This window comes from Mustela erminea, chromosome X (assembly GCF_009829155.1).
Source record: "Mustela erminea isolate mMusErm1 chromosome X, mMusErm1.Pri, whole genome shotgun sequence".
NCBI classification, from domain to species: Eukaryota; Metazoa; Chordata; class Mammalia; order Carnivora; family Mustelidae; genus Mustela; species Mustela erminea.
Genome location: NC_045635.1, coordinates 115816667 through 115888755, shown reverse-complemented (window position 1 = coordinate 115888755; position 72089 = coordinate 115816667). Strand labels below are relative to the sequence as shown.

General features: G+C 43.3%; 1 protein-coding gene across 1 annotated transcript; it reads left to right on the top strand.

Annotated features, from left to right (window-relative positions):
* The first annotated feature begins 42418 nt into the window (after positions 1-42418).
* On the top strand, positions 42419-43447 carry LOC116582819 (40S ribosomal protein S3a-like). The gene is given in 3 exon segments (XM_032330595.1): positions 42419-42515; positions 42518-43077; positions 43285-43447. Coding segments are annotated over 3 exon segments (801 nt in total). The 5' UTR covers positions 42419-42427; the 3' UTR covers positions 43438-43447.
* Positions 43448-72089: the final 28642 nt, after the last annotated feature.

Here is a 72089-nt window from a genome sequence, read left to right as displayed (position 1 = left end):
GAAGTCTTAAGCAGTTCATACTTTAGTTCCAACTGTATCTGGTTAGTTCTCCAACTTAGGTGAATTACACACTTTGCTAGGCCTCGGTAATTCACCCATGTTTTGGAAAGCTTCTTTTACTCCTTCACTAAACCTTAGCTTTCCTCTGATAACGGCACTTCCTTCAGTCCTTCTTGAGCTGTCTTACATATCTAAATCACCCAGAGATCTGGATAAAATGCAGATTCTGATCCAGTAGGTCAGGGGTAGGATCGGAGATTCTGCATCTCGAGCAGCTCCCAGGTGATTACGGACGCTGCTGGTCCACCGGCCGCACATGAGTTAGCAAAACTCTTGTCTCTTCATTCACTCACACTCCGTATAAACTGGGGTAAAGAAAGCTGGTAGAAGTTTCCAGACTCTGCACTGTATCCTCTGGACTTCCTTTCATCAATACCTCCTCCTCTTTTGACGCTCTCATCCTCGGACAGATAAAGCTCTTCACAGTCATCTCTAGATGCCCTTCATCGCCACTCCTTTGCATTCACTGGACATCCTGGAACAAACATTACCATATTCTTTCCATCATATACCCTCCTCTTACCTTTCCGGACAATCTTCCTGTGGATGACTGATGACACTGACCCTGACCTCTTTTTTAGAGTTGGCGTTCCCAGACCCAATTCCCAAGGGGTGGGGATAACTACCCCCCCCCAACACCAAGCAACTCTTGGACGCCAGTAGGATGTGTTGAGAATTCGACTCAGTGCTCACACTCTCTATCCTGAGCTAGTGTCAGATTCCACCGGTTAAGGGTTAAGCCCTATAAGACTGCCCCTCCAACTCCCCAAATTCAGACACTAGTTGGGAGTCCCAGGTTATTAGTACCTGTGCTTCTGATTCTCTAAAGGTTGGAGATTTCAACAACCTCCTTAGGTTTGATCTGTTTGCTAGAGCAGCTCACAGAATTCAGGGAAACACTTCTGTTTACCAGTGAAGGATATGAAATTAATGGCCAGATGAAGAGATACATAGTGTGAGGTCTGGGGAAAGGGCATGAAACTTCCATACCCTCTCCAGGCCAGCACTCTTCCCAGTCTCCATGTGCTCACCAACCTGGAAACTCTCTGAACCCAGTCCTTTTGGGTTTTTATGGAGGCTTCATAACATGGGCACGATTGATTAAATCACTAGCCATCGGTGAATGATTCAATCTCCAGCCTCTCCCCTCCCTCAAATCAGGCCGTAGGACTGAAATTTCCAACCCTCTAGTCAGAGTTGGTTCCCTTGGCAACCCACCCCCATCCTAAGGTGCTTTCTGAAAGTCACCTCATTAACATACACCCAATCCTGGCAGAAAGGGGCTTGTTATGAATAACAAGACACCCATTTCACTTTTAGCAATTCAGAAACTCCTTAGTTCCTGAAGCAAGAGACCAAATATTAAGATATTCCCGTTGCTCTTATTCAGGAAATTCCAAGGGTTTGAGGAGCTGGGAGCGAGGAACTGTGCACAAAAACCAAATATATAATATGATACATAATTATATACAATACATCACAAGATATGATTATAATACCACATATATTTCAAATATATCCTAAGTAATATCAAATCTACATATAATAATATATAATATGTTATATATTTCTCATATATATTTGGTCATCTGAATGACCACATATGTATTTCTTATCAATCACAATATCACAACCTCCTTTATTCCGGTGACCTTCATCTTCTTTGTACTTGAGCAATCAACTCAGTGATCACACCATGATATTGTTATTACCTGAAATGATTCTAACCTTGAAATCTTAAACCTTATAAATGCCCTCTCTTACCTCTGTCTCCAATAGGAGCCTTTACTCGCACTAAACATATTCTTCCGCCCCACTGGACTTTCCACTCTTTATACCTCTTTCTTCTTGTCTCCAAACACCACTTGCTTTCACCTCCATTTCTACCCTTACCCATTCTGGAAACCAGAGGCAACCATTTCTATGGTTAGATTATGCAGTAATAATCTGCAAAAGATTATGCAATAGATTATGCAATGATAATCTAATTGCCCTAATTTCATCTCCTCTGAGACTACTGTGTTAAACTCAATCCTTAGTGTACTCATTGTTTTAATCCTTCCCATCCACAGACATCCCAGTGAACACACAAGCAACTTGTCACATTGGGTGACCCCATCACACACTCATATGCACAATCTCAGTCAGACCAAGAACAATATGGCCCAATCCTATTTGTCTTATCATGATTGTTTTTCTGACCCTTTTCATGCTTCTCAAACTGTCAATTATAAAATGTAAATGTCTTCAGTTCCCACTACCTTCTACCACAATCCTGTATCTTTACTCAACTTTTGTTTTCCTTGTCTCCTGTTATCGTTTGCCTTTTTTTCCCAATGTTAACCCCAACAGTTTTTTTAGCTTTAAAATATAAATCCTTCTTATGCTCTCGATTTTCCTGTCAGGTAGTAATTTTCCATTCTCTTCAGTGACCACACTCTTCCTTCCCATTCAATCCTTCCTGTCAGCCAGCAGACACTCTTAAGTCTTCCTCACTAACCATCCCCAACCAAAAATGCTCTCCATCACGTATTTCTTGTCAACTCAAAGTGCAATCCCAATCCTACCTTTTATTTTCTAAATTTTCAAAAGAGTTGCCTTCATTCCTTGTCTCTGCTGCTTTAGTGTTCATTTTCTGTTTAATCTCCTACTATTGTGTATCATACTGTAAAGGAAAGTCACACCTGTGATTTGGCTTCTGCTTCTGCCACTCCACTGATGGCCTCTTAGTTTCCGATCTCAATGGCCTCATCTCTGCCTTCATTGTTTCTGATCCCTCCGGCAATATTTGACACTGATACCCAGCCTCCAATTGAAGCATTTTCCTCCCATCACCTTGTACTCCTCTCAGCCTTTCTACTTCACTTTTAATCTCCTCTGCTGATTAATCACTGTTATTTCTCCATCAAACTCTCAATGTCAATGTCCCAAACGGTCTGCTGTTCGCTCTCTTTGCTTCTCACTCCGCAGTCTCCCTTTGTATCTCTCTCTTCTGGGGCTATCATAGGTGTCCCTTGATCTCAATTTTTTCCCCATAGCCTTTATGTTCTGCTTTATAAGACAATGTACACATTTATTATTTTATTAATGCCCCCCACCTCATCCCTGCTAGAATGTCAGCCCCACAAAAGAAGGGGATTTTGTCTCTTTGTTCACTCTTGTACACCAAGCACCTGGAACACGGCAAGTGTTCAACAGATTTTTTTTGAATCATCACGGACATACGTAGATCTCTAAACCTAACCCCTCTCTTAAATACGTACCCCCACTGCCTCTTGCTGCACCAGATTTGCTCTTCCCACAGTGGTTCCAGAATGCCTGAAGTCATTGGGACTCCTTTATCTTCTCTTACCACACAGAGCCAAACGTTCACTCAGTCCAGCGGATTTTACCCATAGCTTGCATTGGCCCTGTGCTTGTTCCATTCAAGCTCATAACCACAGGCCATTTCCACTCTTGCCTGAAATCTTAAAACTATTTAATACAATTATCCTACTGTCACCAGTTGCTCCCCACCACCTATCCCTACACAATCTTGCCCGACTTATTTTCTTGAGAAAACGAATCTGATAACATCACCTGTCCCTTGAAAAGTCTACAAAGGCTGCCCTTTCAACAGGTTTAAGTCTGAATTCCTTGGCCTGACCTTAAAACTTCTTTATCATTTGCCTTCAAGTCTCTATTTCAGCTTAATATCCACTACAGTTTTTAAGGTCTCTGTGCTCTAGATAGTGCTCATCTGGGCTCACGTGCCAATGAACATAAGAGAAGATTCTAAGAGAACACAGGTGAGAATTGTTACCCATTTCAAGAAAATATGACAAGACTTGCTGGACAAATGGAGTGACTTCAAACTCTTCTTTAGTGAGGAACTGAGATCTGAAAATACTGAAAACAAAACTCTAATACAAATGTCTACTATTCTGGGATGCCTGGATGGCTCAGTCAGTTAAGTGTTTGCCTTTGGGTGTTGTACATGAACAACAAATCTTGGAACACTGCATCAAAAACTAATGATGTATTTTATGGTGACTAACAGAACACAATAAAAAAAAAATAAAGCATCATCAGAAACAGGAAAAAAAAGTGTTCGCCTTTGGCTCAGGTCATGATCCCAGGGTCCTGGGATCAAGTTCCGCATCAGGCTCCTTGATCGGCAGGGAGCCTGCTTCTCCCCGCTGCTGCCCCTGCCTATTCTCTCTCTCTCTGATAAATAAATAGAGAGAGAGAGAGAGAGAAAGAGAGAAATAAAATCTTCTTAAAAAATGTCTACTAGTCTGCCCGAGGTCCTGCATGGGGTTCTCAAAGAGGAATTCCATGAACCATCTGCTTCAGAATCTTCTGGGGTTGGGCCCTGGTATCTACATTTGTAACAAGCTTCCTAGGATATTCATATACTCATTTAAGGTAATATCCACATGTCCTATTTTTCCAAGGGGGTAAGAGGAAATAACTACGTCCTCTTTCCCCTAGGTAACATGGAAAGGACATGGAAAGTTCCAGATTTCTGAACTTAGCTCCTCACTTGCCTATGGACTTGGGCAAGTCACTTACCACCTTCATGCAGATTCAGGGGCTGGAGGAGATGACCTCTCAGGACACTTGCCTGCAGAGGAGATGCTGTTTGCACTGGAGCCATACCTTATATCACCTCACATCCTGCAATTTCCCGCTACCACACTGAATAGCATTCAGCCTGACCAAGAACTGAGTTAGGGAAGAGTAGAGCAAGTAGCTTGGGTGTCAGCTTCTCAGTAAGGCTCCCTCGTTGACCTTATCTAAAAGAGCAAGTCCTTGGCACATGCTTGCTATCTTCTTGCCTCATTGATTTTTTTCACTGTACTTACCACTGACTTACTGTGTATTTCAGTTAGTTACCTTGTTTATGTTCTACCTTCCCCCATTGGGTGGTAAGCTCCACGAGAGCAAGGATTATGCCTGTTCTGTTTTGTTTACTGCTACATCATCTGCGCCTCTAACAACACCTGGCATATAACAAAATATAGCCTTATCGCTCTTCTTACACTTTCTCATCCCCTCCCTTAATGCACTCTCTCCGCTGCCCTAGCCTCCATGCATCGCTCTGTCCTAGCTTTCTCTAGTTTCTCTCTCCTTCCCATTGCCTTGCACCCTGACCTCTTTATGTATTTAGAGCTATGGCGAGCAAGATGGGATAACGCAGACATACGTGTAATGAAGGAGAACTCATGCTCATTTTCAACTTCTCAGTTTGTCCAGGTGAATTTCAGGAGAAGGAAAATTCTCTCCCTAGAACTTTGGAAGATAAGTTCCTCCAGATTTGAGAAGATTTTTTTGCTATGTTTTTATTGTGGACTAAGGACACCTTGACCTCTGAACTTAAGTTTAGGTGATAATGCTGATGATGTTTGTAAAGAAAGCACCACAAATGCATTTATGTCATAGAAAAACAAAGAGAGTAACAGTCAATTCATACAAGGTGGAGGCAATGGTCCCAAGATATGGGTTTCATTGAATTTGAACCTGACATTACTCAGACCGGATTTTGCCTTCCTGCAAGACAGGCTCATCCACAGGGTCACCTGGAAGCAAGATTATGAAATAGATCCTATTTGTTTCTGGCTCTGCCATACAGGAATCTTTTCCATTCCCTCTTACTTCACGACTGCTCACTCAAGCATTCTATTCTCTAGCCCCTGATTCTCAGGTGGCATTAGCCATCTTGGACCCACAGAAACCCTTATACAGGCCAAGCTTCCACCCAGCTCAGTAGACCAAGGAACCTGGGCCACCAGGTTAACGGGAATGATAAAACATTTTTTGTCACCCAGGGCTTTCTACAAGAAAGATAATGCTCCCTCCTTTACCATTGACCTTTTTGGTAATGCTAAACGTAGAGGTTCTGAGCCCTAATGAAGAAAGGGGCATCTTAGGGTAGACTGATTTTCCACCTCCCTCCGCTACAGCCATGGAGGCAGCTGCCCGCTCTGACATAAGTAAGATGGGAGTATCTCTAAAAACCTTGGAGTTGAATTTAACACACAAAGATTGTAATGCCATTTAACCAGAGACTTTCCTGGGACACAGCAGACTTGTGTGAGCCACTGAAAGAGTCCCAGGGCCTGGCAGGGTGCTCAGCAAATATATGCTTGATGAACACACAGGCCTAAGCCTTAGAGAAGGCTGAACGTTTCACATAAATGTTCGCTGATACAGAGGAAAGCAACTGTTAAGGGTTTGATTTCCAGCTGTAGAAGGATGAAAGGCAAAGAAATAGCAATTCCAACGTAGAGATTTATATTTTCATCTGAAATGAATTACATACTATCCTTTCCTCTCTTTTGGATCCCAAGCAATTTTCAGGCAAGACCTGACCAAAGCTGTATTTCAAGCTCACAGTAAGCAATGAGCATCTTCCCTCTCAGCCTCCCAGAAGAAGCTCCTTTCAAGAGCTTAGCAGCATGCAATTACCTTAAAAAGGGAAACCCTTGTGACTGGTTGATTTTTACTCTGTTGGTTGAGGAGTTAACCTTTGACCCTTTGTTTAACTTCCATCTTAGAGAGGCTGATAGACCAGGTCACTAAAAGGGGAGAAGGGAAACTTTTAACTCTCCATTCACAAAGACTGGTGAGGAAAAGAAAGAAGGACTGATGTAAGTCCTGAGGATTCTTGAACTTTCTGGTCTGTCTCCCTGTCCCATACACAGTTGGGCTGGTTGCAAGTCAGTTTAACGAATAATTATTAAGTGTCAACTATATATGAGACACTTTGCTAGATGATGTTCTTGTCATTTATCTATTCAACCAACCAACTCACCAACCAACCAATATTTGAGTACCTACAAAAGCAACGCAATGTATTAGGTGCTGGACAAAACAAGCATGGTCCCTACCCTTCAAGTGGATTATAATCAAATGGGTGCATTTCTGCTGGAAGCAGAAAAATCTGACTAATCAGTATTATATATTGAGGGCCTACTGTATGCTATGTACTGAGCCAGTTACCATGTATATATTATCTGTTTTAAGCCACACAATAACCTAGCAAGGAAGCTCTTATTATCCTCGTGTTACAGATGAATAAAATGAGGCTCAAAGAGGTAAAATAGCTTGTTCAAGATCATGCACCTACAAAGTTACAGAGCTGCCATTTAAACACATGTTTGTCTGATTCCAAAACCTATGCTCTTTCCAGGACACCCTCTTGTCTGTAGATAGGTAGTAACGAAAGCAACCAGAATTTCCCATCCATATGGACTGTCTCAGACAGTTTGTGCTGATAGAACAAAATGCCACTGATGGAGTGTCTTTAGCAATAAACATTTCTCGGTTCTGGAGTTCAAGATTAAGGGGCTGGCAGATTCAAAGTCTGGTGAGATTCCACATCCTGGTTCATAGATGGCTGTATTCTTGCTATGTCCTCACAGGGAGGAAGAGGGGAGAGATCTCTCTGGGGCCTCTTTTATAAAGGCACTCATCCCGTTCATGAAGGCTCCTCACACTCATGACCTAATCCCCTCCCAAAGGCCCCACCTCTTAAAACCATCACACGGGGAGTTAGGAATTCAACATGTGCAGTTTGCGGGGTACACATTCAGTCCACGACATTCTGCCCCTTGCCTCCCAAAATGCATGTCCTTCTTACATACAAAATGCATTCACTCCATCCCAACAGCTCCACAAGTCTTAACTTGTGCCAGCATCAACTCTAAAGTCCAAAATCTCATCTAAATATCTAAATCAAATATGGATGGGACTTGAGTTGGGATTCATCCTGAGGCAAATTCTTCTTCAGCTGAACCTGTGAAATCAAGGAAGTTCTGCACTCCCGAAATAGGCATGTTGAAACAGGCACAGGACAGACGAGGAAAAAACAGGAAAGAAGAAAGGGAGAATGGATCTCAGGGAAGGCCACAGCCTAACACGGTAAATAACATTAAATCGTAAGGCTGAAGAATGACCTCTTTGGGGGCACCTGGGGGGCTCAGTGGGTTAAAGCCTCTGCCTTTGGCTCAGGTCATGATCCCAGGGTCTTGGGATGGAGCCCCGCATTGGGTTTTTTGCTCAGCAGGAAGCCTGCCTCCCCCACTCTCTCTGTCTGCCTCTCTGCCTACTTGTGATCTGTCAAAAAAATAAATAAAATCCTTAAAAAAAAAGAATGACCCCCCCTTTGGCTTGATGCTTTACCTTCTAGACGCACTCAGGTAGCAGCACCACCCCCACAACAAGGGAGTTTAGTTATGCAGCAGCTCTCTGCCTGGGCTCCACCCACGGACCACCTCCGCAAGAGCCTCCAACTCTGCATCTCATCCAGGTTGGAGCCCTGTGTCCTGGACTGAGGTCTTGCCCTTGTCCTTTGAAGCCTAAGTAGAGGCAGCCACGTCTCTTGGGCTGTGCACTCTGGGCCTGCCTTGTGAATAGCAGGCCTGATGATCTCTGAACCCCCTTCAGGGTCATTCTTGCATTGTCTTAGAGAAATAGTGCCTGGCTTCTGTTGAGATGGCTGGTCCATACTGACCGCCTTATCAAATGCTTGCTTGACTATAGGATTAGTGTTCTCATTTTTGCAATATGGGTAAGCTGAGAATTTTCCAGATCTTTTAAGTTCTGCTTCATTTTTGCTTAACAATTCCATATTTAAGTCATTTCTCTCACATTTTGGTATAGGCAGTCAGGAGAAGCCAAGCTGCTCCTTTAACATTTTGCTCAGAAATTTCCTCAGCCTTAACTATGCAATTTCATAGCTCACAAGGACCACCTTCCACAAAACACTAGAATGTGAACACAATTCAACTGAGTTCTTTGCTACTTTATAACAAGGATAGCCTTTTTCTTCATTTTCCAATAACCCGTTCCTCATTTCCATCTTAGACCTCAGCAGAATAACTTTTCCCATCCACGAAATCATGAGCCTGCAAGAAGCCATTGAGTCCAAAGAGGAGAGATCCACAGGCCACTGCAATGGGCTCTTCACTGGGACAAGGATTCTTACTTATTTGTAAGATAGACTATGGCCTAGGCATAATGCAAGAAACACACAAGATAGCAGCTCTCCAACCAGGATTTTGTGACCACAACACAAATGAATGAATGGCTCTGGGCTCCAGAACAAATACTTATCCACACATAAATCTAGGACCTTTTGAACCTTAAGGGCTTTGCTCCAAATTTCCCCTACTCTGGAAGGTTCTTTTTCTATGTCTCTCTTTACTTAGAAAAAAAATCTAACCCTTCCATTGAAACTCAACTAAAACTACATTCCAAAATTAAACTAAAACTAAAATTCCAAGATTACTTCCTTGGCAATTTCTGTCAAAATTAATCCTTCTTGGGGCACCTGGGTGGCTCAGCTGGTTAAGCGTCTGCCTTGGGCTAAGGTCATGATCTCTAGGTCCTGGGATCGAGCCCCACATCAGGCTCCCAGCTCAGCGGGGAGTCTGCTTCTCCCTCTGCCTCTGCTGTCCCCCCTCTTTGTGCTCTCTGGCTCTCGCTCTCTCTCAAATGAATAAATAAAATCTTTTTAAAAATTTAGAAAAGAAAAAAAAATCGATCATTCTCTCATTTCCTCATAAATCTATAGCTCAGAGTCAGAGTCAGCTTTTTATCCGAATTTGGTTCAACAGTTATTTTTTTTCCTCTGTGAGAGTGTGAGCTCCTAGAAGTCCTATTCTTCTCTGTATCCCTTCTGGTATCCAAAACAGGATGTATCAAATGCTTTAGTAAATATCAAATGCTTATTGAATCACATTTAACTGAATAATCAAAAATTAGAATCTATTCTTTTTAGGCTACAGTCTTCTACCCCCACTCCCCCATGCCCAACCTGGACCCTGGTACCCGAGAGTCAGGGAGGCAGAATAATGGTTAAAAAAAAAAAAATCTGACTTTGGCATCAGACTAACCTGGACTCAAATCCAGCACTGCAACTTCCTCATTGCGTAAACCCAGGCAAATCATTTCACTCTCTGAGCCTTGGTTTTCCTTGTCTATACAATGGGAATAACAACCCTCACAAAGTTATTGAAAGGAATAAATGAGGTAGATATGTATATGTGGGAGCCATACACTGCACAGACACAAAGTTTCTCTTCCCCTTTTAGGGTAGGCAAAGGCCCAATACGGGAAAAATAAACATTAAGCCACGGTTATCAAGGGTCGTGGGTCTACAAGCAGTGAAATGAACTGATATTGACTGGGCCCCTACTGTTTTCCTAGCACTCTAGTAAATTCTGTAAGGGAGACAAGAATAAGCTCTGACCTCTGAAAGCTAGGAATGTATTGGTAGAGGCAAGAAAATCATGAGAGACACATTAAGAACTGCGGAAGACATTCGCCAAGTGCCCCAAAGGTAAAATGGCCTTTGAAGAATCAGCTGGAACACAGCGGCAGAAAGAAGGGAAGGTGGCCTGACAGAAGAAATGACGTGTCCTCAGATGGGGGGGGGGTTATGCTCAGCGGGGGTCACAGGACAGCCGGGCACTAAGTCAGGATCCCTTGGAGGTCAGGCGAGAAGAGCAGGGGGACAGTGAGCGCTGGAGTGGAGGGTCCTGAGAGCCAGATGAAGACGAGCATTGCTAGTCCCGGGCCAAGAGCAGCGGGGTGGGACTGCCTTACTGGAAACTTGATTTCTAATTTGGGAAACCTTCCTGCTGCGGCAAGATATATACATACACCTACATTGCCCTGCGCTCCAAAAAGAGGCCGCTCTCCAGAAGCAGCCAGGACCACAGGGCTCTCTGGGAGGGAGGCTGGGAGGTTAGTTACCCAGCATCAGCCTCCAGAGTCAAGGAGTCTCCGGGGGCCCTTTGTGTCTGCGAGCCGTGATGGGCGGCCCCTCCCCCACTGCAGCTGCCCCTGCAGCGGCTGGGGACTGACTCCCCCAGAAGTACAACAAAGTACAACAAAGCTGCCCCAGAGGATCCAACGGGGATAGGCCCCGGCAAGGCTCGCCTCTCTCCTCCCCCACCCAGCCCCAGGCCGCCCATCTCGCAGCGCACCCCCAGAACTGAAGCCCCAGAAAGGCTCGCTGGCCATCCCTCCCGGGCCAGGCTGCCCGCTCCCCTCATTTGCCTGGGGTGGGGGCGGGAGTCACGCTGATTGGCTTCCAGCTGGCTTTGTCGAGCTCTAACAATAATAAAGATGGGGCTCTTTACCAGTGAGGTCATGAATGGAAGAGTGGAAGCGGGGACAAGCTTTGCACAGCACTGTGGGCCCCCCCACCACCTGCTGGGCAGGAAAGTTTTCTGCGACAGGAAAGAGGAGCGGTGAATGGGGCCGGGCCAGGTGGTGGGGTGGTTTGCTCGGGGAGGCTGGCTGGAATGAGTGCAGCATTGTGAGCCTCTGGCTCTGTGTGGGCAGCAACAAAGTAGCGGGGACCCCTTATCAGGTGAACTCAAGTGCCCATCAGCTCACTCCAGCAACTGCTGCTCCTCCTCCCCCAGGCAACGCCAGGCTGTTTATTTTGTTAGAAAAGGGGAATCTGCATTTCAGCTCATTTGCATTCTTTGGTCCCAAACAAAACCATATTAAAGTGCCTTGAAGAGCAGGCTAACTGGGAAGGCTGCTTGCCTTGGTGTGTGTGTGTGGGGGGGGGAGTCCTTACATTGAAAAGGAATCAATGTAGTGTTCTATTTTCAGGCCAAGTACAATGCTTGCATTAGGAAAAAAAAAAAATCTCCCATTCATTCTGATCAGAAGCCTGAATGGGATGGCTAGGAACTTAGCATCTCTTTCAGCGGCCTTCAGATACATTATTTTCTGTTTTCTTACTTTTTCCCAACTTGTGCTGAGACCTGTAAATGTAAGGAGAGGGCGACCCGCCTGGTGTCCTTCAGGAAGCGTGGACGCAGTGCCTTTCTTACTTGGGAAACAGATGGTGTTTTATGCTTAGCACAATCAACACCGCCTCTCTATCTGTGCCCCTAACCTTCCCCACCTGTGTGAAACCTAATCAGCACCTAATGAACATGCTTGGAGCTGTCTGGATGGAATTAGTCCCAGTAGGAGCCGGCCTTCAGGTACCAGGCACTCTCTTAAAGTGCTGTAGCCGCAAAAGACAAATCTTTACGTCAGAGCTAATTAAATCAAGGTCTGCCTCTGCTAAATTCGTGTATGGTCCCTTCCCAGCAACAAGCCGTCAAGACTCAGGGTATCAAGTTGTTAAGCTCATGCTGACCCTTCTTTTCACTGCAACATGGGCAAAGGCTTGTATTTTGAATTTCCTCTAAACACATGAGGCATCAGATGCCTTTTCAGTCATTCCTGCTCTTGGAGTGGACTGCTTTCCTTGGATTCTACTTTCCTCCGTGCAAAACTAGGCACGCCAGTGACGGCAATGTTCAGGCCAAGGTTGCCACCACCTCCTTGCCTTCCACAAAGCTATGATTTTATCCCAAGGGAATGAAGAGAGGAATCAGCCAAAGCGCTTGTTTAACCACACACAAACACACAACCTATGTGTGTTAGCAAAATGTCATTGACATGTTTAGAATATTACAAAGAACTGCAACATGTTAGAGGCTTCTGGGTAATGTGAGAATCACTTGGAAGGAATCCACCATTTTCTGGGCCAAAGCTGTTCCTTTTGATGACATAACAAGGTCAGTAGGTCATGGTAGCTCCATTACCTCCCCTTGAGCTGAACCCTTCTGATGACATACCGAAGTATAAATCACAATGCGTTAGCTAGAATGCCCCTCCTCTCACCGCAGCCCTATGCCTTTAGAGTTTCTAAGGAATGGGGACCCACAGACTCTGTTCTTACTATCCTGTCATCTCTCTGCAGATTTCAATAAAGAATCGTGCTAGTTAGTTCTCCTCACTTATCACCCGTGGGATCAGATCTGTTCTGTCCCCCAGGCGCATTTCCTGGTCCTAGCTGGGACTTCTACCAGTCTCTAAACTGGAGGCCCGCAAACTATAGCCCTCGGAACAAATCCTATCTGCTGCCTGTTGTTGTGAACAAAGTTTTATTAGAACGCAGTCTTGCCTATTTGTTCATGTATAGCTATGGCTGCTTTCCTGCTACAACACTGAAATCAAGTAGTTGCGACAGACATCTTACGGCTCACAAAACTTAAATACTTACCTAGCCCTTTACAGGAAAAGTTTGCTGACCTCTGTTCTAAGGTTCTGCATTCTAGAACGCTAGTTGGGCTATGATCTTCCAACTTTGGAGCTGGTTTATCTGCATTTTGAAGCTTTGGTGGTTACTGCTCTTTATCTAAACTTGCCTCAGCATCTTTTTATCTTCAGTTCACAATAGGGGGGCCACTTAAAGATGAAGTGGAGGCTATTTCCCATCTTCATTAACCAGATCCACAAGAAACCACAAATCACCTCTAGAAGAAAGTGCAGGTGGGGAAGACACTAGAGGACACCGAATGAGTAATAACAAGGGTAGGAGCCCCCTGAGAGAACCTGACTCAAAACACACCACTTTGTTCTTGGCCCTGAAACAGCCCCAGAAACCTCAATACTCCTTTGGGCCACAGCTTCAGCTAGCACGGCCTTAAAAAGCATTCCCTGAAAACTGTTCCCCGTTTCTTCTTGTGTCTGTTTCCTCAATGGCGGAAAGAAAGTGACACATATGTTGTATTTCTAAACCTGATCAAGCTCTGGGAAAGGACCCGCCATAACTGGACATCACTGGGAAACATTTCAATACATTTCAGCAACAGAGCAAGCTATATTCCTAAGCCAGAAAGAATTTGTACCCTACACGGAAATCTTTGGCTACTTGGTAACTTTAAAACATTACTAGTGGGGCACCTGGGTGGCTGAGTGGGTTAAGCCTCTGCCTTCCACTCACGTCATGATCTCAGGGTTCTGGGATCGAGTCCCACATCGGGCTCTCTGCTTGGCAGGGAGCCTGCTTCCTCCTCTCCCTCTCTCTCTCTCTGCCTGCCTCTCTGCCTACTTGTGATCTCTCTCTGCCAAATAAATAAAATCTTTAAAAAAAACACTACTAGAAGCTTCTATAAATATGGAAATGATTGTTTTTTAAAAAATCAGAGAAATAATCATGATAACAAAGCTATTTGTTCTCCATTATATCAAAGACAATAGTCATAAAGACTTAAATTACTATATGTCAGCCATTATTCCAATTGCTTTATATACATCACCTCATGCAATCTTAACAACCCTGAGGCTTTTATAATTTTTATTTTTACTTTCTAAAAAACTGAATTTAAGTTTTTATTAATTTATTTTTATTCCCATAGTACAACCAAGAAAAAAAAAACCTGACTCAGACAGAGGTTAAGTAACTTGCCCAACATGGGATGAAAATATCACCTCCCCTGACCCTCCCACCGAGCCAGGAGCTTGTGGGCCTCAAGTTCTCCTTCTCGTAATAGTAATGGATTTGCCTGAAACCCCCACGCTCTCAGACCTGCTTCTCCAGTGTCCGCCAGCAAATGTGATGTCTCTCTGGGTCCCTGAAATAGAGAAAAGCTAAGCAATTCTGGCTGGGTTCCAGCCCACGGGCTTTTTCATGAACTGCCTTGCGCAGAGGCACGGGAGAAGGCTGCCTGTGCGGTTGTGCACCTGCGGGCCGCCTCCTGCTGAAACAGGCACCCCACCTCCTCTCCTCTCTTTCACATCAGCCTCTGGCAAGGGAGGGAGCAGTTAGAAGGCTGCGGCCAGAGTCCTGGAGGGATGCAGTGACGACCTTAACGGTGGCAGAGGTGATGGAGAGGAGGGGCAGGATCATGACGTCATAGGAACCAACACGACATCATAACTGCAGTGGTGAGAATGGGCTTCACCGCTGGGACAAGTAAACTCCGTCCCATGGAACCGTCCTCCCTATTCACTTCACAGTCCTGGACCCTCGACCCTCCTCCGTGCAGGCGACCAGGCTGGCAGCAACTCTGCCACCATCCATATGTGGCTTCCCAGGTAACCTGGGGGGCTATCTCTGTTCCAGCCAGCTGAACGCCCGATTCCCTGAAGCCACATACCTCTCTGGCTTTAAGAACGGCTGGTCATCGGCCATGTAGGCTTCAGGCACCATGATCTCGTTCAGTTTCTCGTAATACTCTGAACATACCTCTCCCATAACAGTTATTACACTGCAGTGAAATGGTGCATTTACCTGCTGCCCTGCTAGACAGTGAGTCCTTTGAGGGTCAGCATCATGTCTTACATTCATCTCGATGCAGCCAGTGCCTAGTACTGTACCAGGTACACAGTCAATGCTCAGTAAGTATCAGTGGAAAACAACCGAGTGAGTAAACAAACACATGCAGGCATATCTCTTTCCCAGCCCTCCAAGAACATGGTACCGACGGCCTCAACAGCTACTCAGTATAAAAACATTAGCCTTTCTAGGCGCTACATTTATATTGAACCAACTAGCCCACAGTACAATAGGGCACGGGTCAGTTCATGATACACTGAACAGGGGAGTGGCAGTCCACCCATGGCCTTTCCCAACTTCCTAACTACTCATATTTGAAAACTGAAAGGTTTTGACCAATAGAAATACTGACGCTGTCCAGCAAGCAGTCCTGTGGAGGGTGTAAAGCCAAACCTCCCCTGGCTTTGGTTATTGTACTGGGAATAATCGAATAGTTTAAAACATGTCTGCCTTGTGACTTGGCCAGCCTTTATGTTATAGCAATGGAAACTCACGAATGCGTCTAGGGAGTCATTTATGCACTGGAGTGCCATATAAGAAACCCAATTGCATATAATGAAGTGTATAATGCACATAAACTTTTAATGAAGAGTAAAAGCATTGCCAGGCCTCTCCAGGAGCAGCCCTTGGCTCATACCCTCCCTTGAGATTCCCCTACAGAAGGAAAGGGTTAACCCAGCTGTTCTGATCCTGCAGAAACAGGAGGACCTAGGCCAGCTGCAGACGGTACAGAAGTAGGAAATGAGACAGCGAGGCAGGGACTGAATTGCAGTGAACGGGGCGGGCTCATCCACTGGCAGTCAGCAGCAACAGCGTACGGCGTCCAGCCTGATTTTCCCCAGCAAGAAAACCAGGTCAGCAACTGCAGGCTTCAAGGCGGGTGTGCGGTATTATATTTAAGTATCTGGGTTATCGAGTCAAGTAGACCAGGATTTATATCCCAGCCCTACCACTTACAAACTATGTGACCCTGGGCAAGTCACCTTCCATCTCTGAATCTCAGTCTGTAAAATGGAAGCAGTAATACTCCCTCCCTCCTAAGGTGATTATGAGGATTCAATGAGATAATGCAAATGAAAGTGCCCAGGCACTAAGAGCTCAAGAAATGCTAGCTGCTGTCATTTTCATTATTAGAATCCAGGGTCATGAGTATTTACCCCTATGTTTTCTTCTAAGGACTTTATTATAGTTTTAGCTGTTATGCATGAGCCTTTGATCCACTGGGGTTCATTTTTATATATGGTGTAAACTAAGAGTCTCATTTCATTCTTTTGCATGTGGCTATCCAGTAGTCCCAACACTACCGGCGGAAGAGACTATCCTTTCTCTTGTTGAACGGCCTTGGCACCCTTGTGGAAAAGCAGTTGACACAGATGTATGGGTGTAACTGTGGACTCTGGATTCTGTTCCATTAGTCTGTACGTCTACCTCTCTGGCTGGCCTCTTATGACTCCACCTGTCAGCACTGGGATTCTGAGCATCACGTCGTGCTAGGACACTTTGCCTCTCCCTCCAGACAGCCTTTGGGACAGAGTCTTCTTTAGGATGTCTTCAAGCTGACTCTCCCCTACAGATCTACTTGGCCTAGAGCACAAAAGCAAATCATCCACAACAAAACAATGCACCTCCCTTCCTCCCTCTGTTGCTTTTACTCTTGCTCCTGCTCTCTCTCTCCCTCTTCCCCTCCTCTTCTTCCTCAGGTCCACAGACACGGCCTCTAAATTTCTCAGCCAAGAATCAGATGCCTGTGTTTTATGTTTCCTAAACTTCAAGCGACATCTATCACACCCTCAGGATGGTCTCTGCTAATCCCTTTCGTTCGGCATACGATGTGGGAAAGTACCCATTTCTCCACCCTACTTGAAGCGAGGTGGAAAAGTGACCGAGCATTCTACGGCAACCCAACAATTCTCTAGAAAGGAATGGTCTGTCTCCCTCTGTCTTTATTTGCAATCCGCTTTGTACCTTCAAGACTGCTGATGGGATAGGGATGATGAAACCCTATCTACTGGTTTTGTTTCTACCACTGCAAGTCCTCCATAAAAGAGTCCCATTTCTGAATTGGGGATGTTGTTCTCAGCCTTTTGCGGTCTCAGCTAATACTGAAATATAAACAGCTCTATTTTAATATCTCCTTACAAATGAAGGATGAATAAATAAATGGATAAACAGATGGATGTTAGCTTCCTTCCCTTACTGCCTGTCCCCTTTTAATTTAATTCATTAGCCAGCTCTGTGTAGCCAAAGGTAATTAATGTCAAGCAACAACCTGCTGTGGCAGTCTGAAGAATCAAGTCCCAACAATGATAAAAAAAAATTTGAAAGTATAATCTCTTGATATCTAATAAGCAAGTGATTTTATGGAGTTGCCCGGGTTTCTGATTTCAAGATGGTAAAACTATTTCTGTCCCCTTCTCCTCTTGGAAAACCAGGCACAACGAATAAGAAAAATAAAAAGCCACATGAACTCTTTGATGAACCTAGCTAGGGTCGGTCATCTCCAAAGATGACTGCTCATGAGCCCTCCCTGCTTTCTCTGCTGTTCCTCACATTAACACTTAGGGACCATTTTCCCATCCCACGGATATAGGCTGGGCTTGTAACTGGCTTTGACCATGGAGTATAGCAAAAGTGACAATCTGAGACGACGGAATGCAAGCTTTAAAAGGACTGGCAGCATCCACTTCCTTCCTTTTGGAAACCAGGTGCCATCCAAGCAGAGTCCAAGCCAATGGAAATGCCACATGGAGATGAACCAAAGGCCATCTGAGTGAAAGCCTGGACTGAGCTCACAGCTGACAGCATCAACTGCCAGCCATGTGAATCCCTCGTATTGGGGACTGTAGCTCAGTTGAGCACCTTAACTCAGTCAAGCACCCAGATGACATCGCATGGAAGAGAGACCAGTCAATACATAGAACCTTGAGAAAAAAGAATGTGATTATTATTTACAGCCACTATGTTTCATGGTAGTTCATCACATAGCAATAGATAATGAAACACTAGGATATATCCGCAACCCTAAAATACAGTATTTAGATGAAGAAAGTGGGTGAAGCAATGATAAATGGCTCATTAGAGAAGAGGAAATTCAAATAAAAGTGCCTGTAAAGGGTGGGAAAATGATAATACTGGAAGAACAACGTATTCAAAATTCTAAATGAAGATAGCTCTCAAATTAGAATTTCATACGCAACCAGGGGTGCCTGGATGGCTCAAATGGGTAAGCATCTGATTTTGGCTCAGGTCATGATTCCAGGGCCCTAGGATCAAGCCCCGAGTTGGGCTCTGTGCTCAGCGGGGATCTGCTTCTCTCTCTCCCTCTTTCTCTGCCCCTCATGCTCATGCTCTCCTGCTCTCTTTCTCCATCTCTCAAATAAATAAAATATCAGGGAGCCTGGATGGCTCAGTTGGTTGAGCGTCCAACTCTTCATGTCAAGCTCCACAGTCTGCACGGAGTCTGCTTGTCCCTCTCCCTCTGCTTCTCCTCCTCCTCTCTCCCTCAATTAAGTAAGTAAAATCTTAAAAAAAAGAATTTGATCAATGTGTGGCTCCATCAGACTTTTAAAAATAAATACAATATTGTTTAAAGAAGAATTTGATACACAACCAAATGATAATAAAGCAAGGGCATGGTGAAGACAGTCTCAGTTGTGTAAGTGCACTATATGTCTTCAAAAAAAAATTCTCAAACTCAAGAAGCTTCTGGAGGATGTGGTTTACAAAAATGAGGGTGCGAACCAAGAAAATAGACATGGGATCCAGGACACAGAAAATCTAAGATTTTCTAAGATTTTTAAGAGTAAGGATGTGAAAATCTAAGATTTTCTAAGATTTTAAGAGTAAGGATGTCAATCCAAAGGATTGACCTTTGGATGAAGGTCAATCCAAAGACATCAGCTGTGAAATAAGCAGTCAGTCCAGATGGGAGCTGGAGGGCTCAGAAGGCATGCTTCCAGGGGAATAAAGAAATGATACATATTCTTTTTATTTTCCACTTACCAAGTATTATGGAGAACTTATTGTGTTTTAGGGCCTGTTCTAGGCACTGAGGATAGAGTAATGAACACAATAAAGTTTCTGACCTCTTGAAATCTGCATTCTAGTGGAGCTTTAAGTTTCTCTTATCTGACAAGTTATGGAAAATTGTTACAAGCCTCTTTACACAACTGCTGAAGCATGGTGGGAAATTTCATCTAACATAACACACACACACAAAAAGGAACATAAAACTTAGTCATCAAGCAACACCAGGAAAAACAAAACATTGAAAAAGAAAGTAAATATTTCATTTCAATAGGCTCAGCAGTGAATGATACTTGTAAAAACATGGTAGGAAAAGTATCATGCAGATTTAAACCCAAAAAATGAGATACACTGGACAGATGGAGGGTGTGGGAGGGGAGGGTGTATATGTGAGCTAAAATCCAGATTTGACATGATAAAAAAAATCAGTAGGTGATGTTTAATCTTGAATTAAAAGAAAAGTGTGTATGAGCATAATTTCGAAGAGTGGAGGTAACTATCAGCAGAAATAGCTACAGATTTGAAAGAAGTTGTCACTAGGAATTGGGATGGGGGCAGGGTGGGGCAAGGGACCAATGTTTGCCATTAAAGCCCTTTTAGCACTATTGGACTGTTTTTTCCTTTTTAAAAAACACTTTGATGTTAAAAGATGTACTTTTAAAAGGAGCTGAATTAAACTCTTTATTGGAACTTCTAGAGCTATGCAGAGCATACGAGTGTTCATTTAGCCAAAGGTTGGAGTTCCCTAACCTAAAGGTGATAAGGGACTTTCTTACATCAGAGTTTTATGCCATCTACTCTACTAGCCAACAATTCCATTTTTAGCTGGGTCACTGTCTTTATACAACCATCAGTGCTTGTGTAATCATTTAATATATTATTACATTTTGTTCTATTATTTTATAAAAATGACTAAATGGAAATAAAAGCCTTATAAATACAACGCAGTTGAGACAAAGATCATTAGATATGTCCGAGTAACAAGTCTTTGGCTTCAGTCTGCCATGTAGTAGGCTTAAGTTGGCCCACAGCATGTGCAAGCATGAATTTAAAATTCAATTACAGGGGTGCTTGGGTGGCTCAGCGGGTTAAAGCCTCTGCCTTTGGCTCAGGTCGTGATCTCAGGGTCTTGGGATCGAGTCCTGCATTGGGCTCTCTGCTCAGCGGGGAGCCTGCTTCCTCCTCTCTCTCTGCCTGCCTCTCTGCCTACTTGTGATCTCTATCTGTCAAATAAATAAATAAAATCTTTAAAAACATAAAAAATAAAATTCAGTTATAAAATATGTGGAAAATTCTATCCCTATTGGTCATCGAAAAGTATGTCTAAAAGGCAAAGGTATAATTATCAAACAATATTTTAGTTTTCTGACAATGGGATCACCGCTACAGCACGTAAACTACCTCTCTGAATTTTGTACCCAACTTTTCAGGAAGATGTTATACAAGAAAACTGAGGGCTGCAGACAGAAGCAATTGGGTGGGACATGGAGATTTAGAAGCAAGTTTAAAAACCAAGTCTTGTCTCGGGTCACTAAAAATCTAGGCCTATTCTTGCTTTCCTCTTAATTACCATATTTCAAAGTGAGTAAGTTAATGAAGCCACAAGAAAGCTAGAGACTTCCCCAACTAAACACAACATGACAGCAGATATACTCTATCCTTCGTTAACAAATGCACACATATACAATACTAACTAATACAGAATATTTCAAAAGTTAGGCACCATAGGAATCCCACAAGTGGACCAAAGTCATTTATTCATCTTCCTTGGTGAAGACCAACTACCACAATTACCCACAATAAGAGGACGGTGATGGTTTCAGTAAATGGTTGCTAAGCTCTTTATATTGGCCATCTACCATCAAATTTGGCATATACACATGTACACACACACACACACACACACAGTGGAAAAGCCCACCATTAAAAATGTAACCATTAAGGGGATATTGTTCAGTTTTATAAACTCAAGACTACCCTCTCATGTTTTTATAGCTTCCTACCTATAATATACTTTGTAAAGAAACCCTTTGGAGCAGAGGTCCTAATAGAATAGAAAGGGATCCAACTACCACCTCATCCAGAGATTCTGAACCTGGTGTGTTATGGGGGCATGGGTGGGGAGGGGGAATGTATGTGTATGCATTTCTCTGTAGCAAGCCAGAACATTCTCCACGTTCTCAGAGTTGTCCATGACTCAGAAAGGATAACATCAGAGCTGAAGGAGGGAGAGTGCTTTGCCCAGACAGAGTGGCTGAGAGAGGACTTCAACTCATTTGCCTAACTTCTGTCCACCACACCATGGAGCTCAGCCCCAAGCCCAAGAGCTTCCATTATGCCTAGTGATGTGCTAGAGACCCAAAAGGTGTTTCAACTCTTACTGATGAAAGTAAGGATTCAACTCTTACTGATAAAAATAACAGTTTAATATAACCCAATAGTAGGATGTCACTGGTTCTTCCACTAAGGCAATTTCTTTTCCAAGACTGGCAGAGGTCTCCTGCATCCATTATTTGTGAGCCATGTAAAACCATGTGAAACATTCCTGAATGCTGACACGGAACTGTGCACTTATGTATCAGATCTTTTCAAACAGGAATAGAATTGTAGGTTCCTATCCTCTTTCAAATCTCTTCCTACCCCAATTTAAATTCTAGCTACATAATTACTTCTCAACCTTGCATGATCTCTGACTATTCAATATTGACTCCTTGGCAGGAACTCCCATCAAAGGGAGTATGAGTATGGGCTCAGAGTATGAAGTGTTATAATCCAAATATTTCTCAAGAGGCCAACATGTACATTTGAGGTCAACACAATGTTTGGTCTTTGCCAGTCAGAGCTGATTTTGGCCCTGGTGAGCTAAACGTGATAGGCTACGTTATCTATTCCAAAAGCCCTTAACTGTTAAACACTTCCTTTAAAAAAGGTACGGTTTGGGCATATCCAAAAGCACAGCTCAATTTGATGATTCTGCACTACAAAGCCGAATGAAACTCTTCAAGCAGAGATTTTGCAAATTCTTTCGGATTCCCATAAAATAATGAGTGTCTTGTACAATATTTATTGCTGTGGGCTTAGCTTTGTATTTTTAACTCCCTTTGTTTCATGACATGCTATAATTATATGCTCAAACCATAGTCTAAATTTATCTTATTGTAGTTTTCTGGTAAAATACTATGTACTACATACAACATTTATATTTTTAAAGTCTATGATAGAGGCAGAGAGAGGTTTGTTTAGACCTTTAAATTGGGGTGTGAGGGAAAGAAGGAACAAATTTCAGGAGAATTTTGCATCACAGGGTAAAGTGTTAAGTGCTCTCATGGATGGCGGTGCACGAGATGATACAATAATTATTCATTACTACAATGGCATGAACCATTGGTTCTCTCCCTGGTTTTGCCACTATGGCCTGACTGCTGAAGTTTGAATGCCTCATGTATGAAATAAGGTAGTTGGACTAGATAATCTTGAAGGTAACTTCTAGCTTGTAAAAACTATAAAATTTGGTGGTGCCTGGGTGGCTCAGTGGGTTAAGCGTCTGCCTTCGGCTCAGGTCATGATCTCAGGGTCCTGGGATGGAGCCCCGCATTGAGCTCTCTCTGCTCAGCAGGGAGCCTGATTCCTCTCCCTCTGCCTCTGAGCTCTCCCTCAATCTAGTCTCTCTCTCTCTCTCTCTCAAATGAATAAATAAAATCCTTTTTTTAAAAAAACTGTGAAATTCTACAACAGTCTGCATAATAAGGGACTGGAAATGTTTTCAGAGAGGGGAAACTGTATGTACTTTGGCTATGGCAGCCCTCTATTAGGACCACGGTCTATAAAAATACCTGCATATTTTGAAAGACGATAAAAAGTATTTTGGAAAATTGTGAATCTCAGAATATGTATGTACCCAACACGATTTTTATACTTACTGATATATTTAATGACCAGGATATTTTTGAACAAAAATGTGAGTAGTGAGGAAGAATTTGCCCTGTCAGATACTTCCATGTTTCTTAAAGCAACAATAATTAGGACAGCATGACACCAGCATAGGAACAGACTGGCATCCATGGATCGGGAAAGCAAGCATGTGAACGGACCTATAGGACATACCAATATAGTATATGATAAGGATGATACTTCAAATTGGTGGGGAAAGAAAAATTCTGGGACAGTTTTTAGCTATTTGGGGATAAATTGAGCTAACACGAATTCCAGATGATATAAAAAGTCAAGCGTGAAAACCGAAAAGAAACTCTAAAATATCCTGCATGTCAATAAAATGCCATGAACAAAGTGAAGAGGCAGACAAAAAACCCAGAGAAAGAGTTATAGCATATATGAAAAAAGATTAATATCTCCAATACAAAGAAAATACTTCAAATCTATAATAGAGGACAAATACCTTAGTGGAAAAGTAAGCAAATGATACGAGCAGATAAGTCACAAAAGAAGAAATACAAATTGCCAATAAATATGAGGAAAGAATCTTCTGTCTTATTGCTAATCAGAAAAATGCAAATGAAAATGATACCAGAAACAATATTAAAAGGCTCAGTTATTAAATAAACTCAGAGAAAGTATTTGCTTAAAAATAAGCCACAGTGGGGCACCTGGGTGGCTCAGTCCACTAAGCATCTGCTTTGGGTTCAGGTCATGATCATGGGGTGCTGGGATGGAATCCCACATTGGGCTCTCTGCTCAGCGAGGAGTCTGCTTCTCCCTCTCTCTCTGCCTCTCTCCCTCTCTCTCTCAAATGAATAAATAAATTCTTAAAAAATATTTTAAAAAATAAGCCATACTTTTAAAACAAAATATTCAGGGTTGACAAAGGTCACTAATTTCACAAACATTTATTTTTATTAATTTTTTATTTTTAATTTTTTTTAAATTTCACAAATATTTATTAAGCAACTGTTACTTATCAGGTACTGCCTTAAAGTAATAAGGATACAAGATGGATTGGATGTGGTCCTTGTCCCATGAAGCATTTGTATGGTGATGGAGAAGGACAAGTGATAGAGTTTCACATAAAAGGTACTGTCACGTACTACTCGTAAGATAGTAAATTGGTATGCCCTTACCATACAGCAATTTGACGATATACATTAAAAGCCTTAAAAATAAATACACTCCTCAGCCCTGCCATCCTAATGCCAAAGTTTTATGCTCAAGAAATGATCAGAAATATATAAAATTAACAGTAGCAAAGATTTTTTTGAGTGTTTACTAGGTATGAGGCCCTGTTCTAAGAAATTGACATGTATTAGCTCATTTAATCATCACAACTTTCTAAGGATGGTACTATTTTAGCCCTGTTATACCTGTGAGGACGGAAAGCACGTGAAAGTTACATAATTAGACCAGGAATTGGCTCTGCAATCTGGGTCCAAACCCAAGCAGTCTTTGCTCCCAATGCCTACACCATGATGTCTACAAGACATCATGGTGCAGGCATTAATTACAGCATTATTTATGTTTGTGAACATGAACGTATATATAGATGATCTAAACAAACACCAGCAGGGGCTTGGTTAAATCAATCCAATGGAATACTATGCCAATAATCATGATGTTTTAAAGATTATTTAATAACTCGAGAAAATGATCCCAATGTACTGTTACGTAGACGAAAGAACTCGCAAGATGTTAATGGTGGTGCTCTCTGAGTGAAGGGATTCAAGGTGATTTCTACTTTTTTTCTTTGAGCTTTTCTATAATTCGCAAATTTTACACAAAGAATCTGTATTTATTATCAGATAGATACACTAATTTAAAATCCATTTGACGGAATGGAATCACTGACATATTTTCAGCACCACACTACAGTTTGGTAGTCAGCCAGTTATAACATGAAATAGAGCATGAAATAGACATATTTTCAGCGCCATACTACAGTTTGGTAGTCAGTCAGTTATAAGATGAAACAGAGCATGCTTGCTCTATTCCCTTTACCTGGAAGGCCCTCTCCCACCCATCCTGCTGTGTCCTTTTCCCTATGTCCTGCCTAACTCCCACTTACTCCTTAAGATTTAGCTCAGGCTCACACCTTCAAAAAACTTTTGGAGACTAACAGCAATCACACCCCCGTCCCCAGCCTGGATTAGGTATCTCTCCGCGGTGCTCCCATAAAGTCCTGTGCAGGTCTAGCATCCACTGGCCACACGATCTGTTGAGCCACTGGTTCCAACCTCCTATCCCCGTCAGTGTTACAGATGAGTCCTTTGTAGCCCGTGCACGTGTCCGGCTCAGAGCAGAGAGCAAATAAATGTTTGTGACAGGAACAAAAAATATTTCTTCGTGAAGAAAAGAGAAGAAACTCTTCTCTTTTTCCAAAGTACGGTGTTCACAGGATTTTTTGAGAAGCGGTTGAGAGGTGTAGGTTTGGGAAAGCCCGGGCTCTATAAAGCACACTACCATAGTTCGCCCTGGTCATACACCAGGCTGTCCCTTCAACAGCCTAGGTCTTCAGTGCCTAAGGGCAACGCCCTTTGCTGCTCCTGCCCCCATGGCTTCCCCCATGCTAACCTTGGTCACACTGTGTCATCCCAGTAGACTGTGAGCTCCTCGGGGGCAGGATCCATGTTTTCGCACCTCTGTATCCTGCACCCAGCACAGCGCCTGAGGCCTCCTTGCTGACTTCCACTTGCTAATCCTCACAAACCCTTCATAACTGGTGGGAGCACCGGGCCTGAACTCCTCTGGCCGGAAGCTGTGTGACCAGCACCAGACTCCGCTGTGGCCCTCCCTTTCCCCGGTACAGATGGGGGACCACCGTGCACATGTACACTGGAAGCTGCTTTCTCTGCTGTAAACCGCAAACACGAAATTCCCACTTCCCATCTAGCCTCACACTGAGGAGGTAAGATGGTGGGGCGGAGTGGGTGAGGCAAGACGGAAGGCCTTCAGTCTCCCAGTGTGGCCAGCCAAGTCGTAAAAGCTAATTAAAAGAGTAGCTATCTTCCTCAGAATTTGAAGTCGGAGTGAGTGAAAACAGGCCAGGTAAACAGAGTCTGTTGACAAGATCCCAGAGCAACACGTTGAAAAGCAAACATCTCTGAGATTCCAAAATCCTGAAGTTCCTATGTTCTGCTCCCCACCTTGGCTGGGCTCACAGCAGGCTTCTAAACTGCCTCAGTCAGGCCACCATCTTTGGTCAATCAGTTGGTATGAAATGCGCATCTACCCCAGCCCTCCCCACTCACAGAACAGGGCCTTTGCCCTCACCACGTCTCGGCCGTCTCCAGGTGCCTGTCCTGTCCCCTGAACCCTACTCCTGGCCTCAGGCAGTCCACCAGTGTTTGCATTCCCGAATGTTTCCCTTCCCAGACTATCTGATGACGGCCAAGCCCAAAGCAGAACTTTCTTAGAACCACAAGAGTGCACTTATATTTGTGTCCCATATGACTCAGAGGGAACCAGAAACCTCATCAGAGAGGTAGCTGGGGAGACTTCCAGCCTCATTTCCAATCATCATCCCCTAGGTTCATAAACACTTCATATACTCCGCGTGGACAATGTTCCAAGAGAAACTGTGGATAAGAATCTGTTTGAAGCAGTATATTTCATCTATGGACACTTTTTGAAGGCTCACCTGTGGAGAACTGAAATATGACTGGGAAATCAGCCAGTTATAACATGATATAAACACCCAAAGAGCAAAAGAAAGCCCTCTACTAAATGATCTGTCTTTCCATTAGGTTAGAAGCCAGTAGAAGATACTGTAACATAGAATTATCATACGGGACAGTTATAAAAGTAGAGAGGGTAAGAGGGCCAGCTCCAGGGTCATATAGAGCCAGATTCAAAGCATAGCTTTACAAGGTGGTTGTTGAATGATTTAAATCCTAGTTTCATCATCCAAAAAAAAAAAAATAGGGCGAAAAATAGTGCCCACCCCATTAGCATTGCAAGGCTTAAATGAGATAATGCATATAACTACACGTAGCACAGAACCTGGCATAGGAAAGTGTCCCAAGATACTAATTTAAATTGTTGTTATTTGGGGGGCACCTGGGTAGCTCAGTCAGTCAAATGTGTGACTCAGTTTTGGCTCAGGTGTTGATCTCAGGGTCATGACATCGAGCTCCACACGCAGCAGGAAGTCTGCTTTAGATTCTCCCTCTGCCCCCCCCCATACTCCCTCCCTTTCTCTCTCTCTCAAATAAATAAATCTTTTTTTAAAAAAATCATTAATTTTATCTGAGGGAAAGACTACTTCGTCAATATGCATGTTCTCTTTTTCCCGGCACCCAGCTAGACTACATATCCCAACATCCCTTGCAGTGAATAGTGGTTATATGTGGCTAACGAAAAGGGGACAAAGGTTATGTGCAACATTTCCAGGCTTGGCCCTTCTCTGCACCATCTTCTGTGCTCTTTCCCTTCCTACCTGCTAGATGTTGACACCCAGAGCAACCTTGGATGCCCCAGGTTGAAGATGTCAGAAACTCCACCAGGCTGTATCCCTAAATGCACACACAGAGAAGAGCCTGTCACTACTACCACTGACCAGCAACACCTACACCGGACCACTGTGTAACTAGTAAATAAACTTCCACTGTGTTAAGGCGCTGAATTTTGAGGTTGCAGCAGCTAGCATGATCCTAACTAACATACTAAGTCACAGAAGAGCAGAATCCCTACAAACCTCCTCCACTGTGTGAGAGGCATTGAGGCTCAGAGTCACTGGCCAAGGTACTTCAATGGACCTTTTTTCCTCAGACTCCTTGAAGTACACCCTGCCCTTTTGCATATAATGCTAATTAAAGGCTGTAGGATCAAAGTCTTCTCTGCTTGCTTAGTTAAGGCTAGATCTAGTTCCTAGGGAAATTTTATCAGAGAAGGTTGGAAATACAGACCGCTTCTACTAGACAGTATACCAAGAATGGAAGGAAAACAGGAGAGCCCTTTCTTACTGTACTGTGTCTTCCCCACAGGGGCTCATGAGGTTATCCTATTATTACACTTGGGAAGGGGCTTTGAAAAATGGAGAGTTACACTATATATGGTACTATTACTCAGCCATTTTATTGGCTTTTCCTACTAAGGACCCAGGAAAACGAATCTACAAACATTTATTAGGCAACAATTTTTGCACTTTCTCAGCCCTCTGCTAGTCATTGTGGGGAACTAACCATCATCCTCAAGAAGTTTGAAATCTAGCTGTCTTAGTTTTAGCTGCTACAACAAAGTGCCATAGACTGGGGCGGGGGTGGGGGAGGGTGCTTATGAACAACAGATATTTACTTCTCACAGTTCTGGAGGCTAGGAGACTAAGATCGGGGTACCAGTGTGGTCAAGTTCTGGGGAGAGCTCTCTTCTGGGCTGCAGATGGCAGACTTCTCAGTGTCCTCACATGGCAGAATTAGAGAGGAAGCTCTCTGGGACCTCTCTTATGAGACACTAAACCCATTCCTGATGGCTCTACACTCATGATCTAATCACCTCCCAAAGACCCCCATTCCCAAATACCATCACGTTGGGGATTAGATTTCAGCACATGAACTTTATGAACTTCAAAGAAAGACAAACACTCAGTCCACTGCACTAGCTGATACTGCACCAAAGACTTTAGAAGTGCGTAATTATATGGTATAGACAATGCCAACTCTACGGGCATGCAGAGAAGAGAGAGACTGATGAGACTGTTATTTCTAGAAGACCTCATAGAGAATGAAACTTAGACTAGACTTCCAAAGACTCTCAGAGATTGGCTAAGCAGACATAGGGACATAAGGATAATTCAAGCAAAGGGGAGTAATGACTGGATTGCCAAAATAATTGAGTGAATACTGGCTTCTCCTACCCTTCTTTTCCTACATTCATCCAGTAATAATAATAGTGGAATAATAGTTCACTATGTGCCAAGAACTATGCTAAGCACTTCTTGGCCATTATCTAATTTTACCTTTACTAGAAACCTATGAGTGAGGTACCAGTGTGTCCATTCTACAGATAAGAAAACGGATGCTGGAAGACTTTTAATTGCCAAAGGTCTCCCCGTTAAGAAGTTGTAGAGGTGGAATTCAGATTTGGTCCTGTGCTCTTAACTGTCAAACTACACTACCAACAAGTCATTTGGGAAGGTAGTTATAATATTTGCCAGAACAGAAAATCAAGGCAAGACCCAAATGTGGAAAGAAATTTCTCTTTTTCTCCTGAGTGGACACATATGACAAAAGTGCTGGGTGAGTCAGGAGATTTGCATTCAAATCCTGGATCTACCACCAATTAGCTCTGACCTTGGGCAATTTATATTAACTCTCTGAGCTTCAATTTCCTCAACTGGGAAGTAGGAGAATATAAGTCTTACCTTATAAGGCTGCTGAGAAGTTTAAATGAGATGCTATAAATTTTAATATGTTGGAGCTATGTAAATACGAAATCATTGTTTTTTTTTACTACGACTAATTTTATCCTGGTGTGAACAGAGCCAAATATAAAGACATTTTAAGGATATTAGAAGTGGGGTGCCTGGGTGGCTCAGTGGGTAAAAGCCTCTGCCTTCGGCTCAGGTCATGATCCCAGGGTCCTGGGATCAAGTCCCGCATCAGGCTCTCTGCTCAGCAGGGAGCCTGCTTCCTCCTCTCTCTCTGCCTGCCTCTCTGCCTACTTGTAATCTCTGCCTGTCAAATAACAAATAAATAATCTTTTTTAAAAAAGGATATTAGAAGTAATCATATGCAACTGATAAGGAATTATTGGATGCAACATCTGAAACTAATGATATACTGTATGTTGGCTAATTGAATTTAAATAAAAAAAAGAAGTAATTGCATGAAAACTTCAGACAAAAAGGCACAAATCAGAGCTGAAAGGACAGTCCTTTATATTATACCCCACTAAAAAGTAGCATATAATTACCCAGTTACCAAAACCTGTTACCAAAACAGGTAACACTTATGGGGGTCTTACTGTATACTTTGCATTTCCATCTGTACAACTCTAAGAAGTGAATCATAGACTTTCACCCAGTGGTTTTGTTCATTCTGCTTTGTTTTGATTTTGCTTTGATTTGCCTTGATTTGATTCTTGGCTGTCTACTACCTGAACATTCCTCTTTTGTGGAAACCCCATCACTGGGTGAGTCTTGATGGAAGACCACCTCCCACTACCAATGCCAGAACCAGGCGCTCCCTGCTCGCTGGGCTAGGGCATGAGCAGGTGCCCTAAATTTGGCTAACTGGCTACTCCCATCACGACTCAGCACAGGAAATGAGTAATGCATTTTAGCAGTACAGACACCCGATGGTCAGTGGTGATGGTGCCAAAAGTGGCTTCCAGAATCTAGAGGCTACAGAAGCAGTATATAACCTGGTCCTGCAGTTTCCTTTGGTTTCTGCCATTTTCTGAGCCTGATTTGCCAACCTTCCTAAGTTCTTTCCATAACATTTGTCTTGCTTATGTTAATTGGAGTTGGTAGCTGTTGTCTGCAGCCAAGAATCTTGGCTTACAAAAGCAAGAACTATTAATGTCCACATTCTATAAATAAGAAATCTGAGGTATAGTAAGTAACCGTGGAGCTGGGGTTTGAACCCTGACAGTCTGACACCAGATGCTCCACTAAGAAAACAGGAGAATGTAAAGACCATTCACACAGGACATTATGGCAACCAGACAGCCAGCCAGAGCATATGCACACATACTACATATATATACACACAGAGGCTCTATGTGTGCATGTGTGCGTGTACATGTGAACAGATTCTGAATGCAGCGCAGCCTTCCTGGATTCAAATCCTGGCTCCTCTACCTACTCACTTTGTGGCTTTGGGCAAGTTACTTAACGTCTCTGTGCCTCAATTTCTTCATCAATAAAGCAAGAATGATAATAAGACTGCCCTCTTCACAGGGTTGCTGGCAGGATTAAATAAGTTACTATTTGTAAGGCACTTGGAACAGTGTCTGGGACAATGTCATTATTTGTTACTATTACCTGATTCTAGTTTTAAGACTGAAGATCAAAACTCTAAATCCCTATCCAAAACAAATAATCTTTATTTTCAGAAGAAATTACCCAAATCCCCTGAAATGGGGGGCATTAGATATTTCAATATGCAAATCCATCAACCAAAGAAAATCCTAAAATCCTGGGAGTTTCACAGGGGCACACAGTTAAGTGCTGGAATGTGGGGAGAAAGGTGCTACGTTTAACCTAGATTGCCTTGGGTTTTCTTTCTTTCTTTGTCTACCGCATGAAATGTGTGAAGATATCTCCAGCTGCCGTCAATGACACTTAAAGAACCCCCTACCCCACACCTAGAAAAGAGAACAGTGAGAATGCTAGCAGTGGAGACCTCTGTTCCTGACCCAACTAATGCCAGCTCACAGCAGCAAGAACAGCTACAGAATTGAGCCAAGATGTCCTAGCAGACAACGAAGTGCAAAGGAAGAGGAAGTAGCCTTATTAAGGTTTCTTCCATGTGTTAGATGCTCACATCATCTCATGTAATCCCCCAGCAACCCTTGGAGATGGACATGATTTTCCCCACTTTACAGATGAGAAAACGGAGTATTAGAGAAGCTAAGTGACAAGGCTATGAAGTGACAGAGGTGTGATTATTAATCTAGGTCTGTCTCAATCACATTCTAAAACTCTAACAGGAAAACTTCACAGGAGCAAGTGAGGTAGTTGGAGAAGCTGGAGGTGCACCTCTGTAGAAAGGAACAAGTCAGCAAGTGCTAGAACCTAACCCAAGTAGCACCAAGGTCTGTGCATTTTTACATTCATTATCTTACATCAGTCATCTGGCAGGCTGGGTGAAGTTCAGTGGCAAAATGCTCCGGTATTTCGTGTTCTCTGGTATTTAATTAATTCCAAAGCATCTCTGAAGAGTTGAAAAATAAAATCTCGAAAGCCCTACGTCACGCTTTTTCAACAGGCACACACAACCAGCATAAGCCATGGAACAATATGACATCTTTCTGGAACATCTCTATGCCTTAAAGATCTAGAAGGAAAAGTTACATAATTTGTCTGACAAGGTAAAATAGTTGGGGAAGTCAAAACAAACAGGAACACATCCTGAAGTAGTATGCAAAAACCTATGATATTTCAAGATGAAAACCAGAATCTTCAAAGTAATTTCAAGTGTGTGACAGACTGCTCCAGAGCCCCTAGAGAGTTCACACTCCTCTGTTGTTAAGGCTACTTGGGGAGGGGAAGCATAAGAATTCTGCAGTATTACGTCCTAAACAGGGTTATTTCATCTTCTCTGAAAGTTTCACCAATTCTTATGTACATGTCAGACTGTCATGATTTTAGCAAAACAGTCTCGTGAGTTAGCCTTGACTCCTAAGTCTGGAGGACAGTTAGACTTTTGATCAAAATGGGAAAAAAACTGTAGAGCATATGAGATGTATTTCTTTGTTAAACAAAGATGACCAACTCTGATATTGCAGACACTGGTAAAAATCACAGCACCACAGCTGCTGTCCGCATTCTGGCTAAGACCATAGTTAGCTGAAGAGAGACACAGCACCATCTCTTGATGGTTGTTCGCTGTTAAATCTTACAGAGGATAAACAGAGAAAACTGGTCCAAGGACATGGACTCGGCAAACCCACAAACTTGGATTTCCCTTATTTCTCTAACATTGAGGATTTTGTGAAAATAATACTAGAAATTTCTTACTCTTCCTCAAGTAAACTGCTGCTTGGGTCAAATACTAAACAGAGCTTGGACTGAAACGCATGACAGCTTGAAACACACTATCCGTGTACTTTTAAAAAAGCGCTCGGCCCATTAATGTATGGATGGATCTTTACGTGGGCATTCTGTCACTCTAGTAGGCGCTGATGATATCCACCTGCAACACTCACCGTTGTGCTTGTTGCTCGCTACTCACCACCCTTAAAATGAGCCTTGGTCTCACAGGTTTGGTCTCTATACAGCAAGTTTAAGGTCCTTGGACAACAGAAAGGACAGCTTCCCAAGAAGTCACCCATTTCAGAAACGCTCGTTCTGCCATCTTCCTAATGGAGGTTCAGCAGAGATCAGCCCTGTTTCTTTTATTTGGATGATATTAAGTCCCAAACAGAGTTGTCCCCTGGGCTCCTTTCTCTGGGCAGCCCGGCACTCCAAATAATGGAACACTCACGAGGAGCCCTCTTTGGGCTCCATTGTTTACAATGAAGATTCAGAAGCAAATAATGAGCCAACCTAGTCTAGTCAGGAACTTTTCCGTACTTTGAAATGCTGGCCTTTAGCTGTCTGGCAAATCTCGGTACACGAGTCTGTTTTTACTCTGGGTTCTGCTCTATTTGTCCACAAGAATGTGCTATATAGCTTTCCTTAGATTCTAATTGCTATCATCTTAAATAGGGAAAAGAAGGAGATTACAAAATTGCTTCTACACTGGAAGTATAATTATGTAAAAATTATGTATGCATATGGACAGGGACTGGAAGGGAATGAGGGAAAAATGCAAACAATTTGATTTATAGGGGGTGGCGGGGTGATGAGTGAGGGGTTTTAAAAATTCTTTCCTATAGATTTTCATTAACATTCGCGGAGGCTGTGCTTGCAACAAAATACAGACAGTTAAGTCTGTGACTTCTTGTAGATAAAATGCTGATCATCCTTCTGTTCGTTTAGTGTTTGTCTTACATGGTCAATGTTCCCTTTTGTACATTATCTGAAAGAACAGATTTCACCATAATTTAGGGAGTCTTTGCCAAGAAAATCAATAAAGACATATTTATACAGAACCTAGAGTGGGCTGGTTTTCTCCAGGAATGTGTTCAGTTAATGGAAAAGGTTTTGGTTAAGGTTAGCCAGTCGGAGATCACGGTGTTGTAGACAACACATACTGTGAGTATGAACTTCGTACGACCTTTCAAATACCTTTGGGAAGGCAGGAAATGGAAATATAGTGCTGTATCGGCGACTAAATGGTCATTTATCGTCCATGCTAGGTTTGGAGCTGAGAAGAACGGTTTGGAAACTCTCGAAGGGCCTTTATTAACAATTTCAAAGTTAGACCCGTGTATGTAGATTTTCACAGCATATTTGGGGAAGACTAAGAGATAACATCTGCGTATACTATTAACATGGCCTCTTTAATAACAACTTCGGACTGTATTCACACCCACAAAAGCTGCATTAAAATACATTAAGCTTGAGACACCAACTGACAAAAGCAAGGAAATTCACAGTTAAAGGGGAAACGTGCCATATGTTCTTCAATACCTAAGAGCAACGGGGTGCATTTGGAAAGTCATTAAAGCGGCACCCAGTTGTGCCTAGGTATTGGAGAACATATGGAATCTTTTCCTCCGTGAGTGTAATTTTCCCTGCTCTCATTGAACGCATGTATCAATCTTCACTTTTTGGTCATATAGGTTTTTGTTTGTTTAATTACCATAACATGTAAAATAAATACCTTTTCATTTTCAAAAACCAGCACAATCACACAACAGAAAACTGGTTCTCCGCTTTTGCTGCTTGATGGTTTCTCATTATTTGTCTTTTTCCAAGGTTCCTGCACCATTTCTACAGTTCCAGCTGTTTCCTACTGCTAAGGAGTGCTGTTTCCTGTCCCCATCCTGAGGACAATGTCTCCCGGGTAGTCAATACTTGCCTCTTCCACCAGCACCTCAATGGGCTGAAGTCAGAGTTCTAAGAGCAAAAGAAGCCATTCTTCTGGACATTTGCTACTAGGGTAAAGTCTCATTCTTCTTTAAATATGGGCTTTAACCTCCCATTTTGGCAGAAGTAGAAGCCAGCGTGATGTAAAAAGGTGTTTATTAATATCATCACGTCCTCTTTTTGTGCCACTCTTTCATTCATTCATTTATTCAGTCCTTTAGTTGTTGGGGACCTGCCATGTGCTAGGATTGGGAATAAAGTAGCAACCAAGACCTGAATCCCACCCCCCCACCAGGTTGCTCGCTGTCCATGGGAGCAGACAAAAGAACAAGCTGGCAGTGATCATGCAGCGTGTAAGTGCTGCCACAGGGGTCGGCAGAGGAGGCTAAGGAAGCACAGAGCACGCAACCTAACCCATACTTGGGGCTGTGGATGAAGAGCCTGAGAGTGAGCGACTGCCATGACAGCCATTGTAGGGCCAAGTTGATAACTGAATTCACTCAATACAGTCCATGGACTTCTACGGAGCACTTACGGCACGCCAGGCCCTGGACTAGAGACTAGGAATATTGACACAACTCTTGCACTTTTGAAGCATGGGAGTGACGTGAACAGATTGGCATAATTGCTGAAAATGAAAAGGGCAGAAAGAAGTGGGGAGCGAGAACACGCAAGCCATGCTTTATGCTAAAGCAAGGAAGCAACCACAGAAGAGCTATAACCAAGAGACTCGTATGATCAAATTAGTGTTTTAGAAAAATCATCCTGATACCATTAAAGAAAAGATAATGAAATCATCCTGACACCATTAAAGAGGAGATAATGGAAGGAGTCAAGGAAACTGGTTAGGAGGCTGATGAAAGATACTGAGGCTCTCAACAAGGGGAATGACAGCTGGGATGGAAGGGCATGGATAAAGTCAAGTAATATTTAGGGCAGAGTCAGAAAAACATGGTGATTGATTGGATCTGAGAATTGGAGAGACATGATAGATCTGTGGGGTGTGGAATTCACATAGACTCACTGAAGAGTAGAGGAAAACATAGAGATTATCTAGTTAAATGCTCTCATTTTTATCCATAAGGAAACTGGAAGTCTAGAATAGTTGGCTGACTTTTTCAGGTCAACCAATCTATTTTATGGTGGTGCAGGGCCTAAGACCAAGATCTCACAGCTCACAATGAAGTAGTTTTTCAATTTAAGGTACCATCTAGGTGGATATAAAAATATTAATTAACTTCAGAATCCCCCAACGCTGAAAACTAATCTCAAAATTATTTGAATGTTTCCCCATACTTTCCTTGCTTTTCTATTTCCACCATATTTGATCTAAAATTTATGCTCTCTCCAGCTTCTTTCAGGCTCTGAAAAGATGAATTCCAAGTGGGAAGTATGAGGACCTCATGATACTGTGACTGAAGCACAAATGTTTTATGTAGATACTTATTTTGTAATTAAAATTTGAGGATTACAGCACAGAAATACCACAAAATACACAGTAATGAGTTGAGATGTATCCTCAGAAAATCATTTTTCCCTCCCTGGGTCTCGATTTCTAACTGTAAAATAAAGAAAGGTTTATTGACTGCAGAGATAAATAATGTTGAAGGCCATGAACCCTGAAATGTAGCAAATTCAAAAATGTTTGCTAAGTATAAAATGGTTACAGTCCTTACCTCTCAGACACAGCTAGTTTGGTTCTAGACTGTCCACGATAGTACCAACTCAGAAGAAATGAACAACAAACGTGAGTCTAGGCATCTCTGCCCAGTGCAAGTGTCAGCCCTACCCACTCACACAAAAACGTCAATGTGCTGCTCCCAGTGAACGTCCAGTGCCTTTTCGAACACAACTGCATCATTTACTGCACCAGCATTTTGAGGTAGCACATACTCTCACTCGCTTTCACAAGGGACCCACGAATTCCAAGGCACTCTGAATCTTCCTCTTCAATTTGAAAACCTTTATTTGGCACCTGAGACTTGTTTTCTCCTTCACTCTCTGTACTGGGTGTCTCGTGCCTAACACTGAGACTGCCGGCTCCCCAGCAGACAGCCTCGTGCACCAAAATTACGCTATAAAAGGGGGTCAATAGGGGCACCTGGGTGGCTCAGTCGGTTAAGCATCTGCCTTTGGCTTGGGCTGTGATTCTGGGGTCCTGGGACTGAGTCCTGCATTGGGCTCCCTACTCAGTGGGGAGTCTGCTTCTTCTCCCTCTGACCCTCCTTCTGCTTATGCTCTCTCTCTCTGTCAAATAAATAAAAATCTTAAAATAAAATAAAATAAATGGTGGTCAACAGTTGAAAAGAAAGATATTTATATAATGGAGATAATATTTATGAAACGTTGAAGTGATAATATGTTTTATTCTTCATAAATATCTTCCTGTGGCTTCTCACCCATTAGATCGATGTGGCAGGACGAGGTGGGGGTGGAGATGGGAGCTTCCAGTACAACCTAGAACAAAGAAGTCTTTGCTCAGCTTGGATCTCAAACTCAATTCTTCTAAGTCCTTCGGAAGACAATGAGCTGGAAAGCCAGGTTCACTGGAGGGTTTCTAAATCTCCTTTTAAATTCCATTGTATAGCAAGAGTTAAACTTAGGGCTCTGAGAACAGAGACTTATTATTAACCACAGTGTAAAAGAGTATGAAGGATATGTCTCATAATGGAATTGCCACCGAGGAAGGGGAAAATCCTTCCTGTGCCGAGAGGAGGAGCTGGTGGCGAGGGTCATACATTTTGGGCAGATAAAAGGAGGGAGAAGATGCCTCATCCCTAAGTAGGTCAAACAAAAGGAACCCTAAATATATTGAAAGAATCTTGAACATCCTCGTGGTGGTCTACTTTCATGACCACGTCTAATACAGAAAGAGTAATTATGATATTCTAGAAACACTAAGTGTGGCAGCATCAGCAGGAGAGACGGCAGATGGTTCTAAGAACACTTCCAGTGGTCCGAAGCCTGCCAGTGGCGGGGGATGGGAGACAATGGGAGAACTAATGAGCCAGCACAAGTCTGGCGCAGGACAAGGAGGTTCAGAGAACTCGAGATCAAAGGGGCCCTCAATTATCCCAGTGGATAATCCAGGGAGACAGCCACACTACAGCAGGCATTAGCACTGGATGCTACATGACTCAGAAGGATGCAGAATATTCCTGAAAAAAAAACCCTAAGTTCCTTCTGTCCCACCTCTGCTGCCATCAGACATGGGCCCTCCCCTGCACACAGACATCAATGTGGGGAAAAGGATATGGAAAAACCCCTTGATGCAGTCCTGAGAGAGGGGGTCTGAACACTGCAGGGGATGACTACCCAAAAGAGAGCCTTAGATGAGGAACTCGGTTGCCTTCGTGGTAAGTTTAAGTTTTCCATCATCAACAAGACTGGAGATGCCTGAGCAAGATGACGTAAGTTTTAGGTGATACCAAATGTTACATATGGTAACATTTACAAATGTTTCGATTTCAATCCTGTTATACTGGCTTGTAGAAGAAATGATTAAGCTTCCCTCTAAGACAAAACTACCGCCGCACCCCAAAGTGAAGCCAGGATCCTCAAGGTTCTTGCAAAGTGTCTTGAGAATAGAGCCGGACTCATGGGGAGGACAGACCTGCATTTCCTTCTTGCCGGTTCGGTGGCCCCTCCTCCTTTCTCCACTAATGTAATTATTCAAAGCAGGCTTGAATACAGATAATGGAAGGCGTGATTTGGTTGACAACCAAATGTTCTAATGACATTAAAACATCCAAGTTTAATTTCAGCCATGACCAAATCTACCGACTGGACTCTCCTCTCGTAATAAAAATAGATTAGATAACCAGCTAGGTTGAAAGAGCCACACGGGCTTGCCTATTGGCCGCGGGAGCAAGCAGGAGAGCTCCTCACTGACTGCTGTGCTGATTGACAGGGGCCTCGGAAACAATAGAAGAATATGCCAAACAGCTCCCTTTTTTGAATCGAACTCAAAACTCCAGAAAGGCTTTCATGCAGCCATGGCTGGCTGGTGTCTTCTTTGATGTGATAAAATTTCAGTCATTTTCAGCTGGAGTTGTAATTGCTGTGTATGGGGAGGGGTTAGGGGCTGACTCTCCAGTATTATTTTATTATTCCTTCAATTCAGTAATAATATAATAACTTCGAGACTTAACAGCTCAGATAAAGAATAGTGGCCTATTGAGAAACTTTATTATTTTGCTTTTGACAGGACGCTCTTTCAGACATTCTTCTGGGGGTTAAAAAAAAAACCCTATTTGGATTATTTGCATAAGAATATATTTTATTGTAATGTGTCTAGCATTTTCATAGCGGAAAATCCAGGAAAATGAACAGCATATTATCATTACAAACAATGATATTTAGAATTAGAACAGAAAGTCCTTGGTCATTTTTCAACCTGCCAACCAAATCAATGCTGAGAAAAAACTGTGTGTGGTGTGTGTGTGTATGTGTGTGTGTGTGCGTGCGCGCGCGTATGTGTATGTACTTGTGCACAAGCCTGTGGGCTGATGAGAGCGTCTTACAGAGATATGGATTTATAATTTGCTACCAGCAAGGGAAGCACTTTAAATGGCACTAAGTTAGCTAGGGAGCTGTGGCAGGAGGCAAGGGTCATAAACTCTAGAGCAAGTGTATGGCGTGTTCCACTTTTGTGTACATTTTTCGATCTTAAAACAGATTTACTCAGGATTTAAGACTTTATTAAGGTCAAAAGGATTACATTAAGTTCATAGACACGTTTGTTTTATTAATTGAGTCATAAGTTCTGGCCGTCTGCAAACACGTTTGAAAACAGGCATCAGATGGTTTCCATTGCCATAATAGATCAGAAAATCTGCCAGTAAGTCTGTTTGCAGCTCTTAAAAGCTGTTGAACAAAAATGTGTTTTGAACTATCGACAATTACCTGAGAAAACAACTGGATTCTGTAAGTCGGTTTGTTTATATTCCCAATACACTCGCTCTTACCCCACTTCCTACACTCTTGGCCCGAGCCGTCCACTCCAGGGCATTGGAGGTGATCTTGCTCGAAAACATTTCCCTCTTCACCCTCATTAAGATGGTATAGCAAGAGGAGTGTTAACAGGTTTTTCTACGAACTTACTATTGATGGAGAGGAGAAAACAGTGAATCTAGAAAAGGACAAACAAGTTGGGTTTTTACTAAATCACATACGATGGAGTGTGTAAAAATTATATATACAGTATCCTAGATTTAAAAAATAATTACCGTTACACTGGAAAGCCCATTAATGCCTTTCTGAATCTATGGCCTTGTCTCTGCACCCAGAGGTAAGAAGACTGACCTGATTCTTGTGCTCATCTCCTACTGGCTTTTCTTTATAGTATTTACTATATGCGTTTTATCCCTTAAAAACATATTGTTGAGTTTTCCATGGTTTGAACTCTATAAAATGAAATAATAATTTAATGTGCTCTCCTGCAACCCTTTCTTCTTAATATCATGTTCCCAGCATCTGTCTGCGATGTGGCATGTAATGAGTGAGCCGCTGCTTTTTCCTCAGCTTTACTGAGATATCACTGACACAGAATATTGTGCGAACTTAACATATACAATGTGATGGCTTGATACACATACATATTGCAATGTTTCCCAAAAGATTAGTTAGCACAGCCTTCACCACATATAACTACCACCTTGTTCTTACAGTGAGAATTTTAGGCATTACTCTCCTAGAGACTTTCACGGCTGCAATACGGTATTGTTAACTACTATCCCCATGTTGTGTATTTCATCCCCAGAATTTGTAACTTCTTACAACTGAGTTTGTACCTCTTAAGCAAGCTTTCCCCACTTCCCCAGCCCTCAGCCCCTCACAGCCACCACTCTCTCCCCAGTTTCTATGAGTTTGATGTGTTCAGATCCCACACAAAGCAAGATCATACAGCATTTCTCTTTCTCTGTCTCACTTATTTCACCCAGTATAATGCCCTCCAGGTCCATCTATGTTGTCACAAGTGAGAGGATCTCCTTTTTTATGGTTGAACAATATCCCATTCTATACAAACACACACACACACACACACACACACACACGCCATATTTTCTTTACCCATTCATTTATCTCCGTATACTTAGGCTGTTTCCATATTTTGGCTATTGTGAATAATGCTGCGATGACCATGAGAGTACAGGTATCTCTCTGAGATCCAGAGTTCATTTTCTTTGTATAAGTACCCAGAAATGGGGTTGCTGGATCATGTCAGAGTTCTATTTTTAATTTTTTTGAGAAACCTCCATACTGGTTTTCATAGCTATTGTACCATTTTACAATATATAAAAGATTCTAAATGAGGAAAAATGCACAGAGGGTCAAATGTGGGGTTTTAGTAAACTGGATATTTCGAGATCTTAAAGTATTCCATTAGAGATAAGTTAAGGTTACTTTTTGCTGTCATTAAGACAACCAGAGGCGCCTGCGTGGCTCAGTGGATTAAGCATCTGCCTTCTGCTCAGGTCATGATCTCAGGTTCCTGGGATGGAGCCCCGCATCGGGCTCTCTGCTCAGCAGGGAACCTGCTTCTCCCTCTCTCTGCCTACTTGTGATCTCTCTCTGTCAAATAAATAAATAAAATCTTTTTTAAAAAATCAATCAAACAACCAGTTAAACAGTTTAAAAGAAACCAATGAGTCCTCTTTACGATTTACCACTGTGCCATTATGAAGTCATGGCCTCTATCAGTAAACATGTTTTAAAGTTTCATCTCTACGATGTCACTAGTATTTGGCTAAGACATTTCTAGCTGTCCTTTAATCTTCTGACCTATGCCTGGTTTTCACAGTGATACTCACTATGGCAGCTGTTTTTTTTTTTTTTTCCCTAATTCCTCTGAATACTTACTGTGTGCCCAACATTGTACTAAAGGATTTTAACTGTATCCTCATGCTATCCCTTAAAGCAAATACTGTTACTACTTTCATTTTTTCAAATAAGGAAGCAGGCTGAGAATGCCTAGGGACTGTATTTCATTTATCTTAAGAACACACTTCACATTCCTGAAATCAGGATGCACCTTGTAATCAGTGGTGTCTTACAATCACTGTTGCTCAGACAATAGCCTGGCGTGGTAGCTATTACCCGTGCGTGTGTATACTTGGTCATACTTGTTGATATGACTGTCAATTCACTTGAATTTATGGATAATGTTAGTACTTAACATGGTGAGTTTTATTGACATTTTTAATGTTTTCAAGACTGTTGGTTCTGAATTGACATTGCCAAGAAAAGGTACCGTGTAGGCTGAAAGTGCTGGAAACAGGATGGCAGGGAGGCAACTGGATATTAGTAAAACAAATACATGTACCACCAGAGGAATGTATTCAATTCCCGATTCTCTTGCACAGTGACAATTAAGTGATGTATAGGACCTATGGAAGAAAGATGCCCACGAAAAGAAAACTTGGTTATATTTTGTTACCACTATAACCAAAAGGATTGCCAAACTAAGCAACGGAAGGCAAGAGAAACTGTCAGATCCCTCCACCCAAAAATGCAAGAAACCTCAAGGCATACAGTAACAGCCAACGCACACTGCACAGCACTTTTGCTATGGGATTATGTCACTGTTTCATTAGAACTTTCTTTTTTATTGGTTGGGTTCCCTGAGCAGCGCCATGGCGGTGGGCAAGAACAAGTGCCTTACGAAAGGTGGCAAAAAGGGAGCCAAGAAGAAAGTGGTTGATCCATTTTCTAAGAAAGATTGGTGAAAGCGCCAGCTATGTTCAATGTAAGAAATATTGGAAAAACATTAGTTACAAGATCTCAAGGAACCAAGATCTCATCTGATGGCCTCAAGGGTCGCATTTTTGAAATGAGCCTTGCTGATCTGCAGAATGATGAAGTTGCATTTAGAAAATTCAAGTTAATTACTAAGGATGTTCAGGGCAAAAACTGCCTGACTAATTTCCATGGCATGCATCTTGCCGGTGACAAGATGTGCAACATGGTCAAAAAGTGGCAGACCATGACCGAAGCTCACATTGATGTCAAGACTACCGATGGTTATTTGCTTCGTCTGTTCTATATTGGTTATACTAAAAAAAGCGATAATCAGATTTGGAAGACCTCTTATGCTCAGGACCAACAGGTCCTCCAAATTCAGAAAAAGATGATGGAGATCATGACCCGAGAGGTTCAGACAAATGACTTGAAAAAAGTGGTCAATAAATTGATTCCAGACAGCACTGGAAAAGATATAGAGAAAGCTTGTCAGTCCATTTATCCACTCCATGATGTCTTCGTTAGAAAAGTAAAAATGCTGGGGGTGCCTGGGTGGCTCAGGGGGTTAAGCCTCTGCCTTCAGCTCAGGTCATGATCTCAGGGTCCTGGGATCAAGCCCCACATTGGGCTCTCTGCTCAGCAGGGAGCCTGCTTCCCCTCTCTCTGCCTGCCTCTCTGCCCACTTGTGATTTCTGTCTGTCAAATAAATAAATAAAATCTTTAAAAAAAAAAAAAAGTAAAAATGCTGAAGAAGCCCAAGTTTGAATTGGGAAAGCTCATGGAGCTTCATGGTGAAGGTAGTAGTTCTAGAAAAGCTACTGGGGATGAGACCAGGGCTAAAGTTGAACGAACTGATGGATATAAGCCACCAGTCCAAGAATCTGCTTTAAATGGAGACATTTAATGGTGACAAATAAAAAATATTATTTGTGATGTTTAAAAAAAAAAGAAATTTCTTTTTTATTGGTATATAAAATAATGATGTGTCCCAGAACTGATGACGTCTTAGACTTAATGGCATCAGGTACCTTGCCCAGGGTCACACGACTAGTAAGTATAAGGGTAGAGGCTTACATAGCAGGCTTGTGCTCCTAACCAGGAGACTTTAGTGGAACTTGTTTGATTTTTTTTAACTTCTCTTCTACCTTTTAACAAGCCCATAAGCTTTTCTTTTAAAATAAATATTACTTGTATTTTTTTATAAGTTCATGACCATCTTGGGGATAATTGTAGACTCCTTGGGAACAGGTTTCAAAAGAGAGCCAAGAATCACTCAAATTAGAGGAAAATATCAAATAATCAGAAGAACAGCTCACTGTGGTTCTCAAATGGGAGAAAACAGATTCTCTCTGTATCAGGTCCCCCTCAAAACAGCAGTGAATGGGCAGTGTCTTCTATCATTTGAGAACACAGAAGGGGAGCATAAATCACAGAATCAATGGTATCGGGATCTTGGCTTTGTACTGTCACATTTCATAGCCCTTCCATAACTCCTTCTATGCTTTCAGAATCTACAGCTTTAAGGAGCTTAAGAAAAATAAAACTAAAAACTAATCAAAAATAAAAAATTGATCATGATTACCGCAGGGTATTGGTCGTAGCTCTAATGGTAATAAATGATCAAACAATGTGTTATTATTTATTATTGCCTCTCAATTTTCTCTCATTTGGTCCTTATGGACACACATAAGTGCTTTGGGGATCTTCATGCCATCATCTGGGTTCAGGTCTCAATTCTACTACTTAGCAGCTAGTTGACTTTGGGCAAATAATTCCATTTTCATAAGCCTCATTTTCTCAGGTGTAAAATCAGGGTCTTATAATACATGCCTCAAGGGCTGTTATGAGCATGAGATAATGTTATGAAATGAGATAATGCCTACACAGTAATTCAGCACAGTGCCTGTTATTTAAAGGCTGACTAAACATAAGATACCACTATTACTAGCAACACAACCCTGTGTGTAACTAAACAATTTTACCAATGAAGAAACTAAGGTTCAGAGAAGTTAAGTCAATACCCAAGGTCACACAGCTATTAAGCAGCAGAACTGGTACATAAGCCCAGAAGTGCACTTGCCTTAAGTGCTGGCAAAGCTCGTCAGAGAGAATCTCTCAAAGTCTGTGCCAACTCAGCAATGACCATTCTTTATGATCTCCATGTAACTTGACACATTGCTACAAGAGCTATACAGCTTGAATGTTATTTTCCCTTCTTTCATAAAGGCTACCAATGGATGGAGATGGGAATAAAAATTGAATTGACTTTACAGGCCAATCATAGGACAAGGTTGTCAAAATGTCACAGGCCAATTTTCGCTATAACCGAAATCTTTTCATTATGAAAAAAGGACCGAATCCTAGCTACGTTATCACAAATGCGAAAGATATTTGACACAATTTTTTTTGAACAACAAAGAATATGGACAGGGTGTAGGGAGCTTAATGTAAAGGCTCTGACCTGTACTAAAACCCACTTGAATTTCCTATTACTCTAACTCGTGGTGATTATTTGAATTTGCGTGCAAGCTCTTAATCTGCATAATTAGTTCCAGTACCTCCCAGAAGCAGATTGAGACCTAATCAAGGAGGTCAAGAGTTGGACAAGAGGGAGCGCCAGAGGAGAGGATGCTGTGTTAACCCCTGCTCTTAGGTGCATCTTTGTGCTCAGGAGCCACTGAGCCGGGAACAAAGAGATGGCCTCAGCACACAGAGAGGAGATGGAGAGAAAGTCCTCTGGGGAGACAGCCCTGTAGATTTTGGGAGCTGTGATCCCTGCCACAGAGGTTGGGGAAGCAGAAAGTGACTGGAACTCCAGATCAGCAGACCCAAACCAGTTCCCTCGAAAGAAAAAGAGTATGAGTATGCAGAGCTGATCACGCCAGAGGGGAGAAGAGCCCTCTGAGAAGACCCAGCAGTGGCACCAAAACACCCCCCAGCACATACTACTGAACCAACCATACCTGTTGGCTGGGTAAAACTCTCAAAGGGAGAAGCACAGCCCACAGAGAGTTAGGCAGTCCTCCCTCGTCCTCCCTAGCTAGTCTCCAGCTGAGCACTCAGGTCAAGGCAAAGCAGGCAGCTGAAGAACTGGCACCACCTTTGAACTGTGTGCTTGATGTATAACCCTCACCAGTGGAGAGGCCCTGTCCCACGACAGCGGCCATGATCCTCTCCACAGAAAAGGGTCCTGGGAGAGCCGGGAAGACCATGCGCCTGGGCGACAGGAGCCATGGAGCAAGCTCCCCAGCATGGCAAGTGTGCTAGAGGAGACCGGCCAGCAGTTGCGGAGCTGCAAAACACCTATGGCTTCTGGCAAGGGAACACTCTTCCGAAGAGATCAGGGAGCACATTCCTGGCTAGGCTCTGCATAACGGAGGAGGTCTCTGGGTGCAGTCTTGGGCTAGGACACCTCAAAGGCTGGTAGTGACCACTAGAGAAGACCATCTCCAGTCCAGAAAGTTCTCACGGACAACAGGGGATTAGTTGCCAACCAAGAAAAATTTGTGGGCGGCCTCATTTTTCTAAGTAACTTTGGCGCCCTACAAGACAAGAGCATAAGTGTAATATAATGAGCAATTCTGCTTTGTTAAACCACATTTATTCTACTGAAAAACTTATAGAAACCTTTCATCATAAGATATAAAATGACTTTATACAACAGCTGATAGCCCTCTCATTTATTAAAAGATTTTATTTATTTATTTGAGAGAGAAAGAGAAAGAGAGGGAGAGAGAGAATGAGCACAGGAGGGGCAGAGGGAAAGGGCGCAGCAGTCTTCCTGCTGAGCACGGACCCAGTGTGGGACTGGAGCCCAATGTGGGGCTCGATCCCAGGACCCTGGGATCATGACCTGAGCCGAAGCAGCCGCTTAACCCACCGAGCCACCCAGATGACCCTAGCCCTCTCATTTTTTAAAGTGACAAATGTACCAAGTGCATCAGAAATGAATTCACTAAATGTCAGCTTTCTGGAAATTCAGAACTTAATGAACTGATTCCTTTCCACTAACAAACTGACAAATCAGCACTGGGTAAAACTCCAACATAGAGCCCAGTTAGCATCACTGTACGTGCTGTTACACTGACTTTTAATCCACAATCTGTCACTTCCAGGGAGAAAAGAGGCATCTAACACACAGATACCTAGATCTGCATACACATGCAGGCACATACTCTTTTTTTTTTTAAAGATTTTATTTATTTATTTGATAGACAGAGGTCACAAGTGGGCAGAGAGGCAGGCAGAGGCAGAGGGAGAAGCAGACTCCTCGCTGAGCAGAGAGCCTGATGCAGGGGCTCGAGCCCAGGACCCTGAGATTATGACCTGAGCCGAAGGCAGAGGCCCAACCCACTGAGCCACCCAGGCGCACCATAGGCACATACCCTTACACTCACACACATTTCCACAAGAATGCGCAATCACCCACCGCCTACACAGAGGCTCATACACACACACACACACACACACACACACACATATATATTCACTCACACCCACATGCACACTCACACACATAATGCACATACAACAATTTACTTACAGACTCATAACACACACTCACAAATCCACATACATACACACCTAACAAATGGTATACACGAATAAGCCACTTCTATTGAATCCATACGACACTGTGAGTTAAGTATTAACTAACTCTGTATAGCTCATCTCCTGGAGTTAATTGAAGCTCATGAAAGTAAAAAGACCCTGTCCAAGCTCATGCAGTGAGTAAATGGAAGGGTATACCTGATTCTGAAGTGTAGAATTAGACGCAAACCAACTCACTGTATTTTTGACCTCTTAAGGATTTCACTAATTATATCATCGTTTTAGTTAAGAAAACTCAAAGCACATTCCTCTGAAACACTTTCTCACTTAATTTTTGAACTGCGTATATTTTGTGGGAAATTCAATCCACATGTTTGAAATTCATTTACACCAAAATCCTCCAAATACTGTTTCTTAAGAGGTATTTGATGTCAAAAGAAGGCTTTTGAATTTTTCAGTGAGATTTTTCAAGCTTTATATTTTATTAAAAACAGGCAACACCATTGTCCCAAGCTTAGGGAAATTTGAAGTTATGTTCAAGATTTTTCTTTTCTGTTTTGTCACTTTGAGGATCATTTCATACTCAGTTATTTAAATAAAGATTAATTTAGCTCTTGTGAGTGCTTTCTGTTTTGTGTGTGGCTGCTGCTTTAGGCAATGACACACTTAATCACTTTACAAATAATACCACGATTTGTTTGTTCTCTGGTAAGCTAACTATAGTGACAGCACAAACAACTGGATTATTCCAAAGGAATTTTCAAGAATACTGAACTCTCCTAGCTTAGTGGTAGATCCTTAGAAAATATAGAATTCCAACAGAATAGTCAAGAGATTTGGGGTAGAGGTGAGGGAAGACATGTGGATTCTAAGATGTGGGGACTTTGCTTCAAAACTAAAACTTCCCCTCAAAATCACGGATCAGCCCTAAGGAAATTGCTCGGAGGAGTAATGAGTCCCAACTAATCATGTGAAATCATTTCCAATAGCCTTATTCCCTCTATATAGTTCCTTTGATGAAAAACCTTAAGACCCAAAATAAAATAAAGACCACCACATCAGAAGCAAATTTCACCCTTTGGGAAGCGGCTGTGTCACCTGATTTGCAACAGGAACAAAGCAGCTGATAACTACTCAACTCTGAGACGAAGAATTTATAGACAAGGAACTCTTTGATGGGTGTGGCTCTAATGCGGAATACCTAAATTTGTATTTAGACATTGACATTTCTCCTGGAAGGATGCCTCTCCACTGCATGGAATGGAGACATTGTAACGAAATCTAATGTTTGCCACATGTACCGTAGCCCCCCCATCCACCAGAGGTGTGTTTCCAAGATGCCCCATAGATGTCCCAAACAGCAGATAGTACCGAAACTTACACTGTTTTTGCCTATACAAGTTACCTTTGATAGCGTCTCATTTACAAATTTACCACAAGAAGAGATTAGCAACAATAACTAATAATAATAGAATGATTATAACAATATACTGCGGTAGAAGTTACAAAATATCTCTCAAAATATCTTATTGGAGGGTACTCACCCTTCTTCTCAGGATGCAGTGAGATTAGAAAATGTCTCCCTGATGAGCCCCGGGAGGTGAATGACGTAGGCATCGCGACGCAGCGTGGGGCTACGGTTGACCTTCTGACGCTGCGTCAGGAGGAGGAGCATCTGCTTCCGGCCCAGACTAAGGAAACTGCGGAAAGCCAAATGGAAACCTCCGGTGAAAGGGAGCTGTTGCATTACAGTTCGCACCAATTATCTATTTAAGTCTCATTATTACCGCCATAAGAAACATCTTTATTATTGTCGCTGTTGCTGTTGTTATAATTATAATTAATATTATCCCCATTTTAGAGATGAACAAACTGAGATTCAGGATTGCCTAAGGTTATTATAGCTACGAGTGCCCAAAGTAAGATAAATCTCCAAGGAGAGTCAGGCAAACCCAGGCTGCATGGAGGGAGACTGGAGGCAAAAGCAGGATGTTTCTGAAGTTTGTGAAAAATGAAAGAAAATGCATTAAGAACGGCTCTTGGTCAACCAACCTGAACCATCTTATCAAAACCTTGACTGTGCCTCTTCAGCTGGTGCCCAAATTCAGGCTGACCTATGGAGAGCCTTTGTGGGCATGCACTCTCTCCCATGTCCCCCCCTTCTTGCTGTAGCTCTCTTTCTCCTTTCTCTCAATCCTCCACCCATCTCTCTCTTTGTCATTCTGTCTCTCAAGTTTCAAATAGGCAGCTCTTGGGGTAAATGGGTAGTCTTTCCCTGACTTACAGGTTAGGCTTCTGTGCCCAACTGGATGCCAAAACCTCAGATGTCAAAGTGTCCCTGTAGTGGGACCAAATTTTGCACACTCATTCTTAGAGACAGTGTGGAATAAATATGGGCAAAATCTAGAATTACAGGTTCTAGTTCTGTTTTATATGAACTATATACTCTTAGGGAAATGTCCCAATCTCTCTACGATTCAGTTTTATCATCTAAAAAAGGGTAATACTACCTCCCAACACTTGTGAGGATTAAATGAATTCATGGACGCAAAAGTATCTGAGCCCAGTCCGTGCTCATGTAAGAGAGTTGGGTCCTGGAGTCAGCCTTCTATCATGATAAAATCGGCCTCACAGAGATTGGCTTTTTGGTAATTTTCTAAGAATTTGTTCATTCCAGGGTGGTCCTAAGTAGCCCTACCTCAGCCGGAAGTAGGAAAAACTTCTCATACTCTGCTAAACTCCATCTTGTCTTGTCCCATTGTTCACCAGCACTGGTCCCCAACACACACAGACACACATACACACCCCCACACAGACTCCACAGTGCCAGAATGCCTACCTTAATGTATTAGGATAGAACAGTAAAGTGGGAATTCCTACTTAGTACGGTTGATGCAAAATGAAAGGTCATCGATGTAAAATGCCTCTCCCAGTGCTTAGCACAAAGTAGAACTCAAGTCTCAGCTATAAGCATTGGTGTTTCTTGTTATTCAGGAAGATGGAGAAATTTTTGCTTCTAGCCCTGACCAGGACCTAAATTTTATTTAAAATTCTGAGGTTCTGGGCTATTTTTGACTGCCATTTAATTGTCTTCACCAACAAAGAAGAAGGAACTAAACATGGTAAAGTCCTAAGGAGCCGTAATCCTACATTTCAGCATCATAGGCCTTCTTCCCACCCACCCCCCCCCTCAGTACCTATCCCAGAGCATTGCCCAGAGGAGGAACTCAGGACTGCTGAAAGAACAAAAAAGAAATGAATGAATGATACATGTCTCTAAGAACTGCTCTGGGACAGCTTCTAGTCAACAATAATAACTTCCTGCTCTGTGCCAACACTCCCATCGCCCTGGGCATTGGTGGGGCCTACTTATCAAATGTTAGCAGGTTCTGTTGCAAAGTCTTCAGTCCTTTCAAGGGTAGATATATTCCCAGCCCAGCTACTTTATCCACCCATGAGCTTCCAACTCTCACCAGTCCTAAACCTACAATGCTTTCCTTTTCTTTCATTCATATCCTCCAGGAGAAATCTTACCCTTGGAGGTTCAGCACAAATACCACTTCTTCCATGAAGCCTTCTTTGATCTCCCCATCTGGAAATGATCTCACTCTCCTTTGAACACCACTGCCCTTTGTACTTCTCTGTTGGCACTTCTCCCATTCCACCTTATATTAGAATTGTAATCCTGCCTCAGCTCCCCTGCTAGTCTGTGAACTCTTTGAGGGCTCAAAACAGATTTTATACTTTTGGTTTCCCCAAGAATAACTAGCACTTCCGAGATCGTTGGTGCCCAATACACACTTGTGTAAATGAATCCAAGCTAGGTGCCATAGTACCAGACTTAACAAAAGTTGGCACACCAGTAGAAAGCTTGGCTTGACACAAGATTCTTAAAAGGATAAAGCCGTATGAGAAAAGGAGGCACAGTACACGACCTGATTTCTTGCCAGAAACATCGTTAGTAGCCGGAACATTGCTAAGGCAGGATATTGGCTAAGGAGCTCTGACAGGAAAAAATAAGTTTTATTAAACCTCCAATAAAATAACATACATTTATAAAAAAATAATTCCTGCTGACTTTTTAAATGGCTGTATTAGCGTTTGGGGGGGATGGCATTTTAGAGACTCAAAATGGTCAATTTTATCCTTGACAGAATTCATCCATCACCTCAACCTTGTTTTTTTCTAAAAACGTTCAGAGTCAGCTGGTTTGACCATTTCCCCTCCCCCTGCCACACACACACTTTGACCTAAGCTCCCATGATTGCTACCTGGTGGGTTTGTAGTCAAAAGCTAACTGACAGTTGTGGCAGTAAAAACGCTCTTTATAAACAGAAACCAAGACCATGTAAATACAGTCCTGGCATCAGGTTGTACACTTAAGTACTAAACTTAAGTACCCCTGGGCTGCTAGACCATTAGCAATGTAATGGGTCTGCCCATATTACTATGAAACCACTCATTTTGTCCCAATTTTTTTTTCCTGCGGTGTGGTGGGGTGCTTACTTTTTTTAATGAGCGACATAGCTATCTATATGCATGACATCATCTGTGCCAACATTCTGGGATTGAACTGAAACATAATTGATATATAACAGTATATGACTTTCAGGTGTATGACAAAACAATTTGACCTATGTATATATTGTGAAATGATCTTGAGAATAAGTCTAGTTAATATCCATCACCACACAGCTACACGTTTTTTCCTGTGATAAGTTTTAAGACCTACTCCTAGCAACTTTCAAATATACAATACAGTCTTAGGAACTTACTCCCAGTTTTTAATCTGACCTGTGCATGCCCATCAAATAGGTCACTGTGAACAGAGTACATGGTAGGATCAGTACAAGCTCTAGGCAAGGCTGCAAAATTCAACAAAATTCCTGGACTTCTGGCTCCCTCTGCTTCACATGGTGGCACTTCCACTCACATCTTGAAGTCCCCCGTCCTTCCGCCCTCTCAAGTCCCATGCCCTGTCCTAGCTCTTTAGGTTGTACTGGTCCTGTAAACTGCCCATCAGCCTTCTCCCCTGGCAGCCTCATTCAAAACTTTTCTGTTCAGCATCACCATGTTTCAAGACCTGCTCTTGGCTAGATTTTAATGGGTGGTGATGGATTAATTCAGATTGATGCATGTGTCACCAAGTAGGTCGTCCAGCACTGTAACCAATAAAATGTACATGATATCCAAACATGGGTGCATTCAGAGGACCAATAACATTTTGGTTCCATGAATATATGATTCCCGGAAAACCCTTAGGAATGGATGTTAATGGCAGAAATATCAGCCATAGAGCAGGTAGTCTTTTCAGTCTCATTGAATTTTGGAGTCTTTGACTCTTGTTGAAAGGGCTGTTTCTATGGTAAGGCAAATAATCCTCTCTGTTGAGACACACACCTTTAAAAATGATGCAATCCTAGGTATAGGCCTACTGTGGACAGAACATTGGTGACCCTTCTCCCTGTAATTCCTATGTTGAAGCCTAATCCCCAGTGTAATGGTATTTCGAGGGGGGACTTTTGGGAAAGAATTAGGTCATGAGGGTGGAGCTTTCATGAATGCTACCAGCATCCTAATAAGAAGAGACACAAGGGAGATGATTTCTCTCTCTCATTCTCTCTTTCTTTCTCCCTGTCATGTGAAAATATAGCAAGAAGGTGGCCATCTGCAAGCCAGGAAGAGGGTCCTCATCAGAACTAAATGGGTTGGTACTTTGATCTTGAATTTCTAAGCTTCCAGAACTGTGAGAAATAAATATCTATGGTTTAAGCTCCCCAGTCTATGGTGTTTTTGTTATAGCTCCCCGAAAAGGACCAAGTCAATATCCAAAAGAAATGCATACATAAATGTACCAAAAGATAGGCACAGACATGTTCATAACTGCCTGTCCATGATTCCCCCAAATATGGCAACAAACCAAATGCCTATTACAATAAAATGGATAAATAAAGTGTATCATATTTGAATATTATAGTGCAATGAGGCCAAAAGAAGTACAAGCACACTTAACAGCATGTGTGAGCCACACAAATAGGATATCGAGCAAAAGAAGCCGTAATCACAGAGGACATCTTGTATTATTTCATTCTTATGAAGGCTAGACACAGGTCAAACTAATTTATGGAGTTCAAAGTCGAGAGTCTCCTAGGTGCTATATGAGTTCTGTTCCTCAATCTGGGTGCTGGTTATATGCATATGTTCGGTCTTTAAAAATCACTGAGCTGACACAACTGTTGCACTTTTCCGTAGGTATGTTACAGTTCATTAATAAATTCAATAAAGTACAATACTGACAAAAGTACTGTATAAAGGCAGTTGTAATGAGGCAAACAGGAATAGAGCAAAACAAAAAACAGGAATAAGGTGGTTAACTTCTTGGAATATTTGGTGTGAAAGAAAAAAGAAAGCCCGGCAAGAAATTATTCCTATGATTCTAACATTTGTTGGCTCAGCAAATATTTCTTGAGCAACCATGATGTGAAAGGCACCGTTCTAAGTGTCTGGCATAAAGCCATGAAGAAAGCACACACACCTGCCCTTGTAGCCCTCACAGTCTAGTGGGAGGCATACCCTATCAGCATGAAGTGTGGTAGCCTTTCGAAGGAAACACAAGAAGAATCCCCAAACCTAAACCTTTAGTAAACAGAAGACCCCGCGGTTTGCTTTACATGATCAATAGTGATTTCAAGACACCAGAAGAGATGAATGTGTGGTACCCTGTCCAGTCTTCCTGGAGGGTTTCAGCTGATTTGACTCTCAGTGGTGGTGTTCTGAACAAAACACAAGAAGTTGTGAGTAGCACAACTCTGTATGTGTTGAGTCCAACTTAAAGGGTATGTTGTGCTCTCTTAAGATGACTGAGAAGCAGGCTTTGCCCTCCTCCCACTGGACGCCTCTCACTCTGGCACCTGTCATCCATTAGGAGACCTCCTACTGGGATCTTTCATCATTGAAAATATATGATGATTTTCATTACCGCCTAGGCTAATTGGTAGTGAGTATTCCTTTAAAATATATTCCCCTAAATACTAGGCTTTGGGTCTGCTTTGAAGTTTCTAACACCAACACAGTTGGACTAAAATCATAGATACTAATCACAGAAACTGAAAAGTCTGGTGCAGGAAGAATCACCATTGAGGTTTTTTCCTTCGATAGCCAGTTGGGCGGTAGACACACATGCGAAAGGAAACCTCAAAGCCATGAGATGAACCATTCCCATCGCTGTCTTTCGTAGCAACTTGCCAAGCTCACTGTATTTATGTGCCCCCATGTGAAATTACCACCTCAGAGGAAGTGCTTGAAGGGCACCTGGCTGCCTCATTGGGCGGAGCCTGTGACTCAATTTCAGGATCCTGGGTTTCAGCCCTACGTTGGGTATGGAGATTACTTCAAAATAAAAGCTTTAAAAAATAAAAATAAAAATAAATAAAAGGAAGTGTTTGATGTGCCCAGTTTGCTTTCCAAACCAATGGATTCAAAAAATAAAAAATGGGGGCACCAGGGTGGCTCAGTCATTAGGTGTCTGCCTTCCGCTCAGGTCATGATCCCAGAGTCCTGGGATCGAGCATCGCATCAGGCTCCCTGCTTGGCAGGTAACCTGCTTCTCCCTCTCCCAGCTTCCCCTGCTTGTGTTCCCTCTCTCGCTGTCTCTCTCTCTGTCAAATAAATTAATAAAATATTTTTTAAAAATGAGAAACACCTCATGGTGTAAGATTTCGGCACTCGAAGTAATATGCGGAATTTAATACAATAAATACTTGCTTTCTAGAAGGGAAGTGGGAATACAGGTTTCCCCCACTATCCAAAAGTAAAGAACGCCTGTGAAACCTTTCATAAGCCTAAATGACGTAAAGCAAAGACGCAGTTACCATTAATTGACGTGGAAGATTTTTTGATCATTCTCAAATCCAAATAATAACTTCTCTTAGGCTTTTCTGACCACCGAGGACACATCTTGCTAACGGATGCACAAAATAAATGGAGATAAAACAGGCTCTCAGACACAGGTCAAATTTCTTGGAACCTTGTTGCAGAGATGCCTGAGTGTAGTTCCGGGGGAAGGAGCTGGGCGGCGCCACTCCCGCTGCTCAGGGTGCCGGCTGCCTCCCCCAAGGCTCCCTGCAAAACCAACTCTGAATGCTCTTCTCCCTTTTCACCTGGTCTTAAGAGCAAAAATCCTCTTTGGATTTCTTTCAGTTAGCAAAAACCGGTACCAAAGTAGGTCCTGCATAAAAGCAAAGTGGTATAGGGTGAACTTGGGAAAAGTGGGGAATCCCTGATAGTCCTTTGCTTTAATTAGTTGTTAGCATCTGACTTAAAATGTTCAGGCTAGAAAGGAAAGATATCCTAAAACACTTGCAAACTTTCGCTTTCAGATGGAGAAACCAAGGCCCTAAAAGGATCGATGATTGGCCCAATGTCACAGTCGGTGGCAGGGCCCAGTGTTGAACATAGGATGACACAGTCGGTGGCAGGGCCCAGTGTTGAACACAGGTTTCCTGCCTGCCCTTCCAGCACATTTTCTACTCTATTAGTATTTATTAGTATTGTAAGTAACGTCATGCCTTTTTCCCTTGCTAAGCACATGGATTCATGTGTGTAAAGAAAACACACAGAAAGGCAGCATTTTTGGAATGTGCCACTATACTTTTAAACACAAAGATTTTAAACTAGATTTTTAATTTTTTATTTTTTAAAAAGATTTATTTGAGAGAGGGAATGGGGAGGAGGGAGGGAGAGAATCTTCAAGCAGACTCCCCATCGACACTCCCACGACCCTGAGATTGTGACCTGAGCCAAAACCAAGAGTCAGAAGCTTAACCGACTGAGCCACACAGGCTCCCCTAAGCTAGATTTTTAAACTGAGCTATTGTGTAAGATTTTAGGACAAAACTTGCGGTTTATTTCCTTTCAGTTGTAAGCTACTATGATCCCAAGTAGCTCTTTGCTTCATAGCTCATTTTTTAACATTAGTCTGTTCTAAAAAGTATATGGGATGTCCTCAATCATAGAAATATCGAACATTATTTGTATGCCCAGTTGTTTATGAAATCAGGAATACGCAATATGACCCATTTGTAGGAAAATAACAGACTAGAACTTTTGTTAATATATTTCTACTTTTATCTAAAATATGTGTAGTTCTTTACTATGACCTAGAAGGTCTATGAGGGTAAATTATGTCATTTTGTTCACCACTGGATCGTCAGTACCTAGCATATAACAGGTGTTTAATATATGTTAATGAATAAAAAAATCGTAAATTTTAGACTCAAGTAGCTATGTGATGTGCATTGGTATAATTTCTACTATCACCGTAGAGTTAATTCTCCACTCAAAGGTCGTGTGTTTGAATTTCACATAAGCTCTATTTGTCTGGAACTGAAAACAAGAAAGTAAGTGATCACCTACTTCAACTCTTGCATTTTACAGAGGGGAAAATAGCCAGGCCCATAAGGGAAGTAACTTCCCAAGGATCACACAGCTAGCTAGCAAAAGAGCCTGGGTTAGAACCTGACATAGATCACTGGTTAGTTATCTTCGATAAATTTAATTTTTACATTGCCCTGCACATCACTAGGTCCGTGGACCTCAAACTTGTTCTCGCTTGATCAGCAGCATCAGCACTGAGACCTTGTTAGAAATATAAATTCTTGGGCCCACCCTGGACCTACTGAACCAGAACCATTGGGGGTGGGGGCCTAGCACCTGTGTTTTAACCGGCCCTCCGGTTAACTGTAACGTATTCAGGTTTGAGAGACAGGAGTCCACATAATCCTAATATCTCTCGTGATACTCCATGATGTGCTATGATTTCAGGCAAAAAAAGGATTTTCTCACTTGATCAGTGGTTCGTTTACTTAAAAATAAAGATATCCTATATATTTCTGGTCATGGGTGAGACTGAAGAAAGCTGTGTTCCTGTTAGTATTGGTTAAAGTCACCTTATTAGATTGTCTCGATTCAGTGGCATTTCTATATGTACCACATACGCAATACGGTGTAGTGGTCAGTTTCATGGGTCTTACAACCAACCTGTCCCGGTATTGAACCCGCTTCTACCACTAACTAGTCCTGCAGGCTTGGGTGCATTCCTTAAGCCTTTCTGAGCCTCACTTTCTCATGGCTACGAAGAGGATAATTATATACCCATTCCTCGGTATTGTTATGAGGCTCAAATAAGAAAAATGCATGCAAAGAGCTTAATATAGCGCCTTGTACATAGTAATTGCTTAGTAATGGCAGCTAGTATTATTATGATGATGCTTATTAGCATAATCATCGTTACCATCATCATCATCATTTGTTCTCAAGTAGGATGGATTATTCATTTGGACACAGATTTGGCATAAATTTAAAACTGGTAGGTAATTTTTTTAGTATTCCAAAGCTTGCAGTGTCCATTAACAATGTCTGCTTTCTCCAAGCGCTGTTGCAACGTTCTCAAGCCTTTTGAAAGTGAGCTTGTGGCACAGCCCAGGGAAAGGTTTCCTAGAGCTCCCCAGATCGGATTCACACTCTACACCTTTGAGATGAGGCTGTCTAGGCTGGGCTTTCCTTCCCAAATATAAAACCACATCAGGACACAAAATTATCTCCGAAAGATATCCTCACACACAGATGGCTTTCAGTAAGTCTCCTCCCGCCTTCATTGGCCCTGGGAGTTGGTGGCCGTAAAAACTTGGCTGCCCCTCCCCGCCTAGGCTGTGTGTTTCATCAAGTTCTCAGGATCCAGTCGAGATGACTTGCATCTTGCTTCGTCTTCAACTTCAGAAACTGGGACAGAATACAGTAATGAATAATCCGCCACAGACCAAAAGATCTCCTCTGATGAGGGTACAGGAACGCCCCTTTTCCAGATGTCTCTCTAAGAATCCCGGCCAAGCCGTGTGCGCCCTCCCTTTCCGGTCAGGGAGCCATGAAAGTAGCCACACCTGGAGTGAGTTTGGGTGGCGGTGTCCCATGCAAATTCCGCTTTCAAGTCCTTTTAAGAATTTCAATGCTGACAACTTTTATTAACAATTCTCCGTGTTTCTGTCATTGAGGGAGAAGGAGGAAACAGTGTCCCTGGTGTATTTCTCGTCAGAGTCATGAGTATATTACAGCGTCTCAATTTTTGAAGTAAGCTACATTTCAGGAGATGAAACAAAGGTAACTCTTAACATCTGCCAATATGTTTTCAGTTCCTATATCAAAGAAAGTGAAATAGCCACAAATCCTAAAGAAAGAAATCTAGCTTTAGAATTTATTCAATTAGAAGATGTGAAATGCTGAACCAAGTCTACTTTGGCAAGCCAAGTGTTGTCGACAGACACAAATGCTTTCAGGAGCGGGCCGTCTTATCTGCGAGAGCCCTTTTGGTTGGGTTTCAAAAGCCTTAGGGGCTTGGCTGAGCTCCCCAGATGCTCTAGCAAATGTTTGTGAATTGAAGAAAACTTGTTTAGCTTTAGGGAATAGAACCCCAAGGAAGCATTTGCAAACCCATCCCCCATATTTCCCAAAGCAACCTTTGGTCCCAAGTTCATTTTCGTGAAGTTACCAGAAAATATCTGTTGTTTCTTTCTTTCTTTCTTTCTTTCTTTTTTTTTTAAATATTCTTATCCTTTTGCAAGTCTACAAAAATAAAGCCTATTTAAAATTCCGCACTCGTGTAGATGTGGCCTTAGGGAAGACCCATTAGACACAGAAATGATTAATGCTCCCCTCGGAATCTTATTTGCTTCTTCAACTGATTGCTCATATAGAATCTTACTTACCAAGTACTTAAGGATTTAAGTGCCTTATCATTCTTGGAAATCACTACTCAGTAGCCTGCACTGGGTGGGGGAAGAAGCCCACTCCCTCCTACTCTGTCCCACAATACTGTCTCCCGGAGCCCAGTCCTTGTGATACAGGTGCCTGGAGGGCACCTAAATATTGGGCATTCTCTAATTTGTCCAATCAGATTCTTTCAAATGGATAATTCATTCTTGCAATCATGAGGGAGGGAGAGTGGAAAGAATTGTTAATGGATTATCATTTCTAAATGTCTACTAGACATCTCCCCTTGGCTATCCTCTGGCACAGTGAATTTACCATGCTCCAGCCCCAAATCCTTATCTGTACTCCCACCACCTGCAAAAAGGGCTTGGCTCCAGATTTTCCTCTTCCTATTCACACCCCACTGAAAACCTCCAAGCCATCCCTGCCAGTTTTCTAACCCTCGGAAAATGCATGTTACCATTTGCTATTTCTTGATAATAATTACTAAACTCAGCCTCTTAATTCCTCTCTAATTTCTTCCCCCTTTTCTAGTCTCACGAACATCCCCTCATTCGGGTCTTCAATGCCACCCCCCTCCCATTGATCAGATTCTCCGCCATTCCCCATCCTCGAATTTCCTCCGCCTATAATCAGCCCTTCACATCCACCATGAGAGAGAGCTTTCTAAAAACACAGGCTTGATCATGTCAGTAAAAGCCTTCAGTAATAAGAGGCAAGAGGCAAGAGGATAAAAGCTGCGTGGGGTTATCAGAACTCACACTTTCGTGCTCAAAAGGAACAATTATCCTGATTTTAAGTATACCCAAGTCATTTTCCTAAAAATTACAATTATTATAGTGAAACTCTTTTCTCCAGTGGTTGTAGGCAAGACCATTATGCACTGACATTATGGCCATAATCACATCATGTCAAGATTATTGTATGTCTGTGCATTTCTGGAAGTTTTGTTTGGCTTATCTAAACATATGCAGAGATGAACTCTGTTATGTGTGCCACAGACATTTACTGAACATTTACTAGGTACCAGCCACTGTGCTCTGCCGTGAACACAATATGGTTCCTGCCTTCATGGAGCTCTCTCTGATTGCCTGAAAGAAAAAGAAAGCCTTGAATAACTCTCCATCACCCACCAGGTATAGTTCAAACTCCTGGTTTTAAAACAGAATGAAACAAATATCGAAATCTTACTCTCAGCAAGGGCATTCTGTAGGCCTCTTCCAGGAAGCCTTCACTCATACCTCTCTTTTCAAATACAGATGTGGTTTTAAGGAGGAATCTGTCCAACTCCATCTAGGCAGACCTTTGTTACAGACTCTCCTACTAGTACAAGTTTCCGGGCAGAGCACTGGGTATTGAAGCTGGGCAGAGACTCAGAAAAAGAAGATGCCTAGCAAGTGCCCAGCCCGGTCCGGCTCAAGTTCACTGGTGGAAGTCCACCTCTCCTGGGGCTCCCCAGAGGTCACCTTCATGCTCACTAAAGTCCAAGAGAAACCACAGCCAGCAGCAACTTTCACTTGCGAGAAGGTTCCTTGTAGCTTTCTGTGTGAACACGAGGCCGGGCATGACACTGTGGTCTATGAAATCATTCTGAAATGCCATAATTGCTCTCTACCAACGAGCATGAAGAGTCACATTAGTATTTAAAAATCATCCAAATAGGCAGGCGCTGTGATTACACTAAATCAACCTAATTTCTAAATCGCTTGAGTAAACCCTTGTTGGATGTTACCATATAAACTTGAAAGATTTCAGGAAAAGAGAGCAAACAAGTTGGGTGCCCTCCTGAATGGCGCTGCCTGGGCCTGCCGGCCCCCGCTGCCTTCTTCCGAGGTCTAACGGACCTCCCTCGATGACCTTCCTCTGCGAGGTCAGAGTTTTGAAAAGAGCTCTTGTATCATTCATTCGTTCGGCCAATACTTACTGAGCACTTGCGACGCACCTGCCACTTCCCTTGGTGCTGGGCATAGGGTGGAGAGTGACAAAGTTCCAGCTTTGGACCTCACGGGGCTCACTTTGTAGCGGACTGAGACAGAATGGGGACACATGAGTCCCTCTGTGATCTAGAGCGCTATGGAGCAAAAGAAAGCAGGGCGTGATGGGAAGAGGTTCTGTGGCAGGACTGGGGCGGCAGCTGTCTGAAAACAGCCCGGCGTCATCTCTATGGAGCTGGCGTCTGGACGACGAGTGGAAGGAGATTGTAACTGCGGGGTTGTCCGGAGAAACTAGTGAGGACAAAGGCTTCGGGGCAGAAAAATGCTTGAGGTGTTCAAAGACCAACCCACAGCAGGTAAAGGAGGGGAATGGAGAGGCAGCCAAAGGCCAGGTAAGTCATGGCCAGTACTTATCAGGGAGGTCAGGGTAACTACTCCGGGTTTCATTCCTTGGGCGTTAGGGAGCTATGGGAGGCTTTGGAGCAGTGACAGCACCCGACTCTCATTTTTTTGTTGTTGTAATAAAATTTGTTATTTTCAATGGCAGCCAAATACACAGTGTAAAATTTGCCATCTCATGCATTTTTAGGTGTACAGTTCCATGGCATGAATTCTATTCACACTGCCGTGCAACCGCAATGACCATCCAGCTCCAGAACTTTAAGCAACAACCCCCCATCCCTCTCCTCCCTCAGCCCCTGGCACCCACCATTGTACTTTCTGTCTCTAGGGATTTTCTGCTCTAGGTTCCTCCTGTAAGTGGAATAACACCTTTGTCTTTGTCTTTTGGCGACTGGCTTCTGTCATTGAACATAATGTCCTCAAGTTTCGTCCATGGTGTAGCATGCACTAGAACCCCCTTTTTAAGGTTAAATAATATCCCATGGTGTGGAGGAGCCGCATTTTGTTTGCTATTCACCCATCAGTGGACACTTGGGTTGTTTCTACACTTGGGTTGTAAGTGTACACTTGGGCTGGGACACTTGGGTTGTTTCTCTTGGCTATTGTGAATGATGCTTTTCATTTTTTATTTATTTTTTATTTTTTAAATTTTTAAATTGTTTAAATCTATTTTATATATTTATTTGAGAGCGAGAGAGAGAGACAGCATGAGCAGGAGGGGCAGAAGGATGAGGAAAGAGAGAATCTCAAGCAAACGTCACAGTGAGCTCGATCCCGGGACCCTGAGATCATGACCTGAGCTGAAACCTAGAGTCAGATGCTTGACCGACTGAACTACTCAGACACCCCATCACAGATGTTTTCATTTTTTAAAGACTCGCCCTAGATACTGTGTTGAGATTAGACAGCAGATGTCCAGACTAGAAGCTGGAGACGAGCTAAGAGGCCAGATGAGCCATGATGGAAGCCGTGAAGGTGAGAAGTCATCAAACCCCAATCAGATCTCAAAGATAAATCAGGCAATTTGGGCTCAAGCAGTGGCCACTTTTCTGTGCATTATTTTCCCTAAGGCTAGTGTCTGTTTTAGTGGGATTCAGTTCTCTCAACTTGCTATGGAAAATCAGCAAATGCCACTTCCAGAGAAATCTGGTTATTCACCTACAGTGAGACTGATGAAGGTTCCAAGGAACCTAGAAACCTAGGGGATTTCTCCACGAGCCAGAAAACCTGAACAGAACACCGAACATGCTGTATTTTACCCAAGTAATGTCTGTAAGGCTACTGAGGTGGTCACAGAATGAGGGACTGTTCTGTGTACAACGTCGTGGCGGTTGTTTTGGCCCCTTGGGAGCCTCTGGTCTCCTTCCTGCAAGTTTCTTCACATATGTTCAGAGCAGCCAAGCTTGCCACATGACTGCGTACCCCACAACTGACATACAGGGTCACTGGTAACCACTAAGAAAGCCCTGATTGGGCCACGCATGCTGATCCCAGGACAGAGCCTCCGCAAAATGAGAGATCTCTTCCTGTCTCATCTGTTCTGGTCAGAGCCATACTGTAAAAAGATGTGCAATTTTTTTTTAAAGCGTCAACTGTTTGGCATCTGTTTTAGGGAAGTTCACAAGCACATTTTCGATGACGAAAGGAATGTGTTATTTTCTTTATTTTCTTGCCAAAGAAAAATGCATTCCGAAATAGAGATGATTTGGATGGGATCAGAGTTAAACTAGAAGTCCATGTGAAAATTACAGAACCCAAGAGTGAGAAGGAGCCCGGAGAGATGAGAGAAACAGGGAGACAGAGAGAGGTGCAGTGAGGCTAGGTGCCCCCCTCGTGATTACGGTTTACGCTGCACATTTCTTAGGAAAAGATACTTTCCAGAGTTGTTCTTGCGATTCAGTTTGCACATGTAGCCCTGTGTCTGATGAGAAATACATGGGAAGACGTGTAGCATTGGTGAAGAATTCTGCTGAGTCTATCAACTGGGGGGGGGGGCGCGAGCGTACCTTTCAGAGCGTGAGCGTCAGACTTAAACCAACGAACGATACCACAGGTTCATGTTTAACACTTGCCATGTGCCCTGTACTGCGCTCAGTACTCTAAGGTAACTCATTTATCACTGATTAGCCCTGTGAAGGACGTACTGTTACGGAGCCACTTTACAGAGGAGAAAACTGAGATCTGGTAAATGACAGAGCCGGTATTGAAACCCAGGTTTTGGTGAGGCTGAAATCACTAGCTAGAGTCCCTAATCCCTGAACTGTACTGCATATTTAAAAAAACAAAAACAAAAACAAGAGAATCCGAAAGCCTAGGTCTTGGCTACCCTGAAGACTAGAGCTGAATGGGACCAATCTGGTGACACTCCGTCTCTCCCGGAGGTCTCCAAACCAGCTGTTTCCTGTGAGAATGCGGAGCCTCGCAGAAGCCAATCGAGGACTCAGGATAGACACTGTGACTAGCTAAGCCCTAGAAGAGCTAAGACCGAGTGAAAAACTGAAAGAACAAGAACAAGAAATCCCGAGGCTCAGAGAAACAAGTCACAGGCTCATGGCCACTAACTGCCGCGCTGAGACAGGGAGCCACAGAGGGCTGGAGAAGTGGTCTGGCTCACCAGGCCGCATTCAGAAGGCCATAGTCAGCCTTATAGTCTCTCTCTTCTCTCCACCAGAATGTGAACTTCTTCAATCCAGTCGCCGTATCTTTTTGGTTCAAGGATGTATCCCCAGTGCTTGCCACAGGGCCTGGCACATAGAAGGTGCTCAATAAAGATTTACCGAATTCAGCCATGCAAGAATGAATGACAGAGTCCAGTCGGCCATCCTGAGCTACAACTCAGACATCCCTGAGTTCTCTGGTCTGAAAGCACAAAAATAAGAGCCTGAGCTCCCCATGGTTCCAACCCCCCACTTTCCGAGCAAATTGGCAGGATGGTATTTCCTTACCCCTTTTATTTATTTTTATTTTTTAAAGATTTTATTTATTTATTGGACAGAGAGAGACACAGTGAGAGAGGGAACACAAGCAGGGGGAGTGGGAGAGGGAGAAGCAGGCTTCCCGCTGAGCAGGGAGCCCGATGTGGGGCTCAATCCCAGGACCCTGGGATCATGACCTGAGCTGAAAGCAGATGCTTAATGACTGAGCCACCCAGGTGCCCCCGTGTAGCCCTGCAACTTGCTTTAGCCAGTGAAGTGTGTCAAGAAGCTTTGAGAACCGTTCCCTGCCTCTGCAATCACAGAATCAATGCATTGAAGACAGTGCCTCCCTCAGGCTGGGACCCCAAGTGAGGACCAGACAGAGCACAGCCAGCCAGCCCACAAGGGACACAGGGCATAGGGCATGGGCAAGAAATCAAACTATTGTTTTAAGCCCCTGAATTTTGGGGGTTGTTATTTCAGTCCAATTGAGCCTTACCTGACCAAGATCTCCCCAGCTTGCAGAAAAGCTCATCCTTATATTAGCTTCCCTTTGCCAAGAATTCCTGGCAGTTATTGAGAAATGCCTACAATTTATAAATCCATTCTGGTTTCATTTGTCACATCCAGGGGCTCTTATGAATGGGATTAGTGTTCTATAAAAGAGACTCCAAAGGCCCCAAGGGCCCCTGCTGGCTGGCTCTCCCCTTAGCACCATCGGTGTAGCTATCCTATCTCCCATGCAGGAAAGGATCTTTAACCTCGTCCATGCTGTCCGCAGGCCACCCCTGACCTTCTTCTCCAAGGCCCTTAGGGACAAGGAAATTGGAACTCGACAGTGTCAGTATCTCTGCAGAAATGGCACTCTGCCCCACCCCCCCACCAGGCAGCCCACCAGGGGCAGCTTCTATAGGGCAGTTTAGCTCTTCATCTTCATAATCTCTTCATTCTAGAGCAGAATCCGAGCTAGAGCTTTGCAAATCAAAAGCCCACTGAAGTGATTTTCCCAAAAGAAGAGAGCAATATTTCCCCAGCAATGAATTCTCAAAAGCAAAAGTCAGAAGCTGTTGGCAGCTTTATAAATAGTAGCATGTCCCTGCTCTGGCTAGTCTGGTGGCTTCCTTTGTTTTATTTTTTGATGGATCCATTCCACCAGTCTTGTCCGGTGGCCTCGGCTTGAATGCAGGATCCCTGGGAAGGTTCACTGTATCTGCCGCTACTCTGTAAAGAGAGGTCGATTCACAGAGGGGTTAAAAGTTTGGACTCTGGAGCCAGACCTCCCTTCACAGAGTAAGCGCTAAGTGTTTCCTATTACAGTAATGCCTCTGGGATGACCTGCTGACATGTCTGGTTCCCTTTCGAGAGAGCTGAGGCTGGATGGATTGCAAGGGCTCATTATCTTTAATGACCAGAGGCAGAACTAGTTCAAGGGCTGGGTGCCAACCTAAATTGTGGAGAGAAGCTAAGACGGGTACCAAAGGTACAGACCCAAGAAGCAAGGCCATGGGCAGAGAGCCAGGCAATAGATCAAGACCCAAGAGCCGCAAAATAGAATCCAAGCCAAGTCCGGGACTTCGACCCCTGACCAGACCAGGGACCTGGTGCTCATCATGAAGGTGTGGCCTGGAGAGGCAAGGACCAGGCTGACCACCCTCGGATGAGTTATCTTCCCTCTCAGTCTCATAAAGCCCCACCAACAGAGGGAAATAGTATTCCCAAATGCCAACATTTTCCAAAGCATGCTCTAGATAAAAACGTTAAGTTCTTGAGGACGTTAACAGGCACCCCGTGAAACCAGTTTGGGAATTGAAGCGTTCAAGGAAAGCCGAACCGTGTTCCCTTACTGCGGCGGGGCCTCTCCAAGGATGTGAATTCGCACTGGGAATCTGCAGGCGCGGACGCCAGTGCGCAGTGCCCCCCCCCCCATGTGCACCATCTAAAGTGTCACTTCTCCCTGCCATGGTTCATTATAGCTACAAAGCACTTTGGGCGCATCATGATGAAAGGTGCCGTTCAAGTTCAGTGCAGCTTGACGTTGTAGGTGAATAGACATAAATCACACCCCCAGGCTGTGAATCATCAAAACAGGGCCAGGAGAGGCTGCAAAGACCAGCTCCTGGCCAAGTGGCTGATAAAGTAGGAAGTGACAGAAGTCAGCCACGTTATCTCGGAGTTTGTGAGAACCAAGGAAGAGGAGGCTGGGCAGGGGTGAGGCAGATGAGAGAGTCCTTCTCTGGGAGGGGAGCAGGAGGGCTTCCTGGAGAATGGGCCATTTCTGGAGCATTTGTCCTGTGCCAAGCATGGCACTATATGCTAGATATTCAATTTTTCTTTTTTTTTTTAAATTTATTATATATTTTTTTTCAGTGTTCCAAGATTCCTTGTCTATGCACCACACGCAGTGCTCCATGCAATACGTGCCCTCCTTGAGAGCCGCCACCAGGCTCACATAACCCCCAGCCCCCTCCCCGATATTCAGCTTTTCATTAAACTCTCCCAAAGACCTCACAAATAGATCTCCTTGGCAGATTAAGAAATCCAGGCTGGGGGCGGGGGGGAGGTTGTGTGGATTGCCCAAGATCATCCAGTATATTCAGCTGCAGAGCTGGGATTGGAGCTGAGGTCAAACCCACTCCGATATGGCCTTTGGAGGCCCCACTAGATGACCTGACCTCAGTAGACCTGGGCTCAGGGGTACACGTTCTGGTACTAAGGGGGTAAATGCCAACAGGTAGCTCACATCGAGGTTTGCCAGAGGTCTGTTCGTGGTGGGGCGTGAAAGCAAGAAGGTGTCCTCATCAGGTCAGCTCGGAGGGTGCTTGGAGGGCTGGTCAGGGAGGTCTTCCTAAAAGCAGCAACCCCTTGAGCTGAGTCCTGATGAAAATCGCCAAAGGGGCAGGGAGTAGGTGGTAGGTGCTTGGGGGAGCGGGGTGGAGCGCATTCCCGACACAGGAAGCAGTGTCCATATGAGAACTGTCATAAACACGTTTCAAATGAAAAAACAAAACGTCTCTGCAGGCAAAAAGTCGATATTACAGTCGCTGATAGTTCCGTTTCAGAAGTTCAGAGACCCGACCCCCAAAGGAAAACACAACAGAACCAAAGGGAAAAACCAAAGGCATCGCTAATCTGCCATCTGCCCTGATGATGTAGGAAAATAAACGCAAGCTAAGCAAAACAAAACAAAAAACCGCCTCCAACAAACAGAAAGTCTTCTTTTGAGACGGGAGGAAAGCTCTGTCTCCCCAAGCCACGGTCGCGTTTTCTGGGCTTATGCTGCGGTGTGGCTGGGGCCTCGGAGTCCCGTCGGGGGCCCTGTCCCCTTTTTACGCGACGGGGGGGCTCGGTCGTCTCCAGCATTTCCCAGAGGCAGACGGAACCGGCTTCACATGCGGGGGGCTTGGTTTCAGCCCCGCGCGCGGCGCCCGCCCTCCCGAGCCCCAACATCTGATCGCAGCCTCCTCCCAGGCAAGGAAACAGTCAATAAGGAAATGCCATAGTTCGGCTCTTTGCAACTCGCTCGAAGTGTGAGGCGGTGCTTCATTTCCTGATCGCTCAGGTGGAAATTGTAAAAACAATTAAGAGCAATGACTAATCACCGAATCAAAGCAGGTTGCCCAACTCATTTGCAATTGTGTGCTCAGTTCTGTGTGCCAACAAACAAAGACTCGGGGAGTTTATTATTTAAACCAATTAAAAGCTCGAGGCAAAGCGAGTAGTCAATTTGCGGCCACGTGGTGGGAAAACATCAGTTGGAAGAGCCTGAGGAATTTCGCGAGCGGAGCCAGATGGCCAAAATCGGAATGAAGCGCCCACGATCGCGGGGAAAGTCGGCAGTGAAAAGCAATTTCAGAAGGAAAAGCTTCACCTAGCAAGAGCAGGCTTGCGCTCTGGGCTCGCCTCCCCCCCCCCTCCGCAACCCGGCCTCCCCCCCCCCCCGCCCCGCTCCGCTCCCCGCCACCTGCCCCCCAGCTCTTCCCCTCCCCCCGCCGGCCCCCTCCCCCATACCCCCACCTCCCCCATCTTCAAGCCGGCCTGCGAAGCGGGTACTTCCAACCCACAGTAAAAGGAAAACGAACTGACTAAAATTCAAGGTCTGACTGTTCAGCAAGAGACATTGCTAAATTTCCTGTCCACCATTTGCACTTTTATGTATTTTAGGGCTACCTAGAGAGTTCTTAAAGGCCCAGATGATGAAAATCGGCCGCCCTTCTTCCCAAATGAGGTGCACAGTCCATCTGGAGAGGGCACTCACACTTTCGTATGAAGCTGTGGGCCGTAAAACGGAAAGTAAAGAATTAAAAACTGAAGCCATTTGGTAGCAGTTATAAAAAAAAAAAAAAAGGCGGAGGGAGGTAGAAGGGGGTGCGGTGCGGGCAGTCACTCGAGCAAATTAGATTTACAGAATGGATGTAATGGAGTAAACCTTTACTGAAAGTTCCTTTTCACGTCCCCATGAGATATTTTCCACTAACGGTTTTGTTTTCTGGCCTACAAGTCCCTCTGCACCTAACCACTACCCCCACGTCTCCCTCCCCCTGCATTTTCCTGGAAAATCTAATAATTCTGGTGCTCCTAATGGATCTCACTTCTTAAGGTCCTGGTCCCTTTCTCCTTCAAGTTCACTCCAAAACAAGCATTCGCAGACACTCCTGATTATAGAAGGAGGAAGATCGACTGTACCAGAACCAACTGGAAGATTCTGACAGGAAGCCGCAGCTGTCCTCCAGTGGCTTGTATATTAGAATGAATGCACTAAAATGAAATCATTTTTGTACATCAATAAACAATGTGGTTCATGGTATGTGGACAAGTCAATTGAGTCAATTCAGCTGTAGCGTCACGCTGTCCAAAAAAGTCTAGCACATTCCGTACTCCCTAAATTAATAAGGCACACCTGTCTGTGTGTTGTGGGGTGGTCAGGATCACAGCTCCCACCTCCTGCAACGTGGAGGGAGGCTGTGGGCCTCCCATCTCCTCTCATGTACTCTAGAAAGTTGGCCCTGTAAAGTCAGAGGTGTGCAGAGCCTGAGGCCGAGAAGCACTCACCATGGGACTTCTCATCTGTGTGAGAGCACCAGGAAGTCTGCTTAATTTACAAAGCAGAATGCCAACCCCGCTGCCTGGCTGCCTGTCAAGTGTGACAGGCCTTCCAACTCCTAACCAAGATGGAGTTCTTCGGGGAAAGAAAAAGGCACAGCCAGGGCAGGCAAACCCTGGGACCCTTTGAAGTGAGGCGCGGCCACGTGACCTGCCTCAGCAAGTGATGTGTGAGTCCGAGTGCTATATGCTAATTCTGAGTGGAAGCATGTAACTCTTTCCATGAACGAACTTCCAGAGCTCTCTTGGCTGGGCCCAGTAATCCCCGAAGCATGGTGTTGAGATGATGTCATCAGGTGCCACGGAGTGAGAACATAGAGCCAACCCGACCCGTGTGGCCCATGTAGCATGAGTGATCAAAATATTTTTGTTGTGTCGGACAACTCAGACTTGGGTGGTAGTGGTGATTCCAGCATATTCTAACCTGTTCTGACCATGGAAGGTTAGAATCTCAGGCTACAGTTCTTTTCATTCTGAGAGCTGTACCTTAGTCACTCCCTGGAGAGTCTAATCTTGATTAAAAAGCTATTTTACTAAGTGGAAAACATGATTTAGATATGTAATACTACAGGCACTCTAAAAGGCATGTTGACCATCCAATCCTTTTGATTCTCCAAGGTCTAATTTTATGCCAAATTAAATATCCAGAAAATAATTTACCTTAACTGATTAAGTGGAGGTCCATGCAGAAATGCATTTGTTAGACTTTAAGTTATTATTCAAAATTGCTCTACAAAAATGTCATTCTCTGCAGAAAGCAAGGAAGGCTGCCTATGACGCTCTTTGAATCATAGGCCATATGATAAAGTCTGCCTGAAATCTGGTTCCGAAGCAGAAAATCTCTCCTTTGTTTATCCAGCTTGCTTTATTTAGACAACTGGAATCATATTTCCATTTTTACTTTGGCTACCAGTGAGCTCAGAGCTAAATTTATCAGTCTGTTTCTAGTTACCATGTTGCTTCTTCCTGGCATAATGCGTTTCGCTACTAAGTTCAGTCTTTATTTTTATTTGACAAGCTGCTTTCAAATCCTTTAGAAATATGAATAGTGATAGATGTTATGAATTATTTTCTTTTCAAGGCAGACTCACCTGTAGAGCTAACCACCTTCACAAAGCAAATCCTGTCCATTCCCATGAGATTCAGTTCCAAGTGGTCACTGCCTCTCATTGGTCTCTCTACTCTCTTCCAAGGGAAAAAAATAGTCTCAGAGGCTACTGGACGGAGTTTGTTTGGCCTTTAGAGGTACAGGGACCTTGTTTATTTGATTTGGGGTGGAAGAATTAGGCTACAAACTCAGAAATAATCTAATTATCTGTAGTCTGGAAATAGCAGAATAGGACAATAAAAGGACATAGGACATTCTAGGCAATTCTATTGCAAAGGAAACTTTACCATGACGGAATTCGTGATTATCGAGTAACTTAGTATTTCATGGTACCTATAGAATTGAAGGAAGAGAAAGAAGAAATACACCAGGCTAAACCACTAAGTCAAGTAACTTTGTAGAAGTCCCAAGAAGCTCAGTAAACTGTGTTTCTCAAATGAGGGCAGGGTTTCTCAACGTCAGCACGATAGACATTTTAGGGGAATAATTTGTTGTTGTTGTGGGAGATGCCCTGTGCATTGCAAGATATTTGCAGCACCCCTGGTCTCTACTCACTCTATAACAGCAGCACTTGTCCCCACGGACCAGTCATGACAACCAAAAATGTCCTCTGGGTGGAGTGGAGTGGGCAGAATTGCCCATCACGGCAAACCACCGAATTAAGGTTAATCTTTCATTAGAAACTTCTGCCAAAGTCAGCCATACACGCTGTCCTCTTGTTTGTCTTATAAAAGAATCACAGTAGCTGTGTTTGTGGTTCTACTATGTGTCAGACACTCGACATGCCTTATCTCATGTCATCATCACCACGGCCCTAAGAAACGTTTGAAGTTTCGAGGTCACACAAGCAGTGGGGGAGAGAGCTAAGAGACAGCTCCAGACCTGCTCGGCTCTAAACCTCTGTTCTTATCCACTGTTCAACCCAGATCAACAATGGTAGAGGGTACTAATTATCCCAATTTTACAAATGAACAAACTGAAGTTATTCCAACTTAAGCGATTTACCAAGACAACACAGTTAGCCCTTGGCATAACCAGGGTCCTAATCTAGATTTCCCTGACTCAAAAGACACACCTATTTTTTTTCTCCATATGGATCTATTAAGTGTTTGCTGGGCCATTTGTACCCTCTCCCACTTGGGTGCCAATACAGGCAAAAGGGTGAGACATCTGGAACCAATGAAATTCTGAGATTGCACCAAAGGGAAATACCAAAGCAGTGGCAATCAGCAAAAGAAAAAAAAAATCCGTCAGTTCTGGGGAGGCCACACAGCTACCAAAGTTTGCAGTGAGAAGGAACAGCCCAACTACTACTACTACCACTTAGGGAACTCTTCGAGTATTTCTCCAGTAATCGTTGACCCTCACCTGCTTCACTGTACTCCCCAAACAGAAAAAAACCTTATGACCAAGTTCGGTTTTCTTAAGGCACTTTGAGATGATTTTGCTTTATGTCTGCAACGACAGAGCCAGACCAAATCATATTTTCTGCAATGATGATGATGAAAAGTCAATCTCCCATGAACTCCCCACATGCCCGAGCTGGGATTTAACATGGCAGAATTGATGTGTGAACCAGTGTTGCTATTTAATGTGGTTTCTATCAAAGTGTTCATAAAACCTGGGGCTGCAGCTGGCCCCCATTAGGTAGTTTCTTGGTGAAAGTTTTCCAAGGAAAACTTTTTTAACAGCTTCATAAAGCCAGGCACAAAAGGGCAGGGCAATGACTGGCTGAAAGACATGGGACTTTTTATCTTTGAAATGTTAAATAGCAGTTTGTTCT